Source organism: Salmo salar, chromosome 24, assembly GCF_965601325.2.
Source record: "Salmo salar chromosome 24, fSalSal1, whole genome shotgun sequence".
NCBI lineage: Eukaryota > Metazoa > Chordata > Actinopteri > Salmoniformes > Salmonidae > Salmo > Salmo salar.
In genome coordinates, this window is record NC_138314.1 from 46,754,689 (window position 1) to 46,826,409 (window position 71,721).

The following is a 71,721-nucleotide window of genomic DNA, read 5'->3' on the forward strand; positions in this document are numbered from 1 at the left end:
TTTATTTACCTTGGTTACTGCTAACATGACCTCCTATTTTCTCTAAAACACAATACAATAGAGGCAGGATACTTGTCCACATCATTAAGCATGTATTTAATGTAGCAAATATGACATTAACTCATTTCCGAACCAAATTAGCAGTTACTGCATTTTTTTTTTTTTTGCTTGGTAGGGCTCCTGTAGGCAATAGGTTACCATTTGGGACACCGACAGACATTTCATCATCCTCACCCTCATATTTCTTCTTGCTTTATTGAAAGGGAAGAAGCAATGTAACTAAAACAGTTTAAAACATTTTTTAAAGGAAGTCCTCTGTGGTTTATTTGAAGTGCTGTAGCATGTATACTGAAGGTGTTACTGAACACGCATACGATAGACATTTATATTTTAGTCATTTAGCAGATGCTCTTATCCAGAGCAACTTACAGTAGTGAATGCATACATTTCAAAACATTTCATACATTTGTTTTGTTTTTTGTACTTGCCCCCCCCTGTGGGAATCAAACCCACAACCCTGGCGTTGCAAACACCATTTCACACACCATTACACACACCATGCCTTTATAGGTCATGGTCAAAAGTAGTGTATCTAGTAGTGCTATTTGGGAGTCACTGCAGTGTTGGAGCCAGCAGACAGCTGCGTTGTTGTAGACAACTGCAGAATGGTATGCTCCGACTTCCTGTGCACTTCAGACCTGGGTTAAAATAGTATTGATTTTCTTTCGAATACTTTAGCTGCTCCTTGATTGAGCTTGCCTGGCACAGGGGAACCAATCGGATACTCTTAAAAAGTGCCGCCCATCTGGGACAATCAGAGAGGCTCCATCAAAACCTGTTTTTGAAAGATTTCGAATACTATTTAAACCCAGGTCTTCTGCACTCAGGACAGACTGGGGCGATATGTACGGCATCTCAGATAGGACATGTCATTGAAGTAACAATAGCGAGACTAAGTAAGCAGTAACGTTAAGGCACCAAACGTAAGGAAATGGACTGATCACCTGAACTTAGTTTTCCAAAAATCACAAAATCAATCCCAGGAGTAGTAGTTCAGATCTTTTTACTGAGTTTTCACTAAACATATAGACAAGGAAACGGACACCAAGGAAACGGACACCAAGGAAACGGACACCAAGGAAACTGACACCAAGGAAACTGACACCAAGGAAACTGACACCAAGGAAACTGACACCATGACCCTATAGACAAGGAAACTGAGTACATGACCCTATAGACAAGGGAACGGACACTAAGGAAACTGACACCAAGGAAACTGACACTAAGGAAACTGACACCAAGGAAACTGACACTAAGGAAACTGACACCAAGGAAACTGACACCATGACCCTATAGACAAGGAAACTGACACCAAGGAAACTGACACCATGGAAACTGACACCAAGGAAACGGACACCAAGGAAACTGACACCAAGGAAACTGACACCATGACCTTATAGACAAGGAAACTGAGTACATGACCCTATAGACAAGGAAACTGACACTAAGGAAACTGACACCAAGGAAACTGACACTAAGGAAACTGACACCAAGGAAACTGACACTAAGGAAACTGACACCAAGGAAACTGACACCATGACCCTATAGACAAGGAAACTGACACCAAGGAAACTGACACCATGGAAACTGACACCAAGGAAACTGACACCAAGGAAACTGACACCAAGGAAACTGACACCATGTCATATGGTGCAGTATGTTTTTCACTAACTCAATAGACAAGGAAACTGACACCAAGGAAACTGACACCAAGGAAACTGACACCGAGGAAACTGACCCCAGGGAAACTGACAGCATGTGTGACTATTACAGGCCTCTGTTACTGATAACATCAGGTCAGCACAAAAACATCCCAGTTAACCACTCTCCTTATTAAAGAAGACATCCAACGCTCGCGAGTGCAGTTTATTTTGTATTATTTCTGTGGAGTTAATTCAGCTGGAATGTGATGGAGTTTGCCTGCACTCAGCAGATTCCACCAGGAAACAAGCTCTGGTCTGTTTTCAATTACAGTCTGTGCTGTTGGAACTCTGCTGCCCTTTGATGGGATAATAGCAGATCTGGGATCAGTCTGGGAACTTACGCTGGCCTCAGAGAGGGACCCTGGACGTGGAGTTAGCAGATCTGGGATCAGTCTGGGAACTTACGCTGGCCTCAGAGAGGGACCCTGGACGTGGAGTTAGCAGATCTGGGATCAGTCTGGGAACTTACGCTGGCCTCAGAGAGGGACCCTGGACGTGGAGTTAGCAGATCTGGGATCAGTCTGGGAACTTACGCTAGCATCAGAGAGGGACCCTGGACGTGGAGTTAGCAGATCTGGGATCAGTCTGGGAACTTACGCTGGCCTCAGAGAGGGACCCTGGACGTGGAGTAGGCAGATCTGGGATCAGTCTGGGAACTTACGCTAGCCTCAGAGAGGGACCCTGGATGTGGAGTTAGCAGATCTGGGATCAGTCTGGGAACTTACGCTAGCCTTAGAGAGGGATCCTGGACGTGGAGTTAGCAGATCTAGGATCAGTCTGGGAACTTACGCTAGCCTCAGAGAGGGACCCTGGACATGGAGTTAGCAGATCTGGGATCAGTCCAAAACGCAGAGCTAGCAGATCCAGGAACCCAGGGTTGTATTAATTTTGGTACACCATAGCAAAAAAAAACGTTTTGCAATGGAAAACGGAACACGAGCATTTCTTATTGGACAAGTTCAGGTAGTCAGTCCGTTTCCTCACGTTTGGTGCCTTATGAATATAACTCTGCAGATCGGACTAGCCTCAGGCTGAATCCTCATTCTCAGGGGCAAAATCCAGGACGAGCCATTCCCTCAGACACTGTGCTCATGTTACAATCCAAACGGTAGGCCACAGTATCGGTACAGGCCCTTCTTTGAACCCCCATTCTGTATTATGGAAATTACATCCAAGCATGTTGAGTCAGCCAGAGCAGACCTACAAGAGCTGAACAAATGGACACTGTAGCTGTGAAGTCTTAACTGGCTGATAAACTTTACAGGAGGTCAGTGAAGCTGCGGAGTTCAAAACCACAAATCCGCAGAGCTACGGTCTGTTGTGACTTATCTGCAACTCGATGAATGTAAACATGTAATTAAGAGATAACGCCCTCGAAACCGGTGTTTTAGAGGATATTTTGGCACCTGGCTTTGATGGCATTATCACTTTCATTCAACGGGTTACCAACATATTTTCCATTTAAAATGTTATTTTGATGAATTTATTCATACTATTTCATCCTTCCACAAGATATAGTCCCGACACAAAAATCTAGGGTTGCTAACCAAGCCGGCTGGTCGTTCGTTCTATCAGTTCTGTGCCAGAGACGTGACCCAGTCGTTCAGTCTTTTTGTTCTGTATCTATGGCAACCCAGTTGTTCGTTGTAAATGTCCATTACCATACTGGCTAGAAACGTTCTTATCCCTTGCTTGCTAGCCAACTACGGCTAATTTACAGTGCCTTGCAAAAGTATTCAACCCCGCTCGTAATTTCAATTGATTTTTATTTGGATTTCATGTAATGGACATACACAAAATAGTCCAAATTGGTGAAGTGAAATGTAAAAAAAAAAATTACTTGCTTAAAAAAAAAATTCAAACGGAAAAGTGGTGCGTTGTTTTCACCCCCTTTGCTATGAAGCCTCTAAATAAGATCTGGTGCAACCAATTACCTTCAGAAGTCACGTAATTAGTTAAATAAAGTCAACCTTTGTGCAATCTAAGTGTCACATGAGCTGTCACATGATCTCAGGATATATACACCTGTTCTGAAAGGCCCCAGAGTCTGCAACACCACCAAGCAAGCAGCACCATGAAGACCAAGGAGCTCTCCAAACAGGTCAGGGACAAAGTTGTGGAGAAGTACAGATCAGGGTTGGGTTATAAAAAATATCTGAAACGTTGAACATCCCACGGAGCACCTTTTAAATCCATTATTAAAACATGGAAAGAATATGGCACCACAGCAAACCTGCCAAGAGAGGGCCGCCCACCAAAATGAATAGTTATGCACGCTCAAGTTTTCAGTTTTTTTTTTTGTCTTATTTCTTGTTTGTGTTACAAGAAAAAAATATGTGCATCTTCAAAGTGGTAGGCATGTTGTGTAAATAAAATTATACAAACCCCCCAAAAATCTAATTTAATTCCAGGTTGTAAGGCAACAAAATAGGTAAGATGCCAAGGGGGGTGAATACTTTCGCAAGCCAATGCATATACAAGCTAAACATCCACGTCCTCACTCTCCCCCTTCTCTCTCTCTCCCTGTTCTCTCCCCCTTCTCTCTCTCTCCCTGTTCTCTCCCTCCTTCCCTCTCTCTCCCTGTTCTCTCCCTCCTTCCCTCTCTCTCCCCCTCTCTCTCTCTCTCTCTCACCCCTCCGTCAGTCACATCAAACAGCAGCCAGAATGACAGCTATAGCTAAGTTTCTATTATTTCAAGCTGTTTTCTCTTTATTTATTTGAACACACCCATAACAATGAGGCGTGAAAACTGTTGTTCAGAGGAGCTAGCCAACAACACATTTAACACAATCACTTACAACTGAAGCTGGAAAGACTGCAAACTAACTGCATTTAGTTTTGTTTTACCTTTTTTTTCAATTGACATTTCTTTGTATATATCCACAAAAATGATGCCAGCTGATTCATGATTTCGACTGGCTGAGAAACGCTGCCTGCCTGTCGGTCTCGTCCCGACTCCTGACACGTTCATTACTACGGGACAGCTGGAGATGGAATTTGAATATTGAAACAATGTTGCAAATGTCAGAGAGACAGACCACTAGGTTTATACAAATCTCCACTGTTGAAAACTAAATGTTAGTCTAAAAGAAATGTGAGATAATGTCTAAATGCTTTTTATAGTGGAGATCAAGTTTATAAATTGCCTGGCTGGGCTGATGAGACAGTGGATTGTCTTGTGTCTTTATTTGTGCACAGTCAGATGGAACAGAGTAAAAAGGCATTTTAACATCATAGATTTAGTCAGTGGTAACTTGTGGAATAGACAATGGCTGGAATGCGGTTTTAACCAATCAGCATTCAGGATTAGACCCACCCTTTGTATAAATATGTACAGTTGAAGTCGGAAGTTTACATACACTTAGGTTGGAGTCAATAAAACTCGTTTTTCAACCACTCCACAAATTTCTTGTTAACAAACTATAGATTTGGCAAGTCGGTTAGGACGTCTACTTTGTGCATGACACAAGTCATTTTTCCAACCATTGTTTACAGACAGATTATTTCACTTATAATTCACTGTATCACAATTCCAGTGGGTCAGAAGTGTACATACACTAAGTTGACTGTGCCTTTAAACAGCTTGGAAAATTCCAGAAAATGATGTCATGGCTTTAGAAGCTTCTGATAGGCTAATTGACATCATTTGAGTCAATTGGAGGTGTACCTGTGGATGTATTTCAAGGCCTACCTTCAAACTCAGTGCCTCTGCTTGACATCATGGGAAAATCAAAAGAAATCAGCCAAGACCTCAGAAAATAATGGTACACCTCCACAAGTCTGGTTCATCCTTGGGAGCAATTTCTAAATGCCTGAAGGTACCACGTTCACCTGTACAAACAATAGTACGCAAGTATAAACACCATGGGACCACGCAGCCGTCATACCGCTCAGGAAGGAGACGCGTTCTGTCTCCTAGAGATGAACGTACTTTGGTGCAAAAAGTGCAAATCAATCCCAGAACAACACCAAAGGACCATGTGAAGATGCTGGAGGAAACAGGTACAAAAGTATCTATATCCACAGTAAAACGAGTTCTATATCGACATAACCTGAAAGGCCGCTCAGCAAGGAAGAAGCCACTGCTCCAAAACCGCCATAAAAAAGCCAGACTACGGTTTGCCACTGCACATGGGGACAAAGATCGTATTTTTTGGAGAAATGTCCTCTGGTCTGATGAAACAAAAATAGAACTGTTTGGCCATAATGACCATCGTTATGTTTGGAGGAAAAAGGAGGAGGCTTGCAAGCCGAAGAACACCATCCCAACCGTGAAGCACGGGGGGTGGCAGCATCATGTTGTGGGGGTGCTTTGCTGCAGGAGGGACTGGTGCACTTCACAAAATAGATGGCACCATGAGGTAGGAAAATTATGTGCATATATTGAAGCAACATCTCAAGACATTAGTCAGGAAGTTAAAGCTTGGTCACAAATGGTCTTCCAAATGGACAATGACCCCAAGCATACTTCCAAAGTTGTGGCAAAATGGCCTAAGGAATACAAAGTCAAGGTATTGGAGTGGCCATCACAAAGCCCTGACCTCAATCCCATAGAAAATTTGTGCGCAGAACTGAGAAAGCATGTGCGAGCAAGGAGGCCTACAAACCTGACTCAGTTACACCAGCTCTGTCAGGAAGAATGGGCCAAAATTCACCCAACTTATTGTGGGAAGCTTGTGGAAGGCTACCCGAAACGTTTGACCCAAGTAAAACAATTTAAAGGCGATGCTACCAAATACTAATTGAGTGCATGTAAACTTCTGACCCACTGGGAATGTGATGAAAGAAATAAAAGCTGAAATAAATTATTCTCTCTACTATTATTCTGGTCAAGTCATATTGACAAAGTTGTTGTGAAGATGGGGGAGAGGTATGTCTGTTAGTAAAATATGTTCTGAGTTTTTAACACAAAGATCAACTGTACTAGTTGTTCTGATTCTGTTCCCATCTTGGTTATTGTCCATCTTGGTCAGGTGCAGCAATGAAAGACCTAGCAAAGCTGCTCTGGCTCAATACAGAGCAACGTCCTGTGTGTTTGTTGTCCATATTTAGCAGATGTAGCTCTAACAATACACACAAATCTAAAAGTAAAAAAATTGAATTAAGAAATATATAAATATTAGATCGAGCAATGTCGGAGTGACATTGACTAAAATCTATGGATTTCACATGACTGGGAATACAGATAATGCATCTGTTGGTCACAGACACCTTAAAAACAAAGAGTCTCACAATGGGCCTCAGGATCTCGTCACGGTATTTTTTTGTACATTCAAATTGCAATTGATAAAATGCAATTGTGTTTGTTGTCCGTCGCTTATGTCTGCCCCATACCATAACCCCACCGCCACCATGGGGCCCATACCATAACCCCACCACCACCATGGGGCATTCTGTTCACAACGTTGACATCAGCGAACCGCTCGCCTACACGACGCCATAAACGTGGTCTGCGGTTGTGAGGCCGGTTGGACGTACTGCCAAATTCTCTAAAACAACGTTGGTAGAGAAATTAACATTAAATTCTCTGGCAACAGCTCTGGTGGACATTCCTGCAGTCAGCAAGCCAACTGCACACTCCCTCAACTTGAGACATCTGTGGCGTTGTGTCAAAACTGCACATTTTAGAGCAGCCTTTTATTGTCCCCCAGCACAAGGTGCACCTGTGTAACGATCAGTTTTTTGATATGCCAAACCTGTCAGGTGGATTGATTATCTTGGCGAAGGAGAAATGCTCACTAACAGGGATGTAAACACAGTCGTGTAATTTTACTTTTGCTAAATAAGCTTTTTATGGGTATGGAACATTTCTGGGATCTTTTTATTTCAGCTCATGAATCAAATCAAATCAAATCAAATTTATTTTTATATAGCCCTTCGTACATCAGCTGATATTCTCAAAGTGCTGTACAGAAACCCAGCCTAAAACCCCAAACAGCAAGCAAAGCATGTGAAAGAAGCACGGTGGCTAGGAAAAACTCCCTAGGAAAAACTCCCTAGAAAGGCCAAAAACCTAGGAAGAAACCTAGAGAGGAACCAGGCTATGAGGGGTGGCCAGTCCTCTTCTGGCTGTGCAGGGTGGATATTAAAACAGAACATGGTCAAAATGTTAAAATGTTAAAATGTTCATAAATGACCAGCATGGTCAAATAATAATAATCATAGTAGTTGTCGAGGGTGCAACAAGCACGTCCGGTGAACAGGTCAGGGTTCCATAGCCGCAGGCAGAACAGTTGAAACTGGAGCAGCAGCACGGCCAGGTGGACTGGGGACAGCAAGGAGTCATCATACCAGGTAGTCCTGAGGCATGGTCCTAGGGCTCAGGTCCTCCGAGAGAAAGACAGAAAGAGAGAAAGAGAGAATTAGAGAGAGCATATTTAAATACACACAGGACACCGGATAAGACAAGAGAAATACTCCAGATGTAACAGACTGACCCTAGCCCCCCGACACATAAACTACTGCAGCATAAATACTGGAGGCTGAGACAGGAGGGATCAGAAGACACTGTGGCCCCATCCGATGATACCCCCGGACAGGGCCAAACAGGCAGGATATAACCCCACCCACTTTGCCAAAGCACAGCCCCCACACCACTAGAGGGATGTCTCCAACCACCAACTTACCGTCCTAAGACAAGGCCGAGTATAGCCCACAACGATCTCCGCCATGGCACAACCCAAGGGGGGGGGGGGGGGGGGGCGCCAACCCAGACAGGAAGACCACGTCAGTGACTCAACCCACTCAAGTGACGCACCCCTCCCATGGACGGCATGGAAGAACACCAGTAGGCCAGTGACTCAGCCTCTGTAAAAGGGTTAGAGGCAGAGAATCCCAGTGGAAAGAGGGGAACCGGCAAGGCAGAGACAGCAAGGGCGGTTCGTTGCTCCAGCCTTTCCGTTCACCTTCACACTCCTGGGCCAGACTATACTTAATCATAGGACCTACTGAAGAGATAAGTCTTCAGTAAAGACTTAAAGGTTGAGACTGAGTCTGCGTCTCTCACATTGGTAGGCAGACCATTCCATAAAAATGGAGCTCTATAGGAGAAAGCCCTACCTCCAGCCGTTTGCTTAGAAATTCTAGGGACAATTAGGAGGCCTGCGTCTTGTGACCGTAGCGTACGTGTAGGTATGTACGGCAGGACCAAATCGGAAAGATAGGTAGGAGCAAGCCCATGTAATGCTTTGTAGGTTAGCAGTAAAACCTTGAAATCAGCCCTTGCCTTAACAGGAAGCCAGTGTAGGGAGGCTAACACTGGAGTAATATGATCAAATTTTTTGGTTCTAGTCAGGATTCTAGCAGCCGTATTTAGCACTAACTGAAGTTTATTTAGTGCTTTATCCGGGTAGCCGGAAAGTAGAGCATTGCAGTAGTCCAGCCTAGAAGTAACAAAAGCATGGATTAATTTTTCTGCGTCATTTTTGGACAGAACATTTCTGATTTTTGCAATGTTACGTAGATGGAAAAAAGCTGTCCTTGAAACAGTCTTGATATGTTCTTCAAAAGAGAGATCAGGGTCCAGAGTAACGCCGAGGTCCTTCACAGTTTTATTTGAGACGACTGTACAACCATCCAGATTAATTGTCAGATTCAACAGAAGATCTCTTTGTTTCTTGGGACCTAGAACAAGCATCTCTGTTTTGTCCGAGTTTAAAAGTAGAAAGTTTGCAGCCATCCACTTCTTTATGTCTGAAACACAGGCTTCTAGCGAGGGCAATTTTGGGGCTTCACCATGTTTCATTGAAATGTACAGCTGTGTGTCGTCTGCATAGCAGTGAAATTTAACATTATGTTTTCGAATGACATCCCCAAGAGGTAAAATATATAGTGAAAACAATAGTGGTCCTAAAACGGAACCTTGAGGAACACCGAAATTTACAATTGATTTGTCAGAGGACAAACCATTCACAGAGACAAACTGATATCTTTCCGACAGATAAGATCTAAACCAGGCCAGAACTTGTCCATGTAGACCAATTTGGGTTTCCAATCTCTCCAAAAGAATGTGGTGATCGATGGTATCAAAAGCGGCACTAAGATCTAGGAGCACGAGGACAGATGCAGAGCCTCGGTCTGACGTCATTAAAAGGTCATTTACCACCTTCACAAGTGCAGTCTCAGTGCTATGATGGGGTCTAAAACCAGACTGAAGCGTTTCGTATACATTGTTTGTCTTCAGGAAGGCAGTCAGTTGCTGTGCAACAGCTTTTTCTAAAATTTTGGAGAGGAATGGAAGATTCGATATAGGCCGATAGTTTTTTATAATTTCTGGATCAAGATTCGGCTTTTTCAAGAGAGGCTTTATTACTGCCACTTTTAGTGAGCTTGGTACACATCCGGTGGATAGAGAGCCGTTTATTATGTTCAACATAGGAGGGCCAAGCACAGGAAGCAGCTCTTTCAGTAGTTTAGTTGGAATAGGGTCCAGTATGCAGCTTGAGGGTTTGGAGGCCATGATTATTTTCATCATTGCGTCAAGAGATATAGTACTAAAACACTTTAGTATCTCCCTTGATCCTAGGTCCTGGCAGAGTTGTGCAGACTCAGGACAATGGAGCTTTGGAGGAATACCCAGATTTAAAGAGGAGTCTGTAATTTGCTTTCTAATGATCATGATCTTTTCCTCAAAGAAGTTCATAAATTTATTACTGCTGAAGTGAAAGCCATCCTCCATTTGCGAAGGCTGCTTTTTAGTTAGCTTTGCGACAGTATCAAAAAGAAATTTCGGATTGTTCTTATTTTCCTCAATTAAGTTGGAAAAATAGGATGATCGAGCAGCAGTAAGGGCTCTTCGATACTGCACGGTACTGTCTTTCCAAGCTAGTCGGAAGACTTCCAGTTTGGTGTGGCGCCATTTCCGTTCCAATTTTCTGGAAGCTTGCTTCAGAGCTCGTGTATTTTCTGTATACCAGGGAGCTAGTTTCTTATGACAGATGTTTTTAGTTTTTAGGGGTGCAACTGCATCTAGGGTATTGCGCAAGGTTAAATTGAGTTCCTCGGTTAGGTGGTTAACTGATTTTTGTCCTCTGACGTCCTTGGGTAGGCAGAGGCAGTCTGGAAGGGCATCAAGGAATCTTTGGGTTGTCTGAGAATTTATAGCACGACTTTTAATGCTCCTTGGTTGGGGTCTGAGCAGATTATTTGTTGCAATTGCAAACGTAATAAAATGGTGGTCCGATAGTCCAGGATTATGAGGAAAAACATTTAGATCCACAACATTTATTCCATGGGACAAAACTAGGTCCAGAGTATGACTGTGGCAGTGAGTAGGTCCAGAGACATGTTGGACAAAACCCACTGAGTCGATGATGGCTCCGAAAGCCTTTTGGAGTGGGTCTGTGGACTTTTCCATGTGAATGTTAAAGTCACCAAAAATTAGAATATTATCTGCTATGACTACAAGATCCGATAGGAATTCAGGGAACTCAGTGAGGAACACTGCATATGGCCCAGGAGGCCTATAAACAGTAGCTATAAAAAGTGAGTGAGTAGGCTGCATAGATTTCATGACTAGAAGCTCAAAAGACGAAAACGTCATTGTTGTTTTTTTTTTTGTAAATTGAAATTTGCTATCGTAAATGTTAGCAACACCTCCGCCTTTGCCGGATGCACGGGGGGTATGGTCACTAATGTAACCTGGGGGTGAGGCCTCATTTAACACAGTAAATTCATCAGGCTTAAGCCATGTTTCAGTCAGGCCAATCACATCAAGATTATTATCAGTGATTAGTTCATTGACTATAACTGCCTTGGAAGTGAGGGATCTAACATTAAGTAACCCAATTTTGAGATGTGAGGTATCACAATCTCTTTCAATAATGGCAGGAATGGAGGAGGTCTTTATACTAGTGAGATTGCTAAAGCGAACACCGCCATTTTTAATTTTGCCCAACCTAGATCGAGGCACAGACACGGTCTCAATGGGGGAAGCTGAGCTGACTACACTGACTGTGCTAGTGGCAGACTCCACTAAGCTGGCAGGCTGGCTAACAGCCTGCTGCCTGGCCTGCACCCTATTTCATTGTGGGACCAACACTTTACATGTTGCGTTTTCTAATTAATTTAGTTTAGTATATATCGTTGTATTTTAATTTTGTGTGACTGTCCTCGTCTATCAGTGTTTTGTTACTTGGCATATTTTTGTGTTTTTTTTTTTTGTGGACACCAGGAAGAGTAGCTGCTGCTTCTGCAAAAAGCTAATCCGGGATCCAAATAAACAAATCACCTAATCAAATGAAAGCATAATATATATATTATATAAGTAAAATAAAATATATACATTTTCCTGGAATTATGGCTTTATAATCAAATACAAACTTACCTTTATGAATAAGTAGGTAAAGGTTAAAGTCACACGATGCACAACGATGTCGTCATTGGAAACCAAGAAACGTTGAAACAGTGCGAAGATATACACTGTAAACGAAACCAAAACATCAAACCCGAAAAGCTGTAGGCTAATACCGTATCCAATCTAGAGTTGGGTGGTATCCAGACCTTCATCCCGCCATACAGTTTCTGTACAATACCTTGGTTATATGGTATTACCGTACGTGCACACAAGAAGCACTATTAAACATTTTTAAAAGATAAACACACAAAACAATTCATGAAATGTCGATCTTGATCCAGGAGAGGATTGAATATCTCTGCTTTAACCAAGAAGCTTGATCTTGACATCTAGCCGCTTAGCTAGCAAGTTAGCAAAACCAAATGCATAGCTGGAGCCCTGACCTGGATGTAATTTATTTGACACATCTAGGGCTGCGGCGGTCATGAAATTATGTCAGCCGATTACTGTCATGCAAAAGACTGCCGATCTTATGGTAATTGCCCCGTAATTAACGAACATGTTGTACATCTCCTGGCCTCCATATAAGCTGCTGATGGGAGTCTTTGGGTGTCTTTGGAATGTCTACATTCTAATTAATCAATTTAATATACACCATCACAATAAATCAACTATTTATTTTAGGCATGTCTAAAGAAAAACGTTGAAGAAAATGTATAATAGAAGAATAGAGTTGACCCTACTGTATGTTATCTGGCTTTGCGCCATGCCATGGGCTTGTAGCCCAGCTAGGACAGTGGATCTGGGCCGATTCCGGCTGAGAGTCGGGGAACTCGGCTGACGTGTCATGTGGCCCGAGTCTGGGCCGCCTTCGGCAGTATTACTTATGGCTAGGATGCGGAGATTGAGCTCGGGCCGATTCCGATGTGAGTTATCTGGCCCAAATGTATTAATTGGGGCTCGGGCCGATTGGGGCTACTCTCTGGCAGATGATTACACGGACTGCTTTATATCATTTATTTAACTGAAATTCTTTAAGAGCCCTGTGTAGTATTTTCGTATTTTGATACTTGCAAGACAATTGATAAGCATTAAAAACGCTGTGGATGGAGCCTCCTGACTGGCGCAGTGGTCTAAGACACTGCATCGCAGTGCAACCTGCGTTGCTATAGATGCTGGTTCGGAGAACCGTGCCGGCCGCGACCGGGAGACCCATGAGGTGACGCACAATTGGCCCAGCGTCGTCCGAGTTAGGGGAGATGTTCTTGTCCCATCGCGCTGTAGCGACACCTGTAGATAGAGCAGGGGTGTCCCTCCGTCCCCCTCTCTACTCTAAGCGTTGTCATACTTCTGCAGGGCCTCCTCCAGCTTGCCTGTGATCTTCTGGAAGAAGCCAATCTGCTCGGTTAGATACTGCTGCATCTGGGCCTTGAAGTCCCTCACCCTGACCTGGTGGAAGTGCTGGATCTCTGCCAGCGTGGCGAAGGAGATGATGTTACAGCGCTCGTTGACGCCGTCCGCCTGACGAGCGTCCATCTTGCCTTCCTCAACGTGCTTCTGGGACTCCTTCACCTTGGTAAGTGCTCCTGGAGAAGGAAGAGAGAGGAGAGGGTCAGTGCTTCTAGAGAGAGGAGAGGGCAGAGGGGAGATGGTCAGTGTTCATGGAGAGAGAGGAGAGGGTCAGTGCTTCTAGAGAGAGAGGAGAGAAAGGGGAAGGGGTGGCAGTTGTTAGAGTGTTGGACTAGTAACCGAAAGGTTGCAAGACCAAATCCCAGAGCTGACAAGGTACAAATCTGTCGTTCTGCCCCTGAACAAGTCAGTTAACCCGCTGTTCCTAGGATGTGACTCCTGGAGAAGGAGGAGAGAAGAGAGGGTCAGTGCTTCTGGGAGAGAGGAGAGGGTCAGTGCTTCTAGAGAGAGAGAGGAGAGGGTCAGTGCTTCTAGAGAGAGAGAGGAGAGGGGCAATGCTTCTAGAGAGAGAGAGGAGAGGGTCAGTGCTTCTGGGGGGGAGAGTGCAGGCCAGAGGAGAGGGTCAGTGCTTCTGGGGGGAGAGAGAGGAGATGGTCAGTGCTTCTAGAGAGAGAGGAGAGGGTCAGTGATTCTCGGAGAGAGAGGAGAGGGTCAGTGCTTCTGGAGAGAGAGGAGAGGGTCAGTGCTTCTGGAGAGAGGAGAGAGAGGAGAGGGTCAGTGCTTCTGGAGAGAGGAGAGAGAGGAGAGGGTCAGTGCTTCTAGAGAGAGAGGAGAGGGTCAGTGCTTCTAAGAGAGAGGAGAGGGTCAGTGCTTCTAAAGAGAGAGGAGAGGGTCAGTGCTTCTAGAGAGAGGAGAGGGTCAGTGCTTCTAAAGAGAGGAGAGGGTCAGTGCTTCTAAAGAGAGAGGAGAGGGTCAGTGCTTCTAGAGAGAGGAGAGGGTCAGTGCTTCTAAGAGAGAGGAGAGGGTCAGTGCTTCTAGGGAGAGGAGAGGGTCAGTGCTTCTAGAGAGAGGAGAGGGTCAGTGCTTCTAGAGAGAGAGGAGAGGGTCAGTGCTTCTAGAAGAGAGAGGAGAGGGTCAGTGCTTCTAAGAGAGAGGAGAGGGTCAGTGCTTCTAGAGAGAGAGGAGAGGGTCAGTGCTTCTAAAGAGAGGAGAGAGAGGGTCAGTGCTTCTAGAGAGAGGAGAGGGTCAGTGCTTCTAGAGAGAGAGGAGAGGGTCAGTGCTTCTAGAGAGAGGAGAGGGGACAGAGAGGAGATGGTCAGTGTTCATGGAGAGAGAGGAGAGGGTCAGTGCTTCTAGAGAGAGAGGAGAGAAAGGGGAAGGGGTGGCAGTTGTTAGAGTGTTGGACTAGTAACCGAAAGGTTGCAAGACCAAATCCCAGAGCTGACAAGGTACAAATCTGTCGTTCTGCCCCTGAACAAGTCAGTTAACCCGCTGTTCCTAGGATGTGACTCCTGGAGAAGGAGGAGAGAAGAGAGGGTGAGTGCTTCTAGAGAGAGAGAGGAGAGGGGCAATGCTTCTAGAGAGAGAGAGGAGAGGGTCAGTGCTTCTAGAGTGAGAGAGGAGAGGGTCAGTGCTTCTGGAGAGAGAGGAGATGGTCAGTGCTTCTGGAGAGAGAGGAGAGGGTCAGTGCTTCTAGAGAGAGAGGGTCAGTGATTCTGGAGAGAGAGGAGAGAGAGGAGAGGGTCAGTGCTTCTAGAGAGAGAGGAGAGGGTCAGTGCTTCTCGAAAGAGAGAGGAGAGGGTCAGTGCTTCTGGAGAGAGAGGAGAGGGTCAGTGCTTCTGGAGAGAGAGGAGAGGGTCAGTGCTTCTAAAGAGAGAGGAGAGGGTCAGTGCTTCTAGAGAGAGGAGAGGGTCAGTGCTTCTAAAGAGAGGAGAGGGTCAGTGCTTCTAAAGAGAGAGGAGAGGGTCAGTGCTTCTAGAGAGAGGAGAGGGTCAGTGCTTCTAAAGAGAGAGGAGAGGGTCAGTGCTTCTAGGGAGAGGAGAGGGTCAGTGCTTCTAGAGAGAGGAGAGGGTCAGTGCTTCTAGAGAGAGAGGAGAGGGTCAGTGCTTCTAAAGAGAGGAGAGGGTCAGTGCTTCTAGAGAGAGAGGAGAGGGTCAGTGCTTCTAGAGAGAGGAGAGGGTCAGTGCTTCTAGAGAGAGAGGAGAGGGTCAGTGCTTCTAGAGAGAGGAGAGGGTCAGTGCTTCTAAAGAGAGGAGAGAGAGGGTCAGTGCTTCTAGAGAGGTAGGCAGTCACGGCTGTCAGTCGCTTCTAGAGAGAGAGGAGCGGGTCAGTGCTAAATGACTAGAGATGTAGAGAGGGGGGGCGGTAGACCTAAATTAGGCTACACTGCCTTATAAAAAAAAACAACTTCCATTAAACCTCTTCCTCACAGAAGAGATCATGGTAGATGTAAAACTGTCTTGATGGCCGAGTGCCACGACAAAAAAAATAGTCTCCAGATTCCTGGCATGAACGATTTGTTCCCATCGGCCAGAGAACGCTGCCTGGGCTACTCTGTAGGAATTGTTTGAGCTGATGAGAATGGTTCCCGAACAGGGAACTGCAGCTAAAAATACCAACGCATTACCACAAAGGCTCGGTCTGGATACCCATGTTAAGGGTTTAAAGCTGTGGAATACAATGCCTGGCTGGCTGAATAAAAATTCTTTACAAACACTAAATATAAAGCTGAGTTTTTGGGCCTTGCCAGAGGCAATGAGAACAAGTGAAGGCGAAGAGGAATGAAACTAGAAAAAAAAAGGTAGTACAGCACAAATGGTTTTCTGTTTGATACTTTAGGTCAGATATAGTTAACCTAACACATAAGCAATGTTTCTTCATCGTTTCACAAACAAACTAATAGGTGTACAGCTAATGAAGCACCATTATGAATATTAGGTGATTTAATCGATATGGCTGGCTAAGCAAAATGCTATTTACATGTCATCTCTTTTTGGAACGTGGGATTATTTAAATCGATGCCAAGCAGCGTTGGTTCCCATGATTTAGGCTAACGATTTCACCCCTCTCATTTCCCGACTTGTATGCCTAAACCAGGTATTCCCAAACTGGGGTGTTATGCCGCCGGGGGTACGCCAAATAAAAATGTGATTCACATTAAAAAAAAATATATACACTGCTCAAAAAAATAAAGGGAACACTAAAATAACACATCCTAGATCTGAATGAATGAAATAATCTTATTAAATACTTTTTTCTTTACATAGTTGAATGTGCTGACAACAAAATCACACAAAAAGAATCAATGGAAATGCAATTTATCAACCCATGGAGGTCTGGATTTGGAGTCACACTCAAAATTAAAGTGGAAAACCACACTACAGGCTGATCCAACTTTTATGTAATGTCCTTAAAACAAGTCAAAATGAGGCTCAGTAGGTTGTGTGGCCTCCATGTGCCTGTATGGCCTCCCTACAACGCCTGGGCATGCTCCTGATGAGGTGGCGGATGGTCTCCTGAGGGATCTCCTCCCAGACCTGGACTAAAGCATCCTCCAACTCCTGGACAGTCTGTGGTGCAATGTGGCGTTGGTGGATGGAGCGAGACATGATGTCCCAGATGTGCTCAATTGGATTCAGGTCTGGGGAACGGGCGGGCCAGTCCATAGCATCAATGCCTTCCTCTTGCAGGAACTGCTGACACACTCCAGCCACATGAGGTCTAGCATTGTCTTGCATTAGGAGGAACCCAGGGCCAACCGTACCAGCATATGGTCTCACAAGGGGTCTGAGGATCTCATCTCGGTACCTAATGGCAGTCAGGCTACCTCTGGCGAGCACATGGAGGGCTGTGCGGCCCCCCAAAGAAATGCCACCCCACACCATGACTGACCCACCGCCAAACCGGTCATGCTGGAGGATGTTGCAGGCAGCAAAACGTTCTCCACTCTGTCACGTCTGTCACATGTGCTCAGTGTGAACCTGCTTTCATCTGTGAAGAGCACAGGGTGCCAGTGGCGAATTTGCTAATCTTGGTGTTCTCTGGCAAATGCCAAACGTCCTGCACGGTGTGGGGCTGTAAGCACAACCCCCACCTGTGGACATCGGGCCCTCATACCAACCTCATGGAGTCTGTTTCTGACCGTTTGAGCAGACACATGCACATTTGTGGCCTGCTGGAGGTCATTTTGCAGGGCTCTGGCAGTGCACCTCCTGCTCCTCCTTGCACAAAGGCGAAGGTAGCGGTCCTGCTGCTGGGTTGTTGCCCTCCTACGGCCTCCTCCACGTCTCCTGATGTACTGGCCTGTCTTCTGGTAGCGCCTCCATGCTCTGGACACTACGCTGACAGACATATCAAACCTTCTTGCCACAGCTCGCATTGATGTGCCATCCTGGATGAGCTGCACTACCTGAGCCACTTGTGTGGGTTGTAGACTCCGTCTCATGCTACCACTAGAGTGAAAGCACCGCCAGCATTCAAAAGTGACCAAAACATCAGCCAGGAAGCATAGGAACTGAGAAGTGGTTTGTGTTTACCACCTGCAGAACCACTCCTTTATTGGGGGTGTCTTGCTAATTGCCTATAATTTCCACCTGTTGTCTATTCCATTTGCACAACAGCATGTGAAATTTATTGTCAATCAGTGTTGCTTCCTAAGTGGACAGTTTGATTTCACAGAAGTGTGATTGACTTGGAGTTACATTGTGTTGTTTAAGTGTTCCCTTTATTTTTTTGAGCAGTATATATATATATATGTTCTTCACATTTTCAAACAGTCCGTTTATATTTTCCAACATGGCGATAAATTTGGGTGATTTTTTTTTCTCTCGCCTAAGTAGCCTCGTTTCACTGCCAAAAATGCAATTAATCCATCTAGTGTTCAGCGAAATAACAACACAATGTCAAATACAGGAAGCCTAGTCAAATAATTAACATCCAATCACATTAACCTTCACTCTTGTGAAGACGTTTAGAAACGAAACATGACAATTTCAAAAATAAGCCACGGGAGTTTTTTGAGCGAGAATAAAGACGACTTTTGAGTAGTAAGACATGTATAAAATCAACAGATAACATTAATAAGAAGGGGCTAGAAGCATCTTATATGGTGAGCTACAGAGTGGCTAGGACAGGCAAGCCCCATACTATTGTGGAGGACTTCATTCTTCCTGCTGCTGCGGATACTGGGACAATACTGGGGGAAATACCAAAAAACTATACAGACAATGACTTCATCAAACAACACTGTTTCACGACACATCAGTGACGTGGCAGGAGATGTTTTGAAACAATTACTGCTTCACATACAAGCCAGTGAATTCAATGCGTTACAGCTGGATGAGTCAACAGACGTGGCGGACCTGGCACAGCTCCTGGTATTTGTCCGTTACGTTAATGGGGGGTCAATTAAGGAAGACATCCTCTTCTGCAAACCACTGGAAACCAGGACAACATAAGAGGATATTTTTAAAGTACTGGACAGTTTTATGACATCAAATGGACTTTGGTGGTCAAGATGTGTTGGTATCTGTACTGATGGAGCAAAAGCCATGACAGGGAGACATAGTGAAGTGGTAACGTGTGTAAGCAGTTGCTCCCGACGCCACTTGGGTCACTGCAGCATCCACCGAGAGGCTCTCTCTGCCAAGGGAATGCCTGACAGCTTGAAAGACGTTTTGGACACCACAGTGTAAATGGTTAACTTTGTTAAAGCAAGGCCCCTGAACTCTCGTGTATTTTCTGCATTATGCAATGATATGGGCAGTGACCATGTAACGCTTGTACAACATACAGAAGTGCGCTGGTTATCAAGGGGCAAAGTATTGACACGTTTTTTTAAATTGAGATACGAGCTTAAAGTTTTCTTTACTGACCATAATTTTCACTTGTCTGACCGCTTCCATGATGATGAGTTTCTCACACGACTGGCCTGTCTGGGTGATGTTTTTTCTCGCCTGAATGATCTGAATCAAGGATTACAGGGACTCTCCGCAACTATATTCAATGTGCGGGACAAAACTGAGGCTATGATTAAGAAGTTGGAGCGCTTCTCTGTCTGCATTAACAAGGACAACACACAGGTCTTTCCATCATTGTATGATTTTTTGTGTGCAAAAGAACTCAAGCTTACGGACAATGTCAAACGTGAAATAGCGAAGCACCTGAGTGAGTTGGGTGCTCAATTACTTCAGGTACTTTCCCAAAACGGAGGACACAAACTACTGGATTCGTTATCCCTTTCCTGCCCTGCCTCCAGTCCACTTACCGATATCTGAACAAGAGAGCATCATCAAAATTGCAAAAAGCGGTTCTGTGAAAATTGAATTCCCTGTGGCTCAGTTGGTAGAGCATGGTGTTTGCAATGCCAGCATAGTGTGTGCAACGCCAGGGTTGTGGGTTCGATTCCCACAGGGGGCCAGTACAAAAAGAAAAAATGCATGAAATGAAATGTATGCATTCACTACTGTAAGTCGCTCTGGATAAGAGCGTCTGCTAAATGACTCAAATGTGAATCAGAAGCCACTGCCATATTTCTGGATTGGGCTGCGCTCAGAGTTTCTTGCATGGGCAAATCACGCTGTTAAGACACTGATGCCCTTTGCAGCCATGTACCGATGTGAGAGTGGATGATTCTCGGCCCTCACTAGCATGTGAACAAATAAGGTTTGATATATATGTAAGATGGTTAAATAAAGAGCAAAAGTATTGATTATTATTATATTATTATTTGTGCCCTGGTCCTATAAGAGCTCTTTGTCATTTCCCACGAGCCGGGTTACGACAAAAACTCACACACATTCTTATGTTTAATAAATGTATTGTATAGTGTGTGTGTGTGTGTGTGTGTCAGAATTACAATGATGGTAAAAAACAACATTTGAGTGTGTGCTGACCCTGGTGCCAGAGGGGGTACGCAGCTGGAGGTTGAATGTTTGAAGGGGTACGGGACTACAAAGAGTTTGGGAACCACTGGCCTAAACCATCTCTGACCCTAACTAACCTGACAGCTGCATCTGATTACTTGGATTCTGCTTGACCGAAGTGTCCAAATAATTAACATGGCATCAGAAACAGAACATAAAAACAGCATCAATAGTAGAACATTAGAACAGCATCAGTAGTAGAACATTAGAACAGCATCAGTAGTAGAACATTAGAACAGCATCAATAGTAGAACATTAGAACAGCATCAGTAGTAGAACATTAGAACAGCATCAGTAGTAGAACATCATCAGTAGTAGAACATTAGAACAGCATCAGTAGTAGAACATTAGAACAGCATCAGTAGTAGAACATTAGAACAGCATCAGTAGTAGAACATTAGAACAGCATCAGTAGTAGAACATTAGAACATCATCAGTAGTAGAACATTAGAACAGCATCAGTAGTAGAACATTAGAACAGCATCAGTAGTAGAACATTAGAACAGCATCAGTAGTAGAACATTAGAACAGCATCAGTAGTAGAACATTAGAACAGCATCAGTAGTAGAACATTAGAACAGCATCAGTAGTAGAACATCATCAGTAGTAGAACATTAGAACAGCATCAATAGTAGAACATTAGAACAGCATCAGTAGTAGAACATTAGAACAGCATCAGTAGTAGAACATTAGAACAGCATCAGTAGTAGAACATTAGAACAGCATCAGTAGTAGAACATTAGAACAGCATCAGTAGTAGAACATTAGAACAGCATCAGTAGTAGAACATTAGAACAGCATCAGTAGTAGAACATTAGAACAGCATCAGTAGTAGAACATTAGAACAGCATCAGTAGTAGAACATTAGAACAGCATCAGTAGTAGAACATTAGAACAGCATCAGTATCAGAGGATTAGGGGTTAGGACTAGTTAACAGAGGGACAGGGTTTAGGACTAGTTAACAGAGGATCAGGGTTTAGGACTAGTTAACAGAGGATCAGGGTTTAGGACTAGTTAACAGAGGATCAGGGTTTAGGACTAGTTAACAGAGGGACAGGGTTTAGGACAAGTTAACAGAGGATCAGGGTTTAGGACTAGTTAACAGAGGATCAGGGTTTAGGACTAGTTAACAGAGGATCAGGGTTTAGGACTAGTTAACAGAGGATCAGGGTTTAGGACTAGTTAACAGAGGATCAGGGTTTAGGACTAGTTAACAGAGGATCAGGGTTTAGGACTAGTTAACAGAGGATCAGGGTTTAGGACTAGTTAACAGAGGATCAGGGTTTAGGACTAGTTAACAGAGGGACAGGGTTTAGGACAAGTTACCAGAGGATTAGGGTTTAGGACTAGTTAACAGAGGATTAGGGTTTAGGACTAGTTAACAGAGGATCAGGGTTTAGGACTAGTTAACAGAGGATCAGGGTTTAGGACTAGTTAACAGAGGATCAGGGTTTAGGACTAGTTAACAGAGGATTAGGGTTTAGGACTAGTTAACAGAGGATTAGGGTTTAGGACTAGTTAACAGAGGATCAGGGTTTAGGACTAGTTAACAGAGGATTAGGGTTTAGGACTAGTTAACAGAGGATTAGGGTTTAGGACTAGTTAACAGAGGATCAGGGTTTAGGACTAGTTAACAGAGGATTAGGGTTTAGGACTAGTAAACAGAGGATTAGGGTTTAGGACTAGTTAACAGAGGATCAGGGTTAAGGACTAGTTAGTAACACAGCAGAGGCAGCGATGGATGGTTGTGTGTGTGTGTGTGTGTGTGTGTGTGGTGTGTGTGTGTGTGTGTGTGTGTGTGTGTGTGTGTGTGTGTGTGTGTGTGTGTGTGTGTGTGTTAACTCAGTCAGTTTCTCAGGCCACGCTAAAACCAACCTCAACGCTGACAGACCACAACACGATACGACACTGATGAAAGACTTCCTGTCTCTTAGAAAAGCCAACACATCTTGTTCTGCTCTGACACACACTACCCAACATCCCTCACTCTCCCACTCACCAAGTCAGGTACTGTGATAACCCCTCTCTCTCCTTAACCCCTCTCTCTCTCTCCTTAACCCCTCTCTCTCTCTCCTTAACCCCTCTCTCTCTCTCCTTAACCCCTCACTCTCTCCTTAACCCTACTCTCTCCTTAACCCCTCTCTCGCTCTCCTTAACCCCTCTCTCTCTCTCCTTAACCCCTCTCTCTCTCTCTCCTTAACCCCCCTCTCTCTACTTAACACCTCTCTCTCCCCTTAACCCTACTCTCTCTCCTTAACCCCTCTCTCTCTCCTTAACCCCTCTCTCTCTCTCCTTAACCCTACTCTCTCTCCTTAACCCTACTCTCTCTCTCCTTAACCCTACTCTCTCTCTCCTTAACCCTACTCTCTCTCTCCTTAACCCTACTCTCTCTCTCCTTAACCCTACTCTCTCTCTCCTTAACCCTACTCTCTCTCTCCTTAACCCTACTCTCTCTCTCCTTAACCCTACTCTCTCTCTCCTTAACCCTACTCTCTCTCCCCTTAACCCCTCTCTCTCCTTAACCCTACTCTCTCCTTAACCCCACTCTCTCTCCCCTTAACCCTACTCTCTCTCTCTCCTTAACCCTACTCTCTCTCTCCTTAACACTACTCTCTCTCTCCTTAACCCTACTCTCTCTCTCCTTAACCCTACTCTCTCTCTCCTTAACCCTACTCTCTCTCTCCTTAACCCTACTCTCTCTCTCCTTAACCCTACTCTCTCTCTCCTTAACCCTACTCTCTCTCCCCTTAACCCTACTCTCTCTCTCTCCTTAACACTACTCTCTCTCTCCTCAACCCTACTCTCTCTCTCCTTAACCCTACTCTCTCTCTCCTTAACCCTACTCTCTCTCTCCTTAACCCTACTCTCTCTCTCCTTAACCCTACTCTCTCTCTCCTTAACCCTACTCTCTCTCTCCTTAACCCTACTCTCTCTCTCCTTAACCCTACTCTCTCTCTCCTTAACCCTACTCTCTCTCTCCTTAACCCTATTCTCTCTCTCTCCTTAACCCTACTCTCTCTCTCTCTCTCTCTCTCTCTCCTTAACCCTACTCTCTCTCTCTCTCTCTCTCCTTAACCCTACTCTCTCTCTCTCTCTCCTTAACCCTACTCTCTCTCCTTAACCCTACTCTCTCTCCTTAACCCTATTCTCTCTCTCCTTAACCCTACTCTCTCTCTCTCCTTAACCCTATGCTCTCTCTCCTTAACTCTACTCTCTCCTTAACCCTACTGTCTCTCTCCTTAACCCTACTCTCTCTCTCCTTAACCCTACTCTCTCTCTCTCTCCTTAACCCTACTCTCGCTCTCTCTCCTTAACCCTACTCTCTCTCTCTCCTTAACCCTACTCTCTCTCTCTCCTTAACCCTACTCTCTCTCTCTCCAGACTGTTGTAGTACTGGTCCACTCTAGTTGAGAACTAAATCTACCCACTTACTCTCAGTCTGAACAATCATTTCCATTGAAGACGTGTGTTGAACGAGCTGTGGTTGAGGGTGTCCCCGTCTAAAATGAGGTGGGGTCTGATGTGTGACAAGCCGGGGTAAGAAATGTCTGAAGTTAGCTTTTTTTTTTAGGACGTGTTTAACGTTTAGGCCTAACTGGAGACTGTTGGATAGCAACCATCCAGGGAGGTTTGATTTGACCGACCTAGTGCTACTGACACTATTCTAGTCCCCTGTTCTGTTAACGGGGCGGAAACATTAGTTTAGGACTACATTAGCTTACGTCAATAACTGGGGAGAATGTAGCCTATTCAGAGAGACATGTGGACGTGATGCGAGTCAGCTGTATCATGGGATAGTTGACACCAGTCTTGGTTTGTACAATTTCAAAACCTTTAAAGACCGAATATAAAGACTGAATGAGTGTAATTTACACATCTACATCTGGTTTTCAGGATTCACCTTATTTTAAAAAAAATTGTAAAAATAGGTGTATTTTATTTTTTATTTTTGCAGCTGCAGAATATTAAAACTCTCCTGTATCGTTGCTTTAAATCAGTGAACCAGAGATCTCTCTCTCTCTCTCTCTCTCTTCCATTTAAATTTGTAAAATTTGTTTAAATTTGTTTAAAATTTGTTATCTAAATTGCATCCAAAATAGATAATCCTGTTGAAGATTGATATATTGCCCTATTGTAACGCCCTGGCCATAGAGAGGGGTTTTTTGTTCTTTATTTTGGTTAGGCCAGGGTGTTACATTGGGTGGGCGTTCTATGTTCCTTTCTCTATGTTTTTGTATTTCTTTGTTTTGGGCCATGTGTGGCTCCCAATCAGGCACAGCTGAAGTTCGTTGTTGCTGATTGCGAGTCACACATAAGGAGCATGTTTTTCCTTTGGGTTTTGTGGGTAATTGTTTCTGTTTAGTGTTTTGCACCTGACAGGACTGTTTTGGCTGTCAGTTTTCTTGTTTTGTGTATAGTGTTCACGTTGTTTGTATTAAATATGATGAACACTAACTCCGCTGCACCTTGGTCTTCTCTCCAGTACGACAGCCGTTACACCTATACTCTGTGTGTGTGTGTGTGTAATATATATATATATATACACTACCAGTCAAACGTTTGGACACACCTACTCATTCAGGGTTTTTCTTTATTTTTTTTACATTTTCTACATTGTAGAATAATAGTGAAGACATCAGAACTATGAAAGGACACATATGGAATCATGTAGTAACCAAAAAAAAAGTGTTAAACAAATCAAAATATAATTTATATTAGAGATTCTTCAAAGTAGCCACCTTTTGCTAATGACAGCTAATCAATCTCATGTTTGATGCTCTGACCTACTATACCAACCCCGTTAAAAAACTGTCAACACAACTCCCTTCAACAGTATCCACCAAACATGGAATCAACTTCCAGGCTTCAGGAAACTATCCAGGATTCTCTGTCTTTTTCTCACAGTGGGTTGTATTGTTGTCAGGCGGGTTGAGTGTAATGTCGATGATTGGCTGAATAAGCAAGGTCAAGGGTCAGCTCCGGAACAATCTAGACCTATTAGGAGGGCCGGATCTGAGATCTGAACCAATCAGAAAGTGGGCGATCAGATCTAGACCAATCAGGGGTGTCCCTCCGTCCCCCTCTCTACTCTAAGCGTTGTCATACTTCTGCAGGGCCTCCTCCAGCTTGCCTGTGATCTTCTGGAAGAAGCCAATCTGCTCGGTTAGATACTGCTGCATCTGGGCCTTGAAGTCCCTCACCCTGACCTGGTGGAAGTGCTGGATCTCTGCCAGCGTGGCGAAGGAGATGATGTTACAGCGCTCGTTGACGCCGTCCGCCTGACGAGCGTCCATCTTGCCTTCCTCAACGTGCTTCTGGGACTCCTTCACCTTGGTAAGTGCTCCTGGAGAAGGAAGAGAGAGGAGAGGGTCAGTGCTTCTAGAGAGAGGAGAGGGAGAGGGGACAGAGAGGAGATGGTCAGTGTTCATGGAGAGAGAGGAGAGGGTCAGTGCTTCTAGAGAGAGAGGAGAGAAAGGGGAAGGGGTGGCAGTTGTTAGAGTGTTGGACTAGTAACCGAAAGGTTGCAAGACCAAATCCCAGAGCTGACAAGGTACAAATCTGTCGTTCTGCCCCTGAACAAGTCAGTTAACCCGCTGTTCCTAGGATGTGACTGCTGGAGAAGGAGGAGAGAAGAGAGGGTCAGTGCTTCTAGAGAGAGAGAGGAGAGGGTCAATGCTTCTAGAGAGAGAGAGGAGAGGGTCAGTGCTTCTAGAGAGAGAGAAGAGAGGGTCAGTGCTTCTAGAGAGAGAGGAGAGGGTCAGTGCTTCTAGAGAGAGAGGAGAGGGTCAGTGCTTCTAGAGAGAGAGGAGAGGGTCAGTGTTCTGGAGAGAGAGAGGAGAGGGTCAGTGCTTCTGGAAAGACAGAGGAGAGGGTCAGTGCTTCTGAGAGAGAGAGGAGAGGGTCAGTGCTTCTGGAGAGAGAGGAGAGGGTCAGTGCTTCTAAAGAGAGAGGAGAGGGTCAGTGCTTCTAGAGAGAGAGGAGAGGGTCAGTGCTTCTAAGAGAGAGGAGAGGGTCAGTGCTTCTGGAAAGAGAGAGGAGAGGGTCAGTGCTTCTGAGAGAGAGGAGAGGGTCAGTGCTTCTGGAGAGAGGAGAGAGAGGAGAGGGTCAGTGCTTCTGGAGAGAGGAGAGAGAGGAGAGGGTCAGTGCTTCTAGAGAGAGAGGAGAGGGTCAGTGCTTCTGGAGAGAGAGGAGAGGGTCAGTGCTTCTAGAGAGAGAGGAGAGGGTCAGTGATTCTGGTGAGAGGAGAGAGAGGAGAGGGTCAGTGCTTCTGGAGAGAGGAGAGAGAGGAGAGGGTCAGTGCTTCTAGAGAGAGAGGAGAGGGTCAGTGCTTCTAGAGAGAGAGGAGAGGGTCAGTGCTTCTAGAGAGAGAGGAGAGGGTCAGTGCTTCTAGAGAGAGAGGAGAGGGTCAGTGCTTCTAGGAGAGAGAGGAGAGGGTCAGTGCTTCTAGAGAGAGAGGAGAGGGTCAGTGCTTCTGGAGAGAGAGGAGAGGGTCAGTGCTTCTGAGAGAGAGGAGAGGGTCAGTGCTTCTAGAGAGAGAGGAGAGGGTCAGTGCTTCTAGAGAGAGAGGAGAGGGTCAGTGCTTCTAGAGAGAGAGGAGAGGGTCAGTGCTTCTGGAGAGAGAGGAGAGGGTCAGTGCTTCTAGAGAGAGAGGAGAGGGTCAGTGCTTCTAGAGAGAGAGAGGGGGGGGGGGGGTTTGGGAAGAGTCCATGACAACAAGCAATTTAAGCCGATTTCATAAAATGAGGCTGGGCTCCAAAGTCAACATTACATTAATACAACGTAATACTACACAGGCATAGCCTTCCCTGTAGCTCAGTTGGTAGAGCATGGTGTTTGCAACACCAGGGTTGTGGGTTCGATTCCCACGGGGGGCCAGCACAGAAAATAAAATCTATGAAATGTATGCATTCACTGCTGTAAGTCGCTCTGGATAAGAGCGTCTGCTAAATGACTAAAATGTAAAAATGTATAGCATTAGACCTAAATTAGGCTACACTGCCTTATAAAAAAAACAACTTCCATTAAACCTCTTCCTCACAGAAGAGATCATGGTAGATGTAAAACTGTCTTGATGGCCGAGTGCCACGACAAAAAAAATAGTCTCCAGATTCCTGGCATGAACGATTTGTTCCCATCGGCCAGAGAACGCTGCCTGGGCTACTCTGTAGGAATTGTTTGAGCTGATGAGAATGGTTCCCGAACAGGGAACTGCAGCTAAAAATACCAACGCATTACCACAAAGGCTCGGTCTGGATACCCATGTTTGGGGTTTAAAGCTGTGGAATACAATGCCTGGCTGGCTGAATAAAAATTCTTTACAAACACTAAATATAAAGCTGAGTTTTTGGGCCTTGCCAGAGGCAATGAGAACAAGAGAAACCAGTTAAGAACAAATTCTTATTTGTGACGGCCTACCCCTGGCCAAACCCGGACGACGCTGGGCCAATTGTGCACCGCCCTTTGGGACTCCCAATCACGGCCGGATGTGATGCAGCCTGGATTCGAACCAGGTACTGCACTGGGATGCAGTGTCTTAGACCACTCCGCCACTCCATAAAAGGGGAATATCCCCCATTTTAGAACTTACCTGTACTGTTGTTTGCCCATAGGATCCCATTCAATTCAGAAATATTTCTAAAATACTTTTAGAACCATACATCTATGAACTAATACGCCAATATTACCTTGAAAAAGTCACATTTTTTTAAAATTCACTTTTGAAAATACAAAGCACGTAATTACAGTACTAATGATTAAAATAAAGGGGTGTTTTATTCAATTGGATTTAGATCTGTGATTTTAGTTTGGGATAAACAAAATGACATTTTGATGATGAAATCTCTAATAGAGCTCAGTACAGTTTCTTACAAACGATGCAACACTCTTACCGAAACAACCTGCATTCTCATCTCTAAAACCATTATTACCGTAATGCATTAATATTTAGGAAATATTAGTAAAAATACAACTTTAGTATTTTTTTTGTTGCTTAATCTGACAGTGTACCTTTTTTTGTTCTTTTATCCAAATATGTAATTATGACAGAAAACAAGATTCAGAAAAGGTTGTGTTGTGGTAATGAGAAAAATGATCTTTTAACAATAATTAAAAAAAAATTATACATTTTTTTTCCCAGTGTTCTGTTTAACTCCGGCCTTTTTCATTAGGTGTAAAATGTAAAAAAAAAAATGTATTAAATTGATATGTTTATTCCTTTTTTTTAACCTCAAACTGCTGTGGTAATGAGAATTTTTGCATTGGGAGTTGGTGAAATTGTGGTAAAATGCATAATATCTGATTATGAAATAGATAAATACAGATTATAATCTTAGTGATACAAAAGGAATTATGGTGGAAATGTTATTTAAAAAAAAAAATCGGTCAAGGGCCAGAGAAAGAGAGAGAGAGAGAGAGAGAGAGAGAGAGAGACAGAGAGAGACAGAGAGAGAGAGAGAGAGAGAGAGAGAGAGAGAGAGAGACAGAGACAGAGAGAGAGAGAGAGAGAGAGACAGAGAGAGAGAGAGAGAGAGAGAGAGAGAGAGAGGTTCACTGATTTAAAGCAACGATACAAGAGAGTTTTAATATTCTGCAGCTGCAACAAAAAAATAAAACAAAACATATATTTTTACAATTAAAAAAAATAAATAAATAAGTTGAATCCTGAAAACCAGATGTAGATGTGTAAATTACACTCATTCTGTCTTTATATTCGGTCTTTAAAGGTTTTGAAATTGTACAAACCAAGACTGGTGTCAACTATCCCATGATACAGCTGACTCGCATCACGTCCACATGTCTCTCTGAATAGGCTACATTCTCCCCAGTTATTGACGTAAGCTAATGTAGTCCTAAACTAATGTTTCCGCCCCGTTAACAGAACAGGGGACTAGAATAGTGTCAGTAGCACTAGGTCGGTCAAATCAAACCTCCCTGGATGGTTGCTATCCAACAGTCTCCAGTTAGGCCTAAACGTTAAACACGTCCTAAAAAAAAAAGCTAACTTCAGACATTTCTTACCCCGGCTTGTCACACATCAGACCCCACCTCATTTTAGACGGGGCCACCCTCAACCACAGCTCGTTCAACACACGTCTTCAATGGAAATGATTGTTCAGACTGAGAGTAAGTGGGTAGATTTAGTTCTCAACTAGAGTGGACCAGTACTACAACAGTCTGGAGAGAGAGAGAGTAGGGTTAAGGAGAGAGAGAGAGTAGGGTTAAGGAGAGAGAGTAGGGTTAAGGAGAGAGAGTAGTAGGGTTAAGGAGAGAGAGAGTAGGGTTAAGTGATGAGAGAGAGAGAGTAGGGTTAAGAAGAGAGAGAGAGAGAGAGAGAGAGAGAGAGAGAGTAAGGTTAAGGAGAGAGAGAGAGAGAGAGAGTAGGGTTAAGGAGAGAGAGAGAGAGAGAGAGAGAGTAAGAGAGAGAGAGTAGGGTTAAGAAGAGAGAGAGAGTAGGGTTAAGGAGAGAGAGAGTAGGGTTAAGGAGAGAGAGAGTAGGTTAAGGAGAGAGACAGTAGGGTTAAGGAGAGAGAGAGGGGGGTTAAGGAGAGAGAGAGAGTAGGGTTAAGGAGAGAGAGAGAGGGGTTAAGGAGAGAGAGAGAGGGGTTAAGGAGAGAGACAGAGGGGTTAGAGGAGAGAGAGAGTAGGGTTAAGGAGAGAGAGAGAGAGTGGGGTTAAGGAGAGAGAGAGAGAGTAGGGTTAAGGAGAGAGAGAGAGAGAGTAGGGTTAAGGAGAGAGAGAGAGAGAGTAGGGTTAAGGAGAGAGAGAGAGAGAGAGAGTAGGGTTAAGGAGAGAGAGAGAGAGAGTAGGGTTAAGAGAGAGAGAGAGTAGGGTTAAGGAGAGAGAGAGAGGGGTTAAGGAGAGAGAGAGAGAGGTTAAGGAGAGAGAGAGAGGGGTTAAGGAGAGAGAGAGAGAGGGGTTAAGGAGAGAGAGAGAGAGGGGTTAAGGAGAGAGAGAGAGGGGTTAAGGAGAGAGAGACAGTAGGGTTAAGGAGAGGGAGGGGTTAAGGAGAGGGAGGGGTTAAGGAGAGAGAGTAGGGTTAAGGAGAGAGAGAGGGGTTAAGGAGAGAGAGAGAGGGGTTATGGAGAGAGAGAGGGGTTAAGGAGAGAGAGAGAGGGGTTAAGGAGAGAGAGAGAGGGGTTAAGGAGAGAGAGAGAGGGGTTAAGGAGAGAGAGAGAGTAGGGTTAAGGAGAGAGAGAGAGTAGGGTTAAGGAGAGAGAGAGAGAGGGGTTAAGGAGAGAGAGAGAGAGAGGGGTTAAGGAGAGAGAGAGAGAGGGGTTAAGGAGAGAGAGCGAGTAGGGTTAAGGAGAGAGAGAGAGTAGCGTTAAGGAGAGAGAGAGTAGCGTTAAGGAGAGAGAGAGTAGGGTTAAGGAGAGCGAGAGAGTAGGGTTAAGGAGAGAGCGAGAGAGTAGGGTTAAGGAGAGAGAGAGAGAGTAGGGTTAAGGAGAGAGAGAGAGAGTAGGGTTAAGGAGAGAGAGAGAGAGTAGGGTTAAGGAGAGAGAGAGAGAGGGGTTAAGGAGAGAGAGAGAGAGAGAGGGGTTAACGAGAGAGAGAGAGAGGGGTTAAGGAGAGAGAGCGAGTAGGGTTAAGGAGAGAGAGAGAGTAGCGTTAAGGAGAGAGAGAGTAGCGTTAAGGAGAGAGAGAGTAGCGTTAAGGAGAGAGAGAGAGTAGGGTTAAGGAGAGAGAGAGAGAGAGTAGGGTTAAGGAGAGAGAGAGAGTAGGGTTAAGGAGAGAGAGAGAGAGTAGGGTTAAGGAGAGAGAGAGAGAGTAGGGTTACGGAGAGAGAGAGAGAGTAGGGTTAAGGAGAGAGAGAGAGAGAGTAGGGTTAAGGAGAGAGAGAGAGAGAGTAGGGTTAAGGAGAGAGAGAGAGAGTAGGGTTAAGGAGAGAGAGAGAGGGGTTAAGGAGAGAGAGAGAGGGTTAGGAGAGAGAGAGAGGGGTTAAGGAGAGAGAGAGAGAGGGGTTAAGGAGAGAGAGAGAAGAGAGAGTAGGGTTAAGGAGAGTGAGAGAGAGTAGGGTTAAGGAGAGAGAGGGGTTAAGGAGAGAGAGGGGTTAAGGAGAGAGAGGGGTTAAGGAGAGAGAGAGAGGGGTTAAGGAGAGAGAGAGAGGGGTTAAGGAGAGAGGGGTTATCACAGTACCTGACTTGGTGAGTGGGAGAGTGAGGGATGTTGGGTAGTGTGTGTCAGAGCAGAACAAGATGTGTTGGCTTTTCTAAGAGACAGGAAGTATTTCATCAGTGTCGTATCGTGTTGTGGTCTGTCAGCGGTGTGGTTGGTTTTAGCGTGGCCTGCGAAACTGACTGAGTTAACACACACACACACACACACACACACACACACACACACACACACACACACACACACACACAACCATTCATCGCTGCCTCTGCTGTGTTACTAACTAGGCCTAACACATACGCAGAAGGGTCACAGACGGTTTTGGGCATACAAGTCGGAAATGAGAGGGGTGAAATCGTTAGCTTAAATCATGGGAACCAACGCTGCTTGGCATCGATTAAAAGGTATAAATCTGTCGTTCTGCCCTTGAACAAGGCACTGTGTCCTAGCCGTGTTTGTAAATAAGAATTTGTTCATAACTGGCTTGCCTAGTTAAATAAAGGTTAAAAAAAAATAAAACAATTACGTGGGGGGTGCCTCTTTGCTGAAACACAGATTGTGGCTATAAGTATAATTAAAAATGGGGTATTATAAACCCGTATTTCTTGACTTAATCAAAAAGCTGATGTTTTACATCTATACAATAGGTTTAAGCAGTGGTCCTATTAAATAATAAAAAGTTACCAGCACAGCATTGACTATATATTAGAATTAGTTTATGATCATTACCGAAATGAAGGATCTTATAAGAGAAACAGACCTAAAAAATGATGAGAAACTTTTAATTTCGGTAATGAGAGGCCCTTAGCCTGAAGCTGAAGCCTTACAGTTGAAGTCGGAAGTTTAAATAAACCTTAGCCAAAAACATTTAAAAACTCTGTTTTTCACAATTCCTGACATTTAATCCTAGTAAAAATTCCCTGTCTTAGGTCAGTTAGGATCATCACTTTATTTTAAGAATGTGAAATGTCAGAATAATAGTAGAGAGAATTATTTATTTCAGTTTTTATTTCTTTCATTACATTCCCAGTGGGTCAGAAGTTTACATACACTCAATTAGTATTTGGTAGCATTGCCTTTCAAATTGGGTGAATTTTGGCCCATTCCTCCTGACAGAGCTGGTGTAACTGAGTCAGGTTTGTAGGCCTCCTTGCTCGCACACGCTTTTTCAGTTCTGCCCACAAATTTTCTATGGGATTGAGGTCAGGGCTTTGTGATGGCCACTACAATACCTTGACTTTGTTGTCCTTAAGTCATTTTGCCACAACTTTGGAAGTATGCTTGGGGTCATTGTCCGTTTTGAAGACCCATTTGGGACCAAGCTTTAACTTCCTGACTGATGTCTTGAGATGTTGCTTCAATATATCCACATAAATTTCCTTTCTCATGATGCCATCTATTTTGTGAAGTGCACCAGTCCCTCCTGCAGCAAAGCACCCCCACATCATGATGCTGCCACCCCCGTGCTTCACGGTTGGGATGGTGTTCTTCGGCTTGCAAGTCTCCCCCTTTTTCCTCCAAACATAACGATGGTCATTATGGCCAAATAGTTCCATTTTTGTTTCATCAGACCAGAGGACATTTCTCCAAAAAGTACAATATTTGTCCCCATGTGCAGTTGCAAACCGTAGTCTGGCTTTTTTATGGCGGTTTTGGAGCAGTGGGCTTCTTCCTTGCTGAGCGGCCTTTCAGGTTATGTCGATATTGGACTCGTTTTACTGTGGATATAGATACTTTTGTACCTGTTTCCTCCAGCATCTTCACAAGGTCCTTTGCTGTTGTTCTGGGATTGATTTGCACTTTTCGCAACAAAGTCCGTTCATCTCTAGGAGACAGAACTCGTCTCCTTCCTGAGTGGTATGTCGGCTACGTGGTCCCATGGTGTTTATACTTGCGAACTATTGTTTGTACAGATGAACCTTCAGGTGTTTGGAAATTGCTCCCAAGGATGAACCAGACTTGTAGATGCCTACAATTGTTTTTCTAAGGTCTTGGCTGATTTCTTTTGATTTTCCCATGATATCAAGCAAAGAGGCACTGAGTTTGACGGTAGGCCTTGAAATACATCCACAGGTACACCTCCAATTCACTCAAATGATGTCAATTAGCTATCAGAAGCTTCTAAAGCCATGACATCCTTTTCTGGAATTTTCCAAGCTGTTTAAAGGCACAGTCAAATTAGTGTATGTAAACTTCTGACCCACTGGAATTGTGGATACAGTGAATTGTAAGTGAAATAATCTGTCTGTAAACAATTGTTGGAAAAATTACTTGTGTCATGCACAAAGTAGATGTCCTAACCGACTTGCCAAAACTATAGTTTGTGAACAAGAAATGGTGGAGTGGTTGAAAAACTAGTTTAAAATGTAAGTGTATGTAAACTTCTGACTTCAACTGTATATCTCCCTCACTAACTTTAAACACCAGCTGTCAGAGCAGCTCACAGATCACTGCACCTGTATATAGCCCATCTGTAAATAGCCCACGCAACTACCTCATCCCCATATTGTTATTTATTTTTTTTGCTCCTTTGCACCCCAGTATCTCTACATGCACATTCATCTTCTGCACATCTATCACTCCAGTGTTTAATTGCTAAATTGTAATTATTTTGTCACTATGGCCTATTTATTGCCTTACCTCCTTAATCTTACTACATTTGCACACACTGTACATAGACTTTTCTATTGTGTTATTGACTGTACGTTTGTTTTATTCCATGTGTAACTCTGTGTTGTTGTGTTTGTGTCGCACTGCTTTGCTTTATCTTGGCCAGGTCGCAGTTGTAAATGAGAACTTGTTCTCAACTGGTCTACCTGGTTAAATAAAGAACTTGTTCTCAACTGGTCTACCTGGTTAAATAAAGGACTTGTTCTCAACTAGCCTACCTGGTTAAATAAAGGACTTGTTCTCAACTGGTCTACCTGGTTAAATAAAGGACTTGTTCTCAACTAGCCTACCTGGTTAAATAAAGGTGAAATAAAAATGTTTAAAATAAAAAGCCTTCATGATTCAGCAAACAATTGACCACATCACTAAACCCCGTTCTGTGTTGGTCAAGTAAAATTTCTCCTAATTTTAGCTTATTTTTGTTGTTGTCATTTTGGTAATGAGAAGTTTAAATGTCGTAAAGGGGATGTTTGAAAATAAGATCCTCATTCATAATAAAAGTCAAGAAATTAAATGAACTAATGACTAATCCTCTAGATGATGCATTGTGGGAGAATAAATCCGTATTTAAAAAAAAAAAAAAAATTATTGGAGTTTACAGAGTTTACTCTAAAAAGTGTTACGTAACCGAGAAATATCTCCACAGACACTCATCACGTAATAATTCGTTTTTAATGTAATGTAAACTTAAAGTAGTATAACATTTGTATGATTTATGGACAAACTACAGCAACATATATAGTGTTATATTCAGATAAGTTAGGTTTCTCGAAAGTCAAATTTTTATAAAATTACCCGAGAATTTAATCCAGACGCATTTCGGTAATGAGAATTATGGTGTGAAAATTGTCCAAATTTTTGCATTTAAAAAAAAATGTATTTAAAATAAGACACAAACTTGGCATCTTAGTCTTCAGAATGATAGTTGCATACGCATCATGTTATCTAACTCAATATGCTACTGGTTAAAAACTGGTTCCATGAGAAGCATCCGAATCTTGATTATTTATTTTTTTGCTGCCTAAACAAAAATATTAGGGATTTCGGTAACATAACTTTTCAGTCAGATAAACAACAGGTAAGAAATGAAAACAAAATGGCTGTAATAAAAGGAAGTAGTTTCAGCACCACAGACAGCACAAAACACACTGTTGCTGCTGCTTGTGCCTGCTAACTTGCAGCTGACAGAGAAGAAAAAGAAAGAAAGAAAGAAAGAGAGAGAGACAGAGAGAGAGACAGAGAGAGAGACAGAGAGAGAGACAGAGAGAGAGAGAGAGAGAGAGAGAGACAGAGAGAGAGACAGAGAGAGAGAGAGAGACAGAGAGAGAGACAGAGAGAGAGAGAGAGAGAGAGAGAGACAGAGAGAGAGACAGAGAGAGAGAGAGAGAGAGAGAGAGAGACAGAGAGAGAGAGAGAGACAGAGAGAGAGAGAGAGAGACAGAGAGAGAGACAGAGAGAGAGACAGAGAGAGAGAGAGAGACAGAGAGAGAGACAGAGAGAGAGACAGAGAGAGAGACAGAGAGAGAGAGAGAGAGAGAGAGACAGAGAGAGAGAGAGAGAGAGAGAGAGAGAGACAGAGAGAGAGACAGAGAGAGACGAGCTGCACCAGTCACATGCTGTCATTTCTTTTTTTACAGCGTGGCAATTCCCGAGCCCGGGACAAAAATTTATTGTAGAAAATTCTGGCCCAGTCCAGCCGGTCGGGTTCAGGCAGAAAATAACAACTATAGTAAGAGTGGATGTAGGGTCACGGGTGATAGACTGACTGGCTTTCCTGGCATACCCTGTGGCATTTTTCCATTGTTTCCAGGCTTTATACGGTGTCTGATAGGTCTTGTACCACAGTGACCGCAAACACATACACACACACACACACACACACACACACACACACACACACACACACACACACACACCCAGTTGTGGAAAAACACACAACACCTCATGTGAAACCACATGCTGCCTCCCATGTGACTTGAGCAGTCAAATGAAACGTGTGTGTGTGTGTGTGTGTGTGTGTGTGTGTGTGTGTGTGTGTGTGTGTGTGTGTGTGTGTGTGTGTGTGTGTGTGTGTGTGTGTGTGTATATGTCTTTGTGTAAGGGAGGGTGCGTGGGTCAATATCACAATGAAAACATTTCCTATTTCTCATGCAAACTAAGTTCACTCCCCTCCCTCTCCCTGTGATAAAAGAGCAGACAACAGACTTTTATCTCTGTAACTGAATCTACAAGCTGTGCTGCGTCAGTCAGGAATAATCAATCAATCAGTTAATAGCGATCATTCAACCCAGTCTCATGGGTCACAAACAGGATGCAAATAGTAATTCGATCACTTGGATTAATCGAATAACTGTGATCAAAAAATAAACAGTGTGATGGCCTGGTCCTGATAGACTTGGCGGGCGACGGCCTGGTCCTGATAGACTTGGCGGGCGACGGCCTGGTCCTGATAGACTTGGCGGGCGACGGCCTGGTCCTGATAGACTTGGCGGGCGACGGCCTGGTCCTGATAGACTTGGCGGGCGACGGCCTGGTCCTGATAGACTTGGCGGGCGACGGCCTGGTCCTGATAGACTTGGCGGGCGACGGCCTGGTCCTGATAGACTTGGCGGGCGACGGCCTGGTCCTGATACACTTGGCGGGCGACGGCCTGGTCCTGATAGACTTGGCGGGCGACGGCCTGGTCCTGATACACTTGGCGGGCGACGGCCTGGTCCTGATAGACTTGGCGGGCGACGGCCTGGTCCTGATACACTTGGCGGGCGACGGCCTGGTCCTGATACACTTGGCGGGCGACGGCCTGGTCCTGATAGACTTGGCGGGCGACGGCCTGGTCCTGATACACTTGGCGGGCGACGGCCTGGTCCTGATAGACTTGGCGGGCGACGGCCTGGTCCTGATACACTTGGCGGGCGACGGCCTGGTCCTGATAGACTTGGCGGGCGACGGCCTGGTCCTGATAGACTTGGCGGGCGACGGCCTGGTCCTGATAGACTTGGCGGGCGACGGCCTGGTCCTGATACACTTGGCGGGCGACGGCCTGGTCCTGATAGACTTGGCGGGCGACGGCCTGGTCCTGATACACTTGGCGGGCGACGGCCTGGTCCTGATAGACTTGGCGGGCGACGGCCTGGTCCTGATACACTTGGCGGGCGACGGCCTGGTCCTGATAGACTTGGCGGGCGACGGCCTGGTCCTGATAGACTTGGCGGGCGACGGCCTGGTCCTGATAGACTTGGCGGGCGACGGTGAAGTAGGCCTGAGCCTAGCAGTATGATGGCATGTGCAGCTGTATTCATCGACCTGGCCAAGGCTTTCAACTCTGTCAATCACCACATTCTTATCGGCAGACTCAATAGCCTTGGTTTCTCAAATCACTGCCTCGCCTGGTTCACCAACTACTTCTCTGATAGAGTTCAGTGTGTCAAATCGGAGAGCCTGTTGTCCGGACCTCTGGCAGTCTCTATGGGGGTGCCACAGGGTTCAATTCTCGGGCCGACTCTCTTCTCTGTATACATCAATGATGTTGCTCTCGCTGCTGGTGATTCTCTGATCCACCTCTACGCAGACGACACCATTCTGTATACTTCTGGCCCTTCTTTGGACACTGTGTTAACTAACCTCCAAACAAGCTTCAATGCCGTACAACACTCCTTCCGTGGCCTCCAACTGCTCTTAAATGCAAGTAAAACTAAATGCATGCTCTTCAATCGATCACTACCCGCACCTGCCCGCCTGTCCAGCATCACTACTCTGGACGGTTCTGACTTAGAATATGTGGACAACTACAAATACCTAGGTATCTGGTTAGATTGTAAACTCTCCTTCAAGACTAATATCAAACATCTCCAATTCAAAATTAAATCTAGAATCGGCGTCCTATTTCACAACAAAGCATCCTTCACTCATGCTCCCAAACATAACCTCGTAAAACTGACTATCCTACCGATCCTTGACTTCGGCGATGTCATTTACAAAATAGCCTCCAACACTCTACTCAGCAAATTGGATGCAGTCTATCACAGTGCCATCCGTTTTGTCACCAAAGCCCTATATACTACCCACCACTGTGACCTGTATGCTCTCGTTGGCTGGCCCTGGCTTCATACTCGTCGCCAAACTCACTGGCTCCAGGTCATCTATAAGTCTTTGCTTGGTAAAGCCCCACCTTACCTCAGCTCACTGGTCACCATAGCAGCACCCACTGTAGCACGCGCTCCAGCAGGTATATCTCACTGGTCACCCTCAAAACCAATTCCTCCTTTGGCCGCCTTTCCTTCCAGTTCTCTGCTGCCAGTAACTGGAACGAACTGCAAAAATCACTGAAGCTGGAGACTCATATCTCCCTCACTAACTTTAAACACCAGCTGTCAGAGCAGCTCACAGATCATTGCACCTGTATATAGCCCATCTGTAAACAGCCCATCCAACTACCTCATCCCCATATTGTTACTTATTTTTTGCTCCTTTGCACCCCAGTATCTCTACATGCACATTCATCTTCTGCACATCTATCACTCCAGTGTTTAATTGCTAAATTGTAATTATTTCGCCACTATGGCCTATTTATTACCTTACCTCCCTTATCCTACCTCATTTGCACACACTGTATATATACTTTTCTATTGTGTTATTGACTGTACGTTTCTTTATTCCATGTGTAATTCTGTGTTGTTGTTTGTGTCACACTGCTTTGCTTTATCTTGGCCAGGTCGCAGTTGTAAAGGAGAACTTGTTCTCAACTGGCCTACCTGGTTAAATAAAGGAACTTTAAAAAAATAAAAAAATAAATGTACCTTTAGTATGATGGCATTACCTTTCTGTACGTGGATGATGTCAGGGTAGTATGATAACATTACCTTTCTGTACCGTGGATGATATCACGGTAGTATGGTAACATTACCTTTCTGTACGTGGATGATGTCAGGGTAGTATGGTAACATTACCTTTCTGTACCGTGGATGATATCAGGGTAGTATGGTGACATTACCTTTCTGTACGTGGATGATATCAGGGTAGTATGGTGGCATTACCTTTCTGTACGTGGATGATGTCAGGGTAGTATGGTAACATTACCTTTCTGTACGTGGATGATATCAGGGTAGTATGGTGGCATTTTCTTTCTGTACCGTGGATGATATCAGGGTAGTATGATGGCATTACCTTTCTGTACGTGGATCTTGTCAGGGTAGTATGGTAACATTACCTTTCTGTACGTGGATGATATCAGGGTAGTATGATGGCATTACCTTTCTGTACATGGATGATGTCAGGGTAGTATGGTAACATTACCTTTCTGTACGTGGATGATGTCAGGGTAGTATGGTGGCATTACCTTTCTGTACGTGGATGATGTCAGGGTAGTATGGTAACATTACCTTTCTGTACGTGGATGATATCAGGGTAGTATGATGGCATTACCTTTCTGTACATGGATGATGTCAGGGTAGTATGGTAACATTACCTTTCTGTACGTGGATGATATCAGGGTAGTATGATGGCATTACCTTTCTGTACCGTGGATGATATCACGGTAGTATGGTGGCATTACCTTTCTGTATGTGGATGATGTCAGGGTAGTATGGTAACATTACCTTTCTGTACGTGGATGATGTCAGGGTAGTTGGCCAGATGTCCCTGGTACAGCTGTAATAAATCCATTAACGGGTCCACATCTTGTCTTGGCTGCTCTGCAAAGTAATCTCCAATAGCGTCGTATGCCTCTCCAGTGTAAGCTATGGCCTGGTTCAACCCTACCGAGTACGCCTGCTGGTCCAGCTCAAACGCTTGTCCCAGGACATGAAATGCCTGGCCCACTTTCTGGTACTCCTTCTTAAACCCTGTGATCTGTTTCCGGGCGAATTCGTTGGTGGTGGCGTTGACTTGGACCACGCTGTCGTCCATTTTCTTAGTGAAAGCTTTGAAGCCGTCGATCTTGGACTCGACCTCGACCAGGTCCAGGGGGGGTCCGGAAGGCGTGGAGATAGTGAGGAAGAAGTTAGCCCCCACCATGTCGTCCTTCTCCGCCTTCCTCTTCCCCTGCTTCCATGACTTCTGGTCCATGCTGTTGAATAGAACACAATAATAAAAGTTAGACCCCCTACAGAACCGGCCGGTAGAGTCAGTAGAACCCCTACAGGACCGGTCGGTAGAGTCAGTAGAACCCCTACAGGACCGCCCGGTAGAGTCAGTAGAACCCCCTACAGGACCGCCCGGTAGAGTCAGTAGAACCCCTACAGGACCGGTCGGTAGAGTCAGTAGAACCCCTACAGGACCGGTCGGTAGAGTCAGTAGAACCCCTACAGGACCGGTCGGTAGAGTCAGTAGAACCCCCTACAGGACCGCCCGGTAGAGTCTGTAGAACCCCTATAGGACCGGCCGGTAGAGTCAGCAGAACCCCCTACAGGACCGGTCGGTAGAGTCAGCAGAACCCCCTACAGGACCGGTCGGTAGAGTCAGCAGAACCCCCTACAGGACCGGTCGGTAGAGTCAGTAGAACCCCTACAGGACCGCCCGGTAGAGTCAGTAGAACCCCTACAGGACCGCCCGGTAGAGTCAGTAGAACCCCCTACAGGACCGCCCGGTAGAGTCAGTAGAACCCCCTACAGGACCGCCCGGTAGAGTCAGTAGAACCCCTACAGGACCGGTCGGTAGAGTCAGTAGAACCCCTACAGGACCGGTCGGTAGAGTCAGTAGAACCCCCTACAGGACCGCCCGGTAGAGTCAGCAGAACCCCTACAGGACCGGCCGGTAGAGTCAGCAGAACCCCCTACAGGACCGCCCGGTAGAGTCAGTAGAACCCCTACAGGACCGGTCGGTAGAGTCAGTAGAACCCCCTACAGGACCGCCCGGTAGAGTCAGTAGAACCCTTACAGGACCGGTCGGTAGAGTCAGTAGAACCCCTACAGGACCGCCCGGTAGAGTCAGCAGAACCCCTACAGGACCGCCCGGTAGAGTCAGTAGAACCCCTACAGGACCGGTCGGTAGAGTCAGTAGAACCCCTACAGGACCGCCCGGTAGAGTCAGTAGAACCCCTACAGGACCGGTCGGTAGAGTCAGCAGAACCCCTACAGGACCGCCCGGTAGAGTCAGCAGAACCCCTACAGGACCGGTCGGTAGAGTCAGCAGAACCCCTACAGGACCGCCCGGTAGAGTCAGCAGAACCCCTACAGGACCGGTCGGTAGAGTCAGTAGAACCCCTACAGGACCGCCCGGTAGAGTCAGCAGAACCCCTACAGGACCGCCCGGTAGAGTCAGTAGAACGCTTACAGGACCCTGATATCATCCAATTACAGAAAGTTAATGTCATGTTGGATCTAATATCCCTAGTGATATTTTGGTGTCTCATTCGTTATGCTGGTGAAGACAGGATCCATGTTGGATCTAATATCCCTAGTGATATTTTGGTGTCTCATTCGTTATGCTGGTGAAGACAGGATCCATGTTGGATCTAATATCCCTAGTGATATTTTGGTGTCTCATTCGTTATGCTGGTGAAGACAGGATCCATGTTGGATCTAATATCCCTAGTGATATGTTGGTGTCTCATTCGTTATGCTGGTGAAGACAGGATCCATGTTGGATCTAATATCCCTAGTGATATTTTGGTGTCTCATTCGTTATGCTGGTGAAGACAGGATCCATGTTGGATCTAATATCCCTAGTGATATGTTGGTGTCTCATTCGTTATGCTGGTGAAGACAGGATCCATGTTGGATCTAATATCCCTAGTGATATTTTGGTGTCTCATTCGTTATGCTGGTGAAGACAGGATCCATGTTGGATCTAATATCCCTAGTGATATGTTGGTGTCTCATTCGTTATGCTGGTGAAGACAGGATCCATGTTGGATCTAATATCCCTAGTGATATTTTGGTGTCTCATTCGTTATGCTGGTGAAGACAGGATCCATGTTGGATCTAATATCCCTAGTGATATGTTGGTGTCTCATTCGTTATGCTGGTGAAGACAGGATCCATGTTGGATCTAATATCCCTAGTGATATGTTGGTGTCTCATTCGTTATGCTGGTGAAGACAGGATCCATGTTGGATCTAATATCCCTACTGATATGTTGGTGTCTCATTCGTTATGCTGGTGAAGACAGGATCCATGTTGGATCTAATATCCCTAGTGATATGTTGGTGTCTCATTCGTTATGCTGGTGAAGACAGGATCCATGTTGGATCTAATATCCCTAGTGATATTTTGGTGTCTCATTCGTTATGCTGGTGAAGACAGGATCCATGTTGGATCTAATATCCCTAGTGATATTTTGGTGTCTCATTCGTTATGCTGGTGAAGACAGGATCCATGTTGGATCTAATATCCCTAGTGATATGTTGGTGTCTCATTCGTTATGCTGGTGAAGACAGGATCCATGTTGGATCTAATATCCCTAGTGATATTTTGGTGTCTCATTCGTTATGCTGGTGAAGACAGGATCCATGTTGGATCTAATATCCCTAGGGATATGTTGGTGTCTCATTCGTTATGCTGGTGAAGACAGGATCCATGTTGGATCTAATATCCCTAGTGATATGTTGGTGTCTCATTCGTTATGCTGGTGAAGACAGGATCCATGTTGGATCTAATATCCCTAGTGATATGTTGGTGTCTCATTCGTTATGCTGGTGAAGACAGGATCCATGTTGGATCTAATATCCCTAGTGATATGTTGGTGTCTCATTCGTTATGCTGGTGAAGACAGGATCCATGTTGGATCTAATATCCCTAGTGATATGTTGGTGTCTCATTCGTTATGCTGGTGAAGACAGGATCCATGTTGGATCTAATATCCCTAGTGATATGTTGGTGTCTCATTCGTTATGCTGGTGAAGACAGGATCCATGTTGGATCTAATATCCCTAGTGATATGTTGGTGTCTCATTCGTTATGCTGGTGAAGACAGGATCCATGTTGGATCTAATATCCCTAGTGAACTGATGATCTGTTGTTGTCTGATTGATTTACAGCAGGGTCTCATTAGATTTAACAGAGAAAGCATCGAGGTAATGACTTCATGTTTTCAAATGTTTTTGTGCCTCGGATTGGACACCGAGGCTACTGTCCTGTTGTCTGATTGGACACCGAGGCTACTGTGCTGTTGTCTGATTGGACACCGAGGCTACTGTGCTGTTGTCTGATTGGACACCGAGGCTACTGTCCTGTTGTCTGATAGTGGACTTATTCCCAATATGATCTGGTAATGAAATAACATGACATATACATTTTGTTTTCCATGCTACACAGCCTACTTAGAATAGGCCTACGAGGGGCTTGAAGTAGACTACTTAGAATAGGCCTACGAGGGGCTTGCAGTAGACTACTTAGAATAGGCCTACGAGGGGCTTGCAATAGACTACTTAGAATAGGCCTACGAAGGGCTTGAAGTAGACTACCCGAACAAGTAGACTGCTAGAAGAGGCCTACATTGAAATGCAGACATTACTATAGCTCTCGTGTTGCTTTTTAATTTCCTGTGATTTCATTTTTTTTTTTTTTATTATTTTTTTTTGGGTGAGAGATGTGGCCACTTCCGTTTGTGTTTCCCACCGCTTCAATTGAAGCGTATTCTGTTGCGATAAAATCCACGTACGGTTTATTATGAGAACGACAACATCTATAATGTTGGTTTCAACTTGGCGTTCCATACAAATCCTTCCATTAAAAATAAAAGAAGAGGGGAACCTGGTTTTTGGCTATTTTTCTCATGATAAAAACAATGCTAATAAACAATGCTAATACACAATGCTAATAAACAATGCTACCGCTATTCATGGATTATATTATGTGTTCTATTCATGGATTTTATTCTGTGTTCTATTGATGGTTTTATTCTGTGTTCTATTCATGGATTTTATTATGCGTTCTATTCATGGATTTTATTATGCGTTCTATTCATGGATTTTATTATGCGTTCTATTCATGGTTTTTATTCTGTGTTATATTCATGGATTTTATTATGCTTTCTATTCATGGATTTTATTCTGTGTTCTATTCATGGATTTTATTATGCGTTCTATTCATGGATTTTATTGTGTTCTATTCATGGATTTTATTGTGTTCCATTTATGGATTTTATTCTGTGTTCTATTGATGGTTTTATTATGTGTTCTATGCATGGATTTTATTATGTGTTCTTGCATCAGACACACAGGCTACAGAAGAAGCACCATGAATGCGTCCATTCTATTTAGTCAGGCAATGTCCTCGTTATTATCACATATTTTACAATGTAATACTAATATTCATATCAATGCATTGGCAAAGGGCAAAAAAAAAAAAAAAAAGTATTTATTCTTAAAGTGGTTATGACCTACTTTTTCTTTACACTTTTTAATGATTTTTTTAATGGGGGGGGGGGCGTTCTACACTGGATATACACAAAAGTATGTGGACAACCCTTCAAATGAGTGGATTTGGCTATTTCAGCCACACCCGTTGCTGACAGGTGTGGCTGACCTTACCGTGAAATGCTTGCTTAACAAGCCCTTAAATCAACAGCGCAGTTCAAGAAGAGTTAAGAAAATACTTACCAAATAAACTAAAGTAAAAAATTATAATAAGTAACAAAATAACAATAACGAGGCTCTATACTGGGGGTACAGGTTAGTTGAGGTAATATGTACATGTAGGTAGGGGTGAAGTGACTATGCATAGATAATAAACAGCGAGTAGCAGCTGTGTAAAAACAAATGGGGGGGGGGGGGGTGTCAATGTAAATAGTCCGGGTGGCCATTTGATGGCCGTGCAGCAGCACACAAGCCTAAGATCACCATGTGCAATGACAAGCGTCGGCTGGAGTGGTTTAAAGCTCACCGCCATTGGATTCTGGAGCAGTGGAAAGGCGTTTTCTAGAGTGATGAATCACTTCACCATCTGTCAGTCCAACGGACAAATCTGGGTGTTGGCGGATACCAGGAGAACGCTACCTGCCCCAATGCATAGTGGTAACTGTAAAGTTTGGTGGTGGAGGAATAATGGTCTGGGGCTGTTTTTCATGGTTCGGGCCCCTTAGTTCCAGTGAAGGGAAATCTTAACGATACAGCATACAATGACATTCCAGACGATTCTGTGCTTCCAACTTTGTGGCAACAGTTTGGGGAAGGCCCTTTCCTGTTTTAGCATGACAATGCCCCCGTGCACAAAGCGAAGTCCATACAGAAATGGTTTGTCGATATCGGTGTGGAAGAACTTGACTCGCCTGCACCAAGCCCTGACCTCAACCCCATCGAACACCTTTGGAATGAATTGGAACGCCAACTGTGAGCACAACCTCACTAAATGTTCTTGTGGCTGAATGGAAGCAAGCCCCTGCAACAATGTTCCAACATCTAGTGGAAAGTCTTCCCAGAAGAGTGGAGGTTCCCGTGTGGCTCAGTTGGTAGAGCATGGTGTTTGCAACGCCAGGGTTGTGGGTTCGATTCCCACGGGGGACCAGTACAGCGAAATAATGTATGAAAATGTATGCATTCACTACTGTAAATCGCTCTGGGATAAGAGCGTCTGCTAAATGACTAAAATGTAAAATGACGTTGTTATAGCAGCAAAGGGGAGGACTAACTCCATGCTAATCCACATGATTTTGCGATGAGATGTTTGACGAGCAGGTGTCCACATACGTTTGGTCAAGTAGTGTATCTTACAAGGATAGACCATTACACTTTAAAATGTTAATAAAAACGGCTCCATTAAAAAAAAAAAGACATACCGGTGTAGCTGGTTGTTATTGTCGACCAATCACAGTGGAGGCTCAATGCGTAGCAAAGTGATTTCTAAATCAATGTTGAATTACAATTACGGAATGAAGTTGGCTAAATGAGAAGGAGTAGAGTGTTTTGTTTTTATATGAATGGAGTTGTTGTTGACATTGGACAGGAAGTGCAGCAAAACAGCCTCAATTAGCCTTGTTACTTTAGCTAACTTAGCTGGCTGCTGTAGCTAGGCTAACTTAGCTGGCTACTGTAGCTAGGCTAACTTAGCTGGCTACTGTAGCTAGGCTAACTTAGCTGGCTACTGTAGCTAGGCTAACTTAGCTGGCTACTGTAGCTAGGCTAACTTAGCTGGATACTGTAGCTAGGCTAACTTAGCTGGCTACTGTAGCTAGCGAGCTTCTTTACAACAATTTGATACAGTCAAGACAGGCACTACCAGATGGTATGATGAATAACCTTTGGCAGCAACAAGTTTTTCTAACTAGCACGAGTCGGTTTGGCTACTTTCTCTCTCCCCCCTCTCTCTCCCTCCCTCTGTCACACACACTGGCCCCTGCTCCTCTCTCCCAAACAATCTTGACCTTATTTTTAACTACAGTTGAAGTCGGAGGTTTACAAACACCTTAGCCAAATACATTTAAACTCAGTTTTTCACAATTCCTGACATTTAATCCTAGTAAAAATTCCCTGTCTTAGGTCAGTTAGGATCACCACTTTATTTTAAGAATGTGAAATGTCAGAATAATAGTAGAGAGAATTATTTATTTCAGCTTTTATTTCTTTCATCACATTCCCAGTGGGTCAGAAGTTTACATACACTCAATTAGTATTTGGAAGCATTGCCTTTAAATTGTTGAACTTGGGTCAAACGTTTTGGGTAGCCTTCCACAAGCTTCCCACAATAAGTTGGGTGAATTTTGGCCCATTCCTCCTGACAGAGCCGGTGTAACTGAGTCAGGTTTGTAGGCCTCCTTGATCGCACATGCTTTTTCAGTTCTGCCCACAAATTTTATATAGGATTGAGGTCAGGGCTTTGTGATGGCCACTCCAATACCTTGACTTTGTTGTCCTTAAGCCATTTTGCCACAACTTTGGAAGTATGCTTGGGGTCATTGTCCATTTGGAAGACCCATTTGTGACCAAGCTTTAACTTCCTGAATAATGTCTTGAGATGTTGCTTCAATATATCCACATCATTTTCCTACCTCATGATGCCATCTATTTTGTGAAGTGCACCAGTCCCTCCTGCAGCAAAGCACCCCCACAACATGATGCTGCCACCCCCGTGCTTCACGGTTGGGATGGTGTTCTTCAGCTTGCAAGCCTCCTCCTTTTTCCTCCAAACATAACGATGGTCATTATGGCCAAACAGTTCTATTTTTGTTTCATCAGACCAGAGGACATTTCTCCAAAAAGTACGATCTTTGTCCCCATGTGCAGTTGCAAACCGTAGTCTGGCTTTTTTATGGCGATTTTGGAGCAGTCGCTTCTTCCATGCTGAGCGGCCTTTCAGGTTATGTCGATATAGGACTCGTTTTACTGTGGATATAGATACTTTTGTACCCGTTTCCTCCAGCATCTTCACAAGGTCCTTTGCTGTTGTTCTGGTATTGATTTGCACTTTTCGCACCAAAGTACGTTCATCTCTAGGAGACAGAACGCGTCTCCTTCCTGAGCGGTATGACGGCTGCGTGGTCCCATGGTGTTTGTACAGATGAACGTGGTACCTTCAGGCATTTGGAAATTGCTCCCAAGGATGAACCAGACTTGTGGAGGTCTACAATTTCTTTTCTGAGGTCTTGGCTGATTTCTTTAGATTTTCCGATGATGTCAAGCAAAGAGGTATTGAGTTTGAAGGTAGGCCTTGAAATACATCCACAGGTACACCTCCAATTGACTCAAATGATGTCAATTAGCCTATGACATAATTTTCTGGAATTTTCCACGCTGTTTAAAGGCACAGTCAACTCAGTGTATGTAAACTTCTGACCCACTGGAATTGTGATACAGCGAATTATAAATGAAATAATCTGTCTGTAAGCAATTGTTGGAAAAAATTACTTGTGTCATGCACAAGGTAGATGTCCTAACCGACTTGCCAAAACTATAGTTTGTTAACAAGAAATTGGTGGAGTGGTTGAAAAACTAGTTTAAAATGACTCCAACCTAAGTGTATGTAAACTTCCGACTTCATCTGTAAATGTTGCAATTGCGATTTAACTTGCGATTTAGAGAGAAACATTTGGGCAAAACTGTTGGAATGATGGAAATAGAATGATTATTCTAATTATATAGTTAGAATGTAATAGTGGGTTTGTGACGTTATGTAAATATTTCAGAAAAAGTGGGAGAAAACACCTGTAACTTATCCAGAACGCTGCAGCCCACCTGGTTTTCAACCTTCCCAAGTTCTCCCATCCCGCTCCACCGCACACTCCACTGGCTTCCAGTCAAAGGTCACATCCACTACAAGACCATGGTGCTTAGCTACAGAACAGCAAGAGGACCTGTCCCTCCCTACCTTCAGGCTCTGCTCAAACCCTACACCCTAACCCGAGCACTACGTTCTGCCACCTCTGGTCTCTTGGCCTTCCCACCCCAACGGGAGGGCAGGTCCCGCTCAGCCCAGTCCAAGCTCTTTATCTGTCCTGGCACCCCAGTGGTGGAGCCAGCTTCCCCCTGAAGCTAGGACAGCACAGTCCCTGCCCATCTTCAAACAGTATCTTAAATAATCCTTCTCCAAGGGATGGTTTTCAATACCGTGAATACCATTGAAACTTAATTTTAAAAAAAAATCAGTAAATACCTTCAGTCAACTAGTGTAATACATTAGCAGATAATGTTCCTCATTCCACCTGTCAATATAATTGTTCATTATGAAGCTTACTGGTAGTCCCCAGTCACATGGTGTTTGTTAACAAGCACATAACAACGAGGCCAGAGACTTGTGAGTCACCCACTGTGGTGCAGCATGCGCCAGGTGATCTATTGTAGTTACAGTATGGAATTCACAACTAAATGTTTGCCAGCTAGATATCTTATAACTATTAATCCTAAAATGTGTTAAATGCTCTGCAGTTGTGCATTTGGTTTGCTAATTTTGTAGGCATCTAGCTAGTTAGTATCTTGCTGTCTAATATTTGTTTTGCTCGTACATCAAACTGTGAGTAGCATTTTTTGAGTTACATTTATGAAGTTATGAGCTGGAATTTCTGGGATAAAGTTATGAGCTGGAATGTCTGGGATAAAGTTACAAGCTGGAATGTCTGGGATAAAGTTACGAGCTGGAATGTCTGGGATAAAGTTACGAGCTGGAATGTCTGGGATAAAGTTATGAGCTGGAATGTCTGGGATAAAGTTATGAGCTGGAATGTCTGGGATAAAGTTATGAGCTGGAATGTCTGGGATAAAGTTATGAGCTGGAATGTCTGGGATAAAGTTATGAGCTGGAATGTCTGGGATAAAGTTATGAGCTGGAATGTCTGGTATAAAGTTATGAGCTGGAATGTCTGGGATAAAGTTATGAACTGGCATGTCTGAGATAAAGAAGTTATGAACTGGCATGTCTGTCCTGCAAATAGTTTGTCAGAGACTGTCATTTGCTATGAGATTCTACATTACATTAGAATTGCTAATCTTCTAGATTACAGAGGCTCAGTCGTGTTTTGAAAATAGCGCCCCTAGTGTTCAGTACCGATTATTACCCAAACATCCAGGGATGTAACACGGTCGGGATGAAGGTGTGACGACCTGGATAGCGTTCAAACCTAATGTACAAACAACATTTCTCTCCAATCCTATCGAAAAAATAATAATAATAATGTTATGAAGTCATACACAAGTTTAATCGCACGTGAAGTTTCAAACGTATTCTGTCATTATTAAAATGTGTAACGTTATTCAAATATTTAAAAATCAGTCGTCTTCCTCAAATTAAAGTGGATGATGAATCAATATTTACGAGAGGGAGGGAATCTGATTTCATTGGTCCTCAAACTCACAGCTCAGAGACTTAATTCAGGATATATGGGAGTTATCCCTGAGTTAACCTGCCTGAGAACAGGTTAGTTCTGAAGGATTCATTTCCATTGAAATGTACCTAGCTGGCTAAAAAGGTGAGCCACTTTCCAGGTGTACCTCTTATCCAGAGTTGAACGCAATAGTTGATCAAAGTTAGCGTTGCTAATTTCTCCAACCGCGTATGTAGTATAAAGGGCGATGGCCAACTCATTGTCATGTTTGACAGGACAATTCCATAAGAGAATAGAAAACAGACGGTCGAGGAAGATGAGAGACACCTACCTGTTGCAAGTGAGGAAGTGCTTGAACACGTCACAGTTGGACAGGACCGGATGACTAGTCATGTGATTCATCCACCATATCAACCCTTTCCTCCTTTTAGAGATGAAGTCTTCCTCAAAGCGTCCCTTGGCTTGTTTCTCTGGGATGTGGGGTACCGAGATGACAGGGAACTTCTCCACCAGCCTGGCATAGAGCCAGTCAAAGTGTTTATACCTCCTGTTTACCTGGGTCTGTGTGTGGGTGGGCGTCAACTTGTAGGCAATGTAACTCTTCATCCCTTTAAACTTGGTCTGCTTGGTGGGGTCGTCTATGGTACAGGTGAAAGGGTATGGGTTTTCCTGCCATTCTGGACCGTATTGTCCCGTTACAACACATATCTTATCCCCATCTTTTACAAACCCAGCTGCCTCACCTAACACGAACGCTTCCCCTCCTGATTTCACAAAGGTTGAAAACCTATTGAGGTTTCTACTGACCGTGGCAGAGCTCTTGGCTTGTTGAGCGTTTCCACTTCTGGACATAGAAGATGTTGTTGACACGCTGTATGTAGACGATCCATTGGCATCAAAATCCCCCTGTTGACTACCCACAATAACCCCGGGCTCGTCAGCCACTGTCGAGGTGTCATCCCAGTCATCATCCCAGTCTTCATCGCTACCCTGGCTGGCTTGGTATCCGTGTTGCTGCTGCGCGGTGGCAGGCGGTGTGAACGCTGTAAACGCGGGCGGTGTTGTTGTTGTTTTGGACAAGTTTTCAATTTGATTTAATGTTTTATTCGAGGCGTCTCCGAAACCTCCGGTGGGAATATTGGCGTATCGGGATCCCTGGTGAGTATCCTCCGATGTGCTGCTGTTGTTAAACGTAGACGCGGTATCTTTATTCAGTATCTCGACGTAGGACGCCGGGAATAGACCTCTGTCGCCTTTGCCGTTGGATCCTTCTAGCCATCCTTCAATGTCCTGTTCGCTGTACAAACTCACTATTTCATTTTCTTTTAATGATATCTCCCCTGTGTTTTCGGAAATGAAATCGTATAAAGCTCTCGCCTTGAGCGCCATAGTTCAATAAATGACTGTAGTGTCTAGCGCCCCAAATACAAATAGCCAGTAAACTCTTAACGGGCTTGCCTATACAAACTACACTAGTTCTGAAGAAGGCACACTCCCTCCTAAATGTCCCTTCTGAAGCGATCTACCTCGCAATCCAGTTGTCTTTTGTTACTGTAAAATAATAATAATAAGTGCAATAAAATCCCGTTACTTCGTCCGAGTCTTTGCTGTTTAAAATTGAAGGGACTAGTAGCAGCGGGTGTCTCCTTCCTCTCTCATCACACACTCCCCTTCTCGCAATTCAACAACCATACGCAATCAGTCTGGGTAATGGAGGGTGATATGAGCCAGAAATAAGTCTAGGCAATCGTACCACCCTGTGGTTGTCGCCTACTATTGAACGTCTGACTGACATGACATAATACCATGTCTGCGTGTAACTGACATGTCATCACACCAACGTGCGTAGTTTATATTTATATTATTAATTAAATCTCAACCATAAATGTTAGAAATGTACAGTTTTTTTTCCCAGTGTAAAAAACGGAAGGGTATTTTCCCCATTGTAAAGTAATGGAATTAGGCTAGGTTGCTAATGGTTTTACATGGTAAGAGAAGTTTATTAAAATGGCGTTCAAAATTTCTGTACTTTTCTTTTCAACAATTTTTTTTAAAAATCCAATTTGTTTTATTTTCTATCAACAAAGACTCAGATTAGTTCAGGTAATATATGTAAATATGTGATGTCACGCTAAAATGTGTTAGTGTTAATGTTTGTACGAAAATAGCGTTTAACAGTTTGCTAGCTTGATGTTAACCAAATGTAGCTTGGCCCCCAGTAATTTAGATTTTATAAAAAAAAAAAAAAATGAAATTGACACTGATAGTACAGTGAGTTATATGTAATGTGTAGATGTATGGTGACTCCAGATTTGGATTAACGGACCAACGGGTTCTGCCATGGGAAAGTCCCTTGACAGGTACCAGAAATGGTGGGAGGACAATCTGAAAGTATTTATCTTTGCAGCGTCCAGGCCTCCAGAATACTCGCCCAATCACCTGCTGTACGGATGGAAGCCGCAACTGTTTACTGAGGTAAGCAACGCAATTGTGTATTAATTATTGCCTGTACTGTAGTATGAAACATTTGTGATTGACTTTGTGTTTTTCTATTGTTGTTTTTGTATAACATACTTTATTATCACTGATACAAGTTGTTGAACCAGATCAGAATGCCTTCGAGGACCACCTTCAAGCAGGGACTGAGAAGGATGTGGAGGTTTTTGACCAGGTAAAAATGTCTGCTGTTCATTTATTTTCCTGGCCTTCCAAGAGATATATAAGAGATGTATTTGTAATAACATAAAATATAATTGCATTTATTTCTATTATCAATCAAGGTGAGACTGAACATGGAGAAGGTGCAGGAGAAACAGAATGAGAGCCACCGGAGGAGAATCAAGGGGACAAAATGCTTTGAACATCCGGGCTAATGACTTGGCTTGGAAGAAAGACAAAAAGGAAGGCGAGACCTGCGAAACCTTCCTGCTCTTTCGCTCCTAGCTTTGGTCACCATCTGTTAAGGAGAAGATAAAAATCTCACATTATAACTATTTGCATTTGCATCCTCATGGTGGGCGGCATTGCCATGCTGTCAGCAGTACCAAAACTGGCCCAGGGGTTTATCTCCAAATAGTCAATCTCAAGGCCAACCGCTGGGTCACGTTAAGTGACCTGGGGCGGCAGGTAGCCTAGTGGTTAGAGGGGGCGGCAGGTACCCTAGTGGTTAGAGGGGGAGGCAGGTAGCCCAGTGGTTAGAGTGGGCGGCAGGTAACCCAGTGGTTAGAGGGGGCGGCAGATAGCCCAGTGGTTAGAGGGGGCGGCAGGTAGCCCAGTGGTTAGAGGGGGCGGCAGGTACCCTAGTGGTTAGAGGGGGAGGCAGGTAGCCTAGTGGTTAGAGTGGGCGGCAGGTAACCCAGTGGTTAGAGGGGGCGGCAGATAGCCCAGTGGTTAGAGGGGGCGGCAGGTAGCCCAGTGGTTAGAGGGGGGCGGCAGGTAGCCCAGTGGTTAGAGAGGGGGCGGCAGGTAGCCCAGTGGTTAGAGGGGGGCGGCAGGTAGCCCAGTGGTTAGAGGGGGGCGGCAGGTAGCCCAGTGGTTAGAGGGGGGCGGCAGGTAGCCCAGTGGTTAGAGGGGGGCGGCAGGTAGCCTAATGGTTAGAGGGGGGCGGCAGGTAGCCTAGTGGTTAGAGCGATGGGACAGTAACCAAAACGTTGCTGGATCGAGTCCCTGAGATGACAAGGTAAATATATGTCATTCTGCCCCTGAACAAGGCAGTTAACCCACTGTTTCCCCAGTAGGCTATCATTAAAAACTAACTTGCCTAGTTAAATAAACGTTAAACTATTTTTTTTAAGTAACCGCTGCCTCCAGGTAGGTACTGTTAAAGTGTATGATTCCAGTGGTCATCATATCACCTTGGAGTTTCTCTCACAACTCATCTCCATCTTTTCCAGGGACCATCCCTTACCTCCCTCATCAACCCCACAGACAGGTATCCTTACTATTAACATTATTGCATGTCTAATCAAACATTTCAATTAAATCATTCAGTTAACTGTATTTTTACATACCTAAGAAACCTGCAACCTGTGTGTTTGCTTGTTTACGTCTCTGTCTCCTACCCTGGTTCCCTTTAACTCTGCTCCTGTTCTCCAGGACTTAGGGGGGTTCTGCCCAAACACCCAGACCCACCTGATGTCCTCCATTACCTGTTCTCCAGGACCTAGGGGGTTCTGCCCAACACCCAGACCCACCTGATGTCCTCCATTACCTGTTCTCCAGGACTTAGGGGGTTCTGCCCAAACACCCAGACCCACCTGATGTCCTCCATTACCTGTTCTCCAGGACCTAGGGGGTTCTGCCCAAACACCCAGACCCACCTGATGTCCTCCATTACCTGTTCTCCAGGACTTAGGGTCGCTCTGGATAAGAGTGTTTGCTAAATGACTAAAATGTAAGTGAATAGCCTGAATCAATGGGATTCTCCTGAATAAAAAAAAAAAAGTTTTTATCTGTTAAGCTGTTTGCTCTATACATAGGCCCATACCGATTCTATTATTTTGGTCTTTTGCCGTATGCATAGCCAACCACTAATATTCTAAATTGCGGAGCATTTAAAAACCAGCCGTATTTTCCTGAGGCTGAGCAAGACCTTCGATAGGCTAGTAGACTATGGGGGAAATAATCCTGGAGTTAGTCACTGTTATAGCCTAGATCACTTGATATAATCTGGACCGTTGTTTTTTCTAAGGCTAAACAAACAAGGGGTAGTATATGCTTTCCCCCCCCCCCCGTTTCAATAACAAAGGTTAGGCCTATATCCTCACATACCCCATCAATTCGAGCTCTGCTTTTAAACGTAAAACATCTCCATAGAAATGTATAGCCTAAGGATCGCATGGTGACAGTAATTATATCTGTTAAACCGGTAAACTGGGAACTCGGGGGGGGGGGGGGGGGGGTCATATCATAACATCAGTGATTTTCAGGTCAGAGAAAGGTGCCAGAGTTTCTGAATTGGATGACCGGTCAAAACCCCCCCAAAATAATCCCAGTCTGAGCTCGGTTTTTTTTTTTAAATAGGAAGCTCGGTTTTTTTTCTTTCTTTTTTTTCCGAGTTCCAAGTTGTCTTGAACGCACTGAAGTCGGAAGTCAGAGATTGACGAGTTCCAAGTTATTTTGAATGCGCCACTAGATACATAGGCTACCTCTTATTTCTGAATAGGACTACCTCCAACAAAGAAGCCCTTGTGTCTGTATTGTTGTGAGAAATAGGCATATCTACACAGTGATGGTGGCTGGCTGCGATATCAACTAGCCTACAAATTTTTGTATTGAGGTGATGTGTCTATTTTAGCTAAATCGACAAATTAAATTGATTAGATTACTCTGGCAATCAATTCATTTTTTAAAATAAAATCATGTACATGTAGACGTCTGGAAGGTGTTCAAGGTGAGATCTTTAATAATAAATTTACAAGCAAACTGACGTGTACGTGTCACGTGACATGAACGTGTCGGCAGTTTGATGCCATAGAAAAAAACTTGCCTCCATTGACAGTCCATGTTAATTCATGGTGGTATTTTATGGCGCTAGGAAGACGTTAGGTGACTTTGTGAACGGTATCAGTGGCTTCACGAGGCTTAATTCTGGCACTTATCACCCCCTATAGGTGCAGCTAGGGAGATGAACAAACTAATGGCATCACAAATCAAACACTGACTGCTTTGGTTCAGTGGTGTGATTTGAATGATTCTTGATTCTAGATGGTATCAGAATCCTACTGTATTTACAATAGTTCGTACATATCCTTTTTAAAAAATCAGAATGTAACAGTGATGTAAACAATGTCAACAATCTGTAACAATGTAACATCTTTATTTATTTATTTATTTAACCTTTATTTAATTAGGCAAGTCAGTTAAGAACAAATTCTTATTTACAATGACAGCCTACTTGTAAATCCCCCCCCCCCCCGGACGACGCTGGGCCAATTGTGCGCCGCCCTATGGTACTCCCCGATCACGGCCGGTTGTGATACAGCCCGGGATCGAACCAGGGTCTGTAGTGATGCCTCTTAGACTGATAACATCTGATACCAATATTTTTCTATCACATTTTTAAGTGTTTTCCTTCAACAGTGAACAATTTCTGAACAATCTCGTAAGATGTGTACTGTAAAAACAACATGATCACTGATGCTGAAAGCCTCTGTGACGATCGTGAAGATAATAAGATGATAATAAGGAGATAATAAGGAGATAATGAGGAGATAATAAGGAGATAATAAGGAGATAATGAGGAAATAATGAGGAGATAATAAGGAGATAATAAGGAGATAATGAGGAAATAATGAGGAGATAATAAGGTGATGAGGTGCAGCGTGGTGAGTGCTCATGATAAATTTATTTGAACTCAGACCACTAAATCAAAACAATAAACAACAGAAAACGAACGTCACGTTCTGCATGCTAAACTGAGCTGTACAAAAAAAAAAAAAAAGATCCCACACTGAAGGAGGGGGGAACAAAAAAGTGCTGCCCAAGTATGATTCCCAATCAGAGACAATGATTGACAGCTGCCTCTGATTGGAAACCATACTAGGCCAATCAAAGAAAAAGACAACATAGAAATATAACACCTAGAATGCCCACCCACACCCTGACCTAACAAAATAGAGAAATAAAACGTCTCTCTCAGGTCAGAGCGTGACAGCCTCATGCTTAACATTCCCATTCTAGTCATAGATATCATACGTTTTCAATGACTGGAGAGGAACTTCCCTCTGTCCATTTACCAAATTAAATATAAACTTCATATTTGTTCAAATGAAACGCATATTGTTTTAATTGAGGTGAGAGGAGCTGGAGTAACATTTAAAGCGAGGAGGGAAAAAAAATGATTTTTAGAAAATAGATTTTAAATATATCATTACTGCTGTTGTAATAATTAAATAACGTTAGCAACAACAGCTTTTTATAGCAAAGTAGCATCAGATAGAAATGTAACAATAACAATGTTTAGAGAAATATTAGAAAATTTAAAATCACACGAAAATAACAGACACAATGAATCAATCAATCACTCATGTTAGTGGTACTGTAGCAGCTGATCTGGCCTCATCCTTACCTGATCAATACAGTAATAATCAATAATCAACAGTCAATAGTCAATAATCAACAGTCAATAATCAATAGGGGTCCTCCTCACTGTGTTGTATCCTAACAGGTGTTCTCTGTTTGGATTCCACCACCAGTATCCCATCATGACATAGCAGAGCCCTCAGATCCCCCGCCTGCTGTAGTTTCTCAGGCAGTGGGTACTGACGGGTGAAGCTGCGGGTAACAAACCCATGTTCATCCATTCTGGCTCCATGCTGAGCCTTGATCAAGAGCCATCCCTCAAACACCTGAATCATGATATCCTCAGGTCTGAACTGGGACACGTCCAGAAGCACCTGGTAAACAGGCTCAGTCCTCTGGGGCTGGGATGTGGCAGTACCGTCGCTGACCCCTTCTAGCTTCACTACCCCAGGGCCAGGCCTCACTACACCAGGGTCGGGGAAGGCAGGCCCGGGCAGGGCGAATAGGTCATGGTCCTCCACACAGTCGTTCAAGTCCCTTCCTTGGAACAGGGCCTGGTAGCGGACTGGGCTGTTCACCCAGTGGGTTATAGACAGTCCCTCCATGGTTCTGCCTTCCTCCCAGTCCATGTCCCAGAAAGCCTCTTTGTGTTGCTGCTGTGTGGCAGAGAGGAGTGATCTTCACAGTCGCTCAAATCGAGGATAGAAAAGAAAGTGCTGTCTCTTTCAAAACCAAGGTGCATAAACAACTGAGCAAACGGAATATGAGAAGATATCCAGCAACTCTTGATAGGATACTGGAGGTTTGCTTCCAAAGTAAATCTTATTTTGTTAAAACACAGTGCTAGTCAGTCAGAAATACCTTTTTCTTTTGTTGCCATTGCAAAGCAGACGATTGAGATTGGCGGGTCTGAGATCGTGTCGTTCGCGGTCGCTCAGTCTGAAAACCTCTTGTATTGCTGTGGCAGAGTCACTGAGTTTGACAGTCGGTCAGATGAAATCAAGACAGGCCAGGTCTATATTTAGGACAGCGTGTGATAGGTGCTCTGTCAGACTCCCATGTGGCTGTGGCATGGCAGAGGAGTGAGCTTGACGGACGGTTAGTTGAAATCATGGCAAACCTGTCTATATTTAGGACAGCGTGTGATTCTGGTGGTTGGTGGACTGGTGGTGTGGGTATCTGGGGTGTGGGTCTCTCAAGTCCTAATAGTGGTGGGAAGAGATCAGACCTGGGTTCAAATTTCTATTTAACATTTTTCAAATACTTTACATTTGCTTTAGCCTGCCTGGAGTACCAAATGGGTTTGCACTTTTGTAACTATTTTCTTTTGGTTCCATTGACCAGGCAAGATCAATCAAGCCCAGATAAAGTATTAATTTGAAATAATATTTGAACCCAGGTCACACATCTTGCTACTGTGATGACAAACTGTGCTATTTCACCCAGTAGATTTGGGAGTTTATCAAGATTGGATTTGTTTTCTAATTCTTTGTGGGTCTGTGTAATCTGAGGGAAATATGTGTCTCTAATATGGTCATACATTTGGCAGGAGGTTAGGAAGTGCAGCTCAGTTTCCACCTTGTTTTGTGGGCAGTGAGTGGGTCTTCTCTGTGTAGTCAGGTCTGCCTACAACGGCCTCTCTCAATAGCAAGGCTATGCTCACTGAGTGTGTACATAGTCGAAGCGTTCCTTAATTTTGGCTCAGTCAGTCTTTCTCTCCCTCTCTCTGCAGCTCCAGGAGTCAACAGCTGGTTTCTAAACCAATGGACACTCTCCTTCACTCTGTACTTTCTCCAATTACATCGTAGCGTTAGCGTGTGCCTACCATGTAAAAGGGTTCATTCATGTGTATATTCTGCCTCTGTATATAATAGGTTCTTGGTACAGCGTAACTACCATGTAACGACTACCTTGTACGTATTCATTTGAGGGTTACATGTTACTATCTCACGCCTGTGTTCTAGGCATACTACTTTCTAGGCATACTACATACTACTTCCTGTTTATCTGACCCGTATGGCATAGTTCAGGCCATAAGGTCAAATCCCCCCCCCCCCCCCCCCCCCCCCCCATTACACTCTATGGGTCAAACTGGCCTCTGACGTCAGCATGTCGGGGCACCTCCCAAGATGCCCCCCCCCCCCCCCCCCCCCCCAATGGTCTTACTATTGTTTACCTGTTATTATCTTTATCCTTGCTAGCCGCTAACTGTATAGCTTTTAAATTGTTTACCATAGCCAATAGCCTGTGGCCTTCTAACATGCCAGCCTGCCTCTGTACATGAAGAGTTTAATTCCAAAAAACACTACAGTATATATCAATTTTCAGTAATGTTGGTAGATTAGATCACATGTCCAGGGTGGAGGACCAAACAAAGGATCCGCTTCGGGAAAGTCGTATTCCTGGTCGTAATGTTTTCTAAGTTGATGTCCCTCTGATATCCAATAGTTCTTCCCTGCTGTATGTAATAACACTTGAGATTTCCTGTAAGAAATAATACATTAAATAATACATAAAAAAAAAAAAATTACTGCATAGTTTCCTAAGGACCTGAAGTGAGGCGACCATCTCTGTCGGCGCCATCTTGTGCTGCTACCGTGTTGTTATCATGTTGTGTTGCTACCATGCTGTGTTGTTGTCTTCGGTCTCTTTTTATGTAGTGTTGTGTTGTCTCTCTTGTCGTAATGTGTGTTTTGTCCTATATTTTAATTACATTTTTGTTTTTTAATCCCAGGCCACCGTCCCCGTCCCCGCCTTTTGCCTTTTGCCTTTCGTTAGGCCCGTCATTGTAAATAAGATTCTGTTCTTAACTGACTTGCCTCGTTAAATAACCGTAAAAACATTAACAATGGTGTCTTTTGGTAGGAACCAAGAGTCACTGTCTAGATTGATGAGGGAAGAAAAACAATCTTGGGTCTCTCCCATCGAATCACGAGGCAGACATGTCAGAACGTTGCGATTCAGAACCAAAGTTTGCAGGCAAAACCTTTGCTGTGGTGTTAGTTAAGGTAGTTGATGGATACTAGCCCCTTACGAAATGCTTTCCATCTCGCAAGCTAATATTTAGTATTTTATTTAAGTGGATAAAACATTGATGTATAGGGAGGTTCCTCTGTGCCAAAAGCATCCATCATTGAAACAAGACCCTAGTCACTGTGTTGGCTAGTCACTGTGTTGCCTAGTCACTGTGTTGCCGAGTCACTGTGTTGGCTAGTCACTGTGTTGGCTAGTCACTGTGTTGGCTAGTCACTGTGTTGCCGAGTCACTGTGTTGGCTAGTCACTGTGTTGGCTAGTCACTGTGTTGCCTAGTCACTGTGTTGCCGAGTCACTGTGTTGCCTAGTCACTGTGTTACCAAGGCACTGTGTTGCCTAGTCACTGTGTTGGCTAGTCACTGTGTTGCCTAGTCGCTGTGTTGCCTAGTCAATGTGTTGGCTAGTCACTGTGTTGCCTAGTCGCTGTGTTACCTAGTCACTGTGTTGATAGTTACTGTGTTACCTAGTCGCTGTGTTGCCTAGTCACTGTGTTGGCTAGTCACTGTGTTGCCTAGTCACTGTGTTGCCGAGTCACTGTGTTGCCTAGTCACTGTGTTACCTAGTCACTGTGTTGCCTAGTCACTGTGTTGGCTAGTCACTGTGTTGGCTAGTCACCGTGTTGATAGTTACTGTGTTCTAGTCGCTGTGTTGCCTAGTCACTGTGTTGGCTAGTCACTGTGTTGATAGTTACTGTGTTCTAGTCGCTTTGTTGCCTAGTCACTGTGTTGGCTAGTCACTGTGTTACCTAGTCACGGTGTTACCTAGTCGCTGTGTTGGCTAGTCGCTGTGTTGCCTAGTCGCTGTGTTGGCTAGTCGCTGTGTTGCCTAGTCGCTGTGTTGCCTAGTCGCTGTGTTGGCTAGTCGCTGTGTTGCCTAGTCGCTGTGTTACCTAGTCGCTGTGTTGCCTAGTCACTGTGTTGGCTAGTCACTGTGTTACCTAGTCGCTGTGTTGATAGTTACTGTGTTACCTAGTCGCTGTGTTACCTAGTCACTGTGTTGATAGTTACCGTGTTACCTAGTCGCTGTGTTACCTAGTCGCTGTGTTGGCTAGTCACTGTGTTGGCTAGTCACTGTGGTGATAGTTACTGTGTTGCCTAGTCACTGTGTTGATAGTCACTGTGTTACCTAGTCACTGTGTTGGCTAGTCACTGTGTTGGCTAGTCGCTGTGTTGCCTAGTCACTCTGTTGCCTAGTCGCTGTGTTGCCTAGTCGCTGTGTTGCCTAGTCGCTGTGTTGCCTAGTCGCTGTGTTGGCTAGTCGCTGTGTTGGCTAGTCGCTGTGTTGCCTAGTCGCTGTGTTGCCTAGTCGCTGTGTTGGCTAGTCACTGTGTTGCCTAGTCGCTGTGTTACCTAGTCACTGTGTTGGCTAGTCACTCTGTTGCCTAGTCGCTGTGTTGCCTAGTCGCTGTGTTGCCTAGTCGCTGTGTTGCCTAGTCGCTGTGTTACCTAGTCGCTGTGTTACCTAGTCGCTGTGTTGCCTAGTCGCATGTGTTGCCTAGTCGCTGTGTTGCCTAGTCACTGTGTTGGCTAGTCACTGTGTTACCTAGTCACTGTGTTGCCTAGTCACTGTGTTACCTAGTCACTGTGTTACCTAGTCCCTGTGTTGATAGTCACTGTGTTGGCTAGTCACTGTGTTGGCTAGTCACTGTGTTGGCTAGTCACTGTGTTGCCTAGTCACTGTGTTGCCTAGTCACTGTGTTGGCTAGTCACCGTGTTGATAGTTACTGTGTTCTAGTCGCTGTGTTGCCTAGTCACTGTGTTGGCTAGTCACTGTGTTGCCTAGTCGCGGTGTTACCTAGTCGCTGTGTTGGCTAGTCGCTGTGTTGCCTAGTCGCTGTGTTGGCTAGTCGCTGTGTTGCCTAGTCGCTCTGTTGCCTAGTCGCTGTGTTGGCTAGTCGCTGTGTTGCCTAGTCGCTGTGTTGCCTAGTCGCTGTGTTGCCTAGTCACTGTGTTGGCTAGTCACTGTGTTACCTAGTCGCTGTGTTGATAGTTACTGTGTTACCTAGTCGCTGTGTTACCTAGTCACTGTGTTGATAGTTACCGTGTTACCTAGTCGCTGTGTTACCTAGTCGCTGTGTTGGCTAGTCACTGTGTTGGCTAGTCACTGTGGTGATAGTTACTGTGTTGCCTAGTCACTGTGTTGATAGTCACTGTGTTACCTAGTCACTGTGTTGGCTAGTCACTGTGTTACCTAGTCACTGTGTTGGCTAGTCACTGTGTTGGCTAGTCGCTGTGTTGCCTAGTCACTCTGTTGCCTAGTCGCTGTGTTGCCTAGTCGCTGTGTTGCCTAGTCGCTGTGTTGCCTAGTCGCTGTGTTGGCTAGTCGCTGTGTTGGCTAGTCGCTGTGTTGCCTAGTCGCTGTGTTGCCTAGTCGCTGTGTTGGCTAGTCACTGTGTTGCCTAGTCGCTGTGTTACCTAGTCACTGTGTTGGCTAGTCACTCTGTTGCCTAGTCGCTGTGTTGCCTAGTCGCTGTGTTGCCTAGTCGCTGTGTTGCCTAGTCGCTGTGTTACCTAGTCGCTGTGTTGCCTAGTCGCTGTGTTGCCTAGTCGCATTGTTGCCTAGTCGCTGTGTTGCCTAGTCACTGTGTTGCCTAGTCACTGTGTTACCTAGTCACTGTGTTGCCTAGTCCCTGTGTTGACCTAGTCACTGTGTTACCTAGTCCCTGTGTTGCTAGTCACTGTGTTGGCTAGTCACTGTGTTGGCTAGTCACTGTGTTGGCTAGTCACTGTGTTGCCTAGTCACTGTGTTACCTAGTCGCTGTGTTGATAGTCACTGTGTTGGCTAGTCACTGTGCTGGCTAGTCACTGTGTTGGCTAGTCACTGTGTTGCCTAGTCACTGTGTTACCTAGTCGCGGTGTTACCTAGTCGCTGTGTTGGCTAGTCGCTGTGTTGCCTAGTCGCTGTGTTGCCTAGTCGCTGTGTTGATAGTCACTGTGTTGGCTAGTCGTCACTGTGTTGGCTAGTCACTGTGTTGCCTAGTCACTGTGTTACCTAGTCGCGGTGTTACCTAGTCGCTGTGTTGCCTAGTCGCTGTGTTGGCTAGTCGCTGTGTTGCCTAGTCGCTGTGTTGGCTAGTCGCTGTGTTGCCTAGTCGCTGTGTTGCCTAGTCGCTGTGTTGGCTAGTCGCTGTGTTGCCTAGTCGCTGTGTTGCCTAGTCGCTGTGTTGCCTAGTCACTGTGTTGGCTAGTCACTGTGTTACCTAGTCGCTGTGTTGATAGTTACTGTGTTACCTAGTCGCTGTGTTACCTTGTCACTGTGTTGATAGTTACCGTGTTACCTAGTCGCTGTGTTACCTAGTCACTGTGTTGGCTAGTCACTGTGTTGGCTAGTCACTGTGGTGATAGTTACTGTGTTGCCTAGTCACTGTGTTGATAGTCACTGTGTTACCTAGTCACTGTGTTGGCTAGTCACTGTGTTGGCTAGTCGCTGTGTTGCCTAGTCACTCTGTTAACTAGTCGCTGTGTTGCCTAGTCGCTGTGTTGCCTAGTCGCTGTGTTGGCTAGTCGCTGTGTTGGCTAGTCGCTGTGTTGCCTAGTCGCTGTGTTGCCTAGTCGCTGTGTTGGCTAGTCGCTGTGTTGCCTAGTCGCTGTGTTGCCTAGTCGCTGTGTTGGCTAGTCGCTCTGTTGCCTAGTCGCTGTGTTGCCTAGTCGCTGTGTTGCCTAGTCGCTGTGTTGCCTAGTCGCTGTGTTACCTAGTCGCTGTGTTGCCTAGTCGCATTGTTGCCTAGTCGCTGTGTTGCCTAGTCACTGTGTTGGCTAGTCACTGTGTTACCTAGTCACTGTGTTGCCTAGTCACTGTGTTACCTAGTCACTGTGTTACCTAGTCGCTGTGTTGCCTAGTCACTGTGTTGCCTAGTCGCATTGTTGCCTAGTCGCTGTGTTGCCTAGTCACTGTGTTGGCTAGTCACTGTGTTACCTAGTCACTGTGTTGCCTAGTCACTGTGTTACCTAGTCACTGTGTTACCTAGTCCCTGTGTTGATAGTCACTGTGTTGGCTAGTCACTGTGTTGGCTAGTCACTGTGTTGCCTAGTCACTGTGTTACCTAGTCGCTGTGTTGATAGTCACTGTGTTGGCTAGTCACTGTGTTGGCTAGTCACTGTGTTGGCTAGTCACTGTGTTGGCTAGTCACTGTGTTACCTAGTCGCGGTGTTACCTAGTCGCTGTGTTGGCTAGTCGCTGTGTTGCCTAGTCGCTGTGTTGCCTAGTCGCTGTGTTGATAGTCACTGTGTTGGCTAGTCGTCACTGTGTTGGCTAGTCACTGTGTTGCCTAGTCACTGTGTTACCTAGTCGCGGTGTTACCTAGTCGCTGTGTTGCCTAGTCGCTGTGTTGGCTAGTCACTGTGTTGCCTAGTCGCTGTGTCCTAGCGCGGGCCTAGTCGCTGTGTTGGCTAGTCGCTGTGTTGGCTAGTCGCTGTGTTGCCTAGTCGCTGTGTTGCCTAGGGTCGCGTTTTCAAGAATAGGGAGAGGGGATGTTTAGGTTTAATATATTTGTCACTCAAACACCCTCATTAGCTCAGGATCCAATTACCAGGAACAGTGCTTCATAACACACACACACACACACACACACACACACACACACACACACACACACACACACACACACACACACACACACACACACACACACACACACGCACGTGAGCAATGAGATCACCTGCAGAACGTCTATACTGCCGCGTAGTGTTGCTATGATGAAATGAAACATGGCTCTCCTCAGTGGGCCATGTTTCCTGTAGATGGCACTGTATGGTCAGAAATGAGAGGTGAGCGCTGACGCTGTTGAAAGGGATGGAGCAGACGGCTGCGTTACATTGTGTTGGTTCCTCAGCATTGGATGTCTGGCTGTTTCATATAGCGTAGGTCAGCTGAGGTAAACTCACTCGGATCAGTAGGGAAGAAAATCTGTAAGTGTTTAAAGGGTATTTTTGGACGACTCCATGGCATTGTAATATATCGAGAATTCATAGGCTACGTCTATAGGGTAAATTACACAATTAAATAGAACCGTTTGATATTATATCTTTATGGGGGAAACCGTACCACATTCCTGCAGGTCATATAAGGTAAAGGCTAACACATGGCTAACATAAGACATCAAAGAACAGGATAGTGATGATAGTGCTCCAGTTTCCCTCTCTCTCCTGGTGGAAGATAGTGCTCCAGTTTCCCTCTCTCTCCTGGTGGAGGATAGTGCTCCAGTTTCCCTCTCTCTCCTGGTGGATGATAGTGATGATAGTGCTCCAGTTTCCCTCTCTCTCCTGGTGGAGGATAGTGATGATAGTGCTCCAGTTTCCCTCTCTCTCCTGGTGGAAGATAGTGCTCCAGTTTCCCTCTCTCTCCTGGTGGAGGATAGTGCTCCAGTTTCCCTCTCTCTCCTGGTGGAGGATAGTGATGATAGTGCTCCAGTTTCCCTCTCTCTCCCGGTGGAGGATAGTGATGATAGTGCTCCAGTTTCCCTCTCTCTCCTGGTGGATGATAGTGATGATAGTGCTCCAGTTTCCCTCCCTCTCCTGGTGGAGGATAGTGATGATAGTGCTCCAGTTTCCCTCTCTCTCCTGGTGGAGGATAGTGATGATAGTGCTCCAGTTTCCCTCTCTCTCCTGGTGGAGGATAGTGCTCCAGTTTCCCTCTCTCTCCTGGTGGAGGATAGTGATGATAGTGCTCCAGTTTCCCTCTCTCTCCTGGTGGAGAATAGTGCTCCAGTTTCCCTCTCTCTCCTGGTGGAGAATAGTGCTCCAGTTTCCCTCTCTCTCCTGGTGGAGGATAGTGCTCCAGTTTCCCTCTCTCTCCTGAAGGAGGATAGTGATGATAGTGCTCCAGTTTCCCTCCCTCTCCTGGTGGATGATAGTGATGATAGTGCTCCAGTTTCCCTCTCTCTCCCGGTGGAGGATAGTGATGATAGTGCTCCAGTTTCCCTCTCTCTCCCGGTGGAGGATAGTGATGATAGTGCTCCAGTTTCCCTCTCTCTCCTGGTGGAGGATAGTGATGATAGTGCTCCAGGTTCCCTCCCTCTCCTGGTGGATGATAGTGATGATAGTGCTCCAGTTTCCCTCTCTCTCCCGGTGGAGGATAGTGATGATAGTGCTCCAGTTTCCCTCTCTCTCCCGGTGGAGGATAGTGATGATAGTGCTCCAGTTTCCCTCTCTCTCCTGGTGGAGGATAGTGATGATAGTGCTCCAGTTTTCCTCTCTCTCCTGGTGGAGGATAGTGATGATAGTGCTCCAGTTTCCCTCTCTCTCCTGGTGGAGAATAGTGATGATAGTGCTCCAGTTTCCCTCTCTCTCCTGGTGGAGGATAGTGATGATAGTGCTCCAGTTTCCCTCTCTCTCCTGGTGGATGATAGTGATGATAGTGCTCCAGTTTCCCTCTCTCTCCTGGTGGAGGATAGTGATGATAGTGCTCCAGTTTCCCTCTCTCTCCTGGTGGAGGATAGTGATGATAGTGCTCCAGTTTCCCTCTCTCTCCCGGTAGAGGATAGTGATGATAGTGCTCCAGTTTCCCTCTCTCTCCTGGTGGATGATAGTGATGATAGTGCTCCAGTTTCCCTCTCTCTCCTGGTGGAGGATAGTGATGATAGTGCTCCAGTTTCCCTCTCTCTCCTGGTGGATGATAGTGAGGATAGTGCTCCAGTTTCCCTCTCTCTCCTGGTGGAGGATAGTGATGATAGTGCTCCAGTTTCCCTCTCTCTCCTGGTGGGGGACAGTGCTCCAGTTTCCCTCTCTCTCCCGGTGGAGGATAGTGATGATAGTGCTCCAGTTTCCCTCTCTCTCCTGGTGGAGGATAGTGATGATAGTGCTCCAGTTTCCCTCTCTCTCCTGGTGGAGGATAGTGCTCCAGTTTCCCTCTCTCTCCTGGTGGAGGATAGTGATGATAGTGCTCCAGTTTCCCTCTCTCTCCCGGTGGAGGATAGTGCCCCAGTTTCCCTCTCTCTCCTGGTGGAGGATAGTGATGATAGTGCTCCAGTTTCCCTCCCTCTCCTGGTGGATGATACTGATGATAGTGCTCCAGTTTCCCTCCCTCTCCTGGTGGAGGATAGTGATGATAGTGCTCCAGTTTCCCTCTCTCTCCTGGTGGAGGATAGTGATGATAGTGCTCCAGTTTCCCTCTCTCTCCTGGTGGAGGATAGTGATGATAGTGCTCCAGTTTCCCTCTCTCTCCTGGTGGAGGATAGTGATGATAGTGCTCCAGTTTCCCTCTCTCTCCTGGTGGATGATAGTGATGATAGTGCTCCAGTTTCCCTCTCTCTCCTGGTGGAGGATAATGATGATAGTGCTCCAGTTTCCCTCTCTCTCCTGGTGGAGAATAGTGCTCCAGTTTCCCTCTCTCTCCTGGTGGAGGATAGTGCTCCAGTTTCCCTCTCTCTCCTGGTGGAGGATAGTGATGATAGTGCTCCAGTTTCCCTCCCTCTCCTGGTGGATGATAGTGATGATAGTGCTCCAGTTTCCCTCTCTCTCCCGGTGGAGGATAGTGATGATAGTGCTCCAGTTTCCCTCTCTCTCCCGGTGGAGGATAGTGATGATAGTGCTCCAGTTTCCCTCTCTCTCCTGGTGGAGGATAGTGATGATAGTGCTCCAGTTTCCCTCCCTCTCCTGGTGGATGATAGTGATGATAGTGCTCCAGTTTCCCTCTCTCTCCCGGTGGAGGATAGTGATGATAGTGCTCCAGTTTCCCTCTCTCTCCCGGTGGATGATAGTGATGATAGTGCTCCAGTTTCCCTCTCTCTCCTGGTGGAGGATAGTGATAATAGTGCTCCAGTTTTCCTCTCTCTCCTGGTGGAGGATAGTGATGATAGTGCTCCAGTTTCCCTCTCTCTCCTGGTGGAGGATAGTGATGATAGTGCTCCAGTTTCCCTCTCTCTCCTGGTGGAGGATAGTGATGATAGTGCTCCAGTTTCCCTCTCTCTCCTGGTGGAGGATAGTGCTCCAGTTTCCCTCTCTCTCCTGGTGGAGGATAGTGATGATAGTGCTCCAGTTTCCCTCTCTCTCCCGGTGGAGGATAGTGCCCCAGTTTCCCTCTCTCTCCTGGTGGAGGATAGTGATGATAGTGCTCCAGTTTCCCTCCCTCTCCTGGTGGATGATAGTGATGATAGTGCTCCAGTTTCCCTCCCTCTCCTGGTGGAGGATAGTGATGATAGTGCTCCAGTTTCCCTCTCTCTCCTGGTGGAGGATAGTGATGATAGTGCTCCAGTTTCCCTCTCTCTCCTGGTGGAGGATAGTGCTCCAGTTTCCCTCTCTCTCCTGTTGGAGGATAGTGATGATAGTGCTCCAGTTTCCCTCTCTCTCCCGGTGGAGGATAGTGCCCCAGTTTCCCTCTCTCTCCTGGTGGAGGATAGTGATGATAGTGCTCCAGTTTCCCTCCCTCTCCTGGTGGATGATAGTGATGATAGTGCTCCAGTTTCCCTCCCTCTCCTGGTGGAGGATAGTGATGATAGTGCTCCAGTTTCCCTCTCTCTCCTGTTGGAGGATAGTGATGATAGTGCTCCAGTTTCCCTCTCTCTCCTGGTGGATGATAGTGATGATAGTGCTCCAGTTTCCCTCTCTCTCCTGGTGGAGGATAATGATGATAGTGCTCCAGTTTCCCTCTCTCTCCTGGTGGAGAATAGTGCTCCAGTTTCCCTCTCTCTCCTGGTGGAGGATAGTGATGATAGTGCTCCAGTTTCCCTCTCTCTCCTGGTGGATGATAGTGATGATAGTGCTCCAGTTTCCCTCTCTCTCCTGGTGGAGGATAGTGATGATAGTGCTCCAGTTTCCCTCTCTCTCCTGGTGGAGGATAGTGATGATAGTGCTCCAGTTTCCCTCTCTCTCCCGGTAGAGGATAGTGATGATAGTGCTCCAGTTTCCCTCTCTCTCCTGGTGGAGGATAGTGATGATAGTGCTCCAGTTTCCCTCTCTCTCCTGGTGGAGGATAGTGATGATAGTGCTCCAGTTTCCCTCTCTCTCCTGGTGGGGGACAGTGCTCCATTTTCCCTCTCTCTCCCGGTGGAGGATAGTGATGATAGTGCTCCAGTTTCCCTCTCTCTCCTGGTGGAGGATAGTGATGATAGTGCTCCAGTTTCCCTCTCTCTCCTGGTGGAGAATAGTGCTCCAGTTTCCCTCTCTCTCCTGGTGAAGGATAGTGATGATAGTGCTCCAGTTTCCCTCTCTCTCCTGGTGGAGGATAGTGATGATAGTGCTCCAGTTTCCCTCTCTCTCCTGGTGGAGGATAGTGATGATAGTGCTCCAGTTTCCCTCTCTCTCCTGGTGGAGGATAATGATGATAGTGCTCCAGTTTCCCTCTCTCTCCTGGTGGAGAATAGTGCTCCAGTTTCCCTCTCTCTCCTGGTGGAGGATAGTGATGATAGTGCTCCAGTTTCCCTCTCTCTCCTGGTGGAGGATAGTGATGATAGTGCTCCAGTTTCCCTCCCTCTCCTGGTGGAGGATAATGATGATAGTGCTCCAGTTTCCCTCTCTCTCCTGGTGGAGGATAATGATGATAGTGCTCCAGTTTCCCTCTCTCTCCTGGTGGAGGATAATGATGATAGTGCTCCAGTTTCCCTCTCTCTCCTAGCCCTGTGTGTTCATGAAGCACAGTCATTTTCACTCAGCTAAGCCTTGAAACGGCCAATCGAAGCCGAACACTTTGAAACGTTTAAAGATTCTGACAGTGTGGTAAAGAACTACAACTGGGAAATGTGATAGAAAATAGTGATTCTGACCAATTAGATGTGTCGACGCCTCTGTGAGACAACATTTCATCGTCATCATCGTCATCATCGTCATCACCACACCACAGTTTGTGCTGTCTTGCCAACTCCACCTAACTCAGGCTAGAAACAGATCTGTAACTCAGGCTAGAAACAGATCTGTAACTCAGGCTAGGAACAGATCTGTAACTCAGGCTAGGAACAGATCTGTAACTCAGGCTAGAAACAGATCTGTAACTCAGGCTAGAAACAGATCTGTAACTCAGGCTAGAAACAGATCTGTAACTCAGGCTAGAAACAGATCTGTAACTCAGGCTAGAAACAGATCTGTAACTCAGGCTAGAAACAGATCTGTAACTCAGGCTAGAAACAGACCTGTAACTCAGGCTAGAAACAGACCTGTAACTCAGGCTAGAAACAGATCTGTAACTCAGGCTAGGAACAGATCTGTAACTCAGGCTAGAAACAGATCTGTAACTCAGGCTAGAAACAGATCTGTAACTCAGGCTAGAAACAGATCTGTAACTCAGGCTAGAAACAGATCTGTAACTCAGGCTAGAAACAGATCTGTAACTCAGGCTAGAAACAGATCTGTAACTCAGGCTAGAAACAGATCTGTAACTCAGGCTAGGAACAGATCTGTAACTCAGGCTAGAAACAGATCTGTAACTCAGGCTAGAAACAGATCTGTAACTCAGGCTAGAAACAGATCTGTAACTCAGGCTAGAAACAGATCTGTAACTCAGGCTAGAAACAGACCTGTAACTCAGGCTAGAAACAGATCTGTAACTCAGGCTAGAAACAGATCTGTAACTCAGGCTAGAAACAGATCTGTAACTCAGGCTAGAAACAGATCTGTAACTCAGGCTAGAAACAGATCTGTAACTCAGGCTAGGAACAGATCTGTAACTCAGGCTAGAAACAGATCTGTAACTCAGGCTAGAAACAGACCTGTAACTCAGGCTAGAAACAGAACTCGTTGTGGGCTATACTCGGCCTTGTCTTAGGACGGTAAGTTGGTGGTTGGAGACATCCCTCTAGTGGTGTGGGGGCTGTGCTTTGGCAAAGTGGGTGGGGTTATATCCTGCCTGTTTGGCCCTGTCCGGGGGTATCATCGGATGGGGCCACAGTGTCTTCTGATCCCTCCTGTCTCAGCCTCCAGTATTTATGCTGCAGTAGTTTATGTGTCGGGGGGCTAGGGTCAGTCTGTTACATCTGGAGTATTTCTCTTGTCTTATCCGGTGTCCTGTGTGTATTTAAATATGCTCTCTCTAATTCTCTCTTTCTCTCTTTCTGTCTTTCTCTCGGAGGACCTGAGCCCTAGGACCATGCCTCAGGACTACCTGGTATGATGACTCCTTGCTGTCCCCAGTCCACCTGGCCGTGCTGCTGCTCCAGTTTCAACTGTTCTGCCTGCGGCTATGGAACCCTGACCTGTTCACCGGACGTGCTTGTTGCACCCTCGACAACTACTATGATTATTATTATTTGACCATGCTGGTCATTTATGAACATTTTAACATTTTAACATTTTGACCATGTTCTGTTATAATATCCACCCTGCACAGCCAGAAGAGGACTGTCCACCCCTCATAGCCTGGTTCCTCTCTAGGTTTCTTCCTAGGTTTTTGGCCTTTCTAGGGAGTTTTTCCTAGGGAGTTTTTCCTAGCCACCGTGCTTCTTTCACATGCTTTGCTTGCTGTTTGGGGTTTTAGGCTGGGTTTCTGTACAGCACTTTGAGAATATCAGCTGATGTACGAAGGGCTATATAAAAATAAATTTGATTTGATTTGATTTGATCTGTAACTCAGGCTAGAAACAGATCTGTAACTCAGGCTAGAAACAGATCTGTAACTCAGGCTAGAAACAGACCTGTAACTCAGGCTAGAAACAGATCTGTAACTCAGGCTAGAAACAGATCTGTAACTCAGGCTAGAAACAGACCTGTAACTCAGGCTAGAAACAGATCTGTAACTCAGGCTAGAAACAGATCTGTAACTCAGGCTAGAAACAGATCTGTAACTCAGGCTAGAAACAGATCTGTAACTCAGGCTAGAAACAGATCTGTAACTCAGGCTAGAAACAGATCTGTAACTCAGGCTAGAAACAGATCTGTAAC

General features: G+C 45.1%; 2 protein-coding genes and 1 long non-coding RNA gene across 3 annotated transcripts; 1 reads left to right on the forward strand and 2 right to left on the reverse strand.

Annotated features, from left to right (window-relative positions):
• Window positions 1-24,950: 24,950 nt before the first annotated feature.
• On the reverse strand, window positions 24,951-51,476 carry snx18 (sorting nexin 18). Its single transcript, NM_001173767.1, is given in 3 exon segments — window positions 24,951-25,735; window positions 39,768-40,237; window positions 50,192-51,476. Coding segments are annotated over 3 exon segments (1,782 nt in total). The 5' UTR covers window positions 51,250-51,476; the 3' UTR covers window positions 24,951-25,481.
• On the forward strand, window positions 50,865-53,282 carry LOC106585957 (uncharacterized). Its single transcript, XR_001324098.3, has 4 exons — window positions 50,865-51,018; window positions 52,268-52,335; window positions 52,467-52,531; window positions 52,641-53,282. It is a non-coding gene; the product is annotated as an uncharacterized LOC106585957 (long non-coding RNA).
• Window positions 53,283-56,187: 2,905 nt separating this feature from the next.
• On the reverse strand, window positions 56,188-57,828 carry hspb3 (heat shock protein, alpha-crystallin-related, b3). Its single transcript, XM_014172709.3, has one exon. The coding sequence runs from the start codon at window positions 57,510-57,512 to the stop codon at window positions 56,991-56,993; it is 522 nt and encodes a 173-aa protein (XP_014028184.1). The 5' UTR covers window positions 57,513-57,828; the 3' UTR covers window positions 56,188-56,990.
• Between the last annotated feature and the right edge of the window lie 13,893 nt (window positions 57,829-71,721).

Excerpts from the sequence above, each read along its gene's own strand:
- hspb3 (XM_014172709.3), bottom strand. The coding sequence starts at position 57,512 with ATGGACTGGGAGGAAGGCAGAACCATGGAGGGACTGTCTATAACCCAC.